This window comes from Gossypium hirsutum, chromosome D11, assembly GCF_007990345.1.
Source record: "Gossypium hirsutum isolate 1008001.06 chromosome D11, Gossypium_hirsutum_v2.1, whole genome shotgun sequence".
Lineage (NCBI taxonomy): Eukaryota > Viridiplantae > Streptophyta > Magnoliopsida > Malvales > Malvaceae > Gossypium > Gossypium hirsutum.
Genome location: NC_053447.1, coordinates 70,136,753 through 70,208,841, shown reverse-complemented (window position 1 = coordinate 70,208,841; position 72,089 = coordinate 70,136,753). Strand labels below are relative to the sequence as shown.

At 32.6% G+C, this 72,089-nt stretch overlaps 5 protein-coding genes across 5 annotated transcripts in view; 4 read left to right on the top strand and 1 right to left on the bottom strand.

Annotated features, from left to right (window-relative positions):
• The window catches only part of LOC121223298 (uncharacterized), a 1,164-nt gene extending 536 nt beyond the window's left edge, over positions 1 to 628 (bottom strand). The window contains exons 1-3 of the mRNA XM_041104462.1: positions 498 to 628; positions 161 to 409; positions 1 to 17 (exon numbers count right to left, since the gene is read on the bottom strand). The exon at positions 1 to 17 is cut by the window's left edge and continues 536 nt beyond it. Of these exons, the coding sequence (XP_040960396.1) occupies positions 1 to 17; positions 161 to 409; positions 498 to 628 (397 nt within the window). The remainder of the gene's footprint in view (positions 18 to 160; positions 410 to 497) is intronic.
• Positions 629 to 11,449: 10,821 nt separating this feature from the next.
• LOC107925950 (probable disease resistance protein At4g27220) lies at positions 11,450 to 15,616 on the top strand. Its single transcript, XM_016856715.2, has 2 exons — positions 11,450 to 14,436; positions 14,872 to 15,616. The coding sequence occupies exons 1-2, from the start codon at positions 11,899 to 11,901 to the stop codon at positions 15,532 to 15,534; spliced, it is 3,201 nt and encodes a 1,066-aa protein (XP_016712204.1). The 5' UTR covers positions 11,450 to 11,898; the 3' UTR covers positions 15,535 to 15,616.
• On the top strand, positions 15,538 to 28,568 carry LOC107925949 (uncharacterized). Its single transcript, XM_016856714.2, has 13 exons — positions 15,538 to 16,117; positions 16,536 to 17,369; positions 17,519 to 18,025; positions 18,488 to 18,943; positions 19,046 to 19,753; positions 20,157 to 20,990; positions 21,133 to 21,624; positions 22,286 to 22,990; positions 23,366 to 24,199; positions 24,338 to 24,844; positions 25,407 to 26,102; positions 27,263 to 28,092; positions 28,246 to 28,568. Exons 1-12 carry the CDS (start codon positions 16,001 to 16,003, stop codon positions 28,085 to 28,087), a joined length of 7,515 nt encoding a protein of 2,504 aa, XP_016712203.2. The 5' UTR covers positions 15,538 to 16,000; the 3' UTR covers positions 28,088 to 28,092; positions 28,246 to 28,568.
• A 25,858-nt stretch (positions 28,569 to 54,426) lies between these two features.
• On the top strand, positions 54,427 to 56,400 carry LOC107925787 (disease resistance protein At4g27190). Its single transcript, XM_016856509.1, has one exon. The coding sequence runs from the start codon at positions 54,427 to 54,429 to the stop codon at positions 56,398 to 56,400; it is 1,974 nt and encodes a 657-aa protein (XP_016711998.1).
• Positions 56,401 to 59,952: 3,552 nt separating this feature from the next.
• Positions 59,953 to 68,127, top strand: LOC107925784 (uncharacterized). The gene is made up of 6 exons (XM_041104461.1): positions 59,953 to 62,784; positions 63,050 to 63,502; positions 63,609 to 64,316; positions 64,760 to 65,593; positions 65,730 to 66,236; positions 67,639 to 68,127. Exons 1-6 carry the CDS (start codon positions 60,256 to 60,258, stop codon positions 68,125 to 68,127), a joined length of 5,520 nt encoding a protein of 1,839 aa, XP_040960395.1. The 5' UTR covers positions 59,953 to 60,255.
• Positions 68,128 to 72,089: the final 3,962 nt, after the last annotated feature.

Below are 72,089 nucleotides of genomic sequence, written 5' to 3'. Positions count from 1 at the left end.
CACTGTCCAAAAGCCAACTATTTGCAAGTTTCTCTTGAGTAGTTGAGCATGATACTGTAAAAACCTACTCCTTATTGTCACTATCTTCCTTTGCTACTCGAGCCTCAACTTTTGGATACTGGGGTTGGTACTACTTTGGTTTGTCCTTGCTCTTGCAAACCTTTTCAACATGCCCCTTCTTCTTGCAAATTTGGCATAGTGCGTGTGGTCTAAACTAGCATTTCTCTTCTGGATGACCAGGCCTTTTGCAATGTCTGCAGGGTTGGTCCTCTCTTCTTGTAGCATCAGACTTAGGCCTATTTCTGCAAGACTTCTTGCCTTTATAGGCAGTGGTCCTCGAGGCAGCCTTGGTCTTGGCTTGAAAGGCACCTTCTTGGTGCTCCTCCAGTCTGTTAGCTCTTCTTTTCTCCTGAGCATAGAAAGCATTAATCAGCTTTGTCAGTGAGATGCTAGTCAGGTCCCTTGAGTCTTCGAGGGATGAAATTTTTGCCTCATACCTCTCAAGCAAGGTTGAAACCACCTTCTCCACTATCCTTGCTTTACTGAATTGCTCACCAGGGAGCCTTATGCTATTTACCACAGCCATAATTCTGTCTGAGTACTGTTTGACAGTTTTTTCTTCCTTCATTTTCAAATTTTCAAAGTCCCTTCTCAAGTTCAACAACTGTTGCTGCCTTGTCCTCTCTGTCCCTTGAAACTCCTCTTTTAATTTTTCTCAGGCCTACTTTGGTGTTTCACAGGCCATGATCTTTGTAAAGATCACATCTGACACTGAGTTTTGGATGCAAGACATGTCTTTCTGCCTCTTGGTCCTTTCATCAGGATGCTACCTGATCTGAGCAACTGTTGGATTGGCTCTGAGTGGCTTTGGTTCAACATCTGAGTTGATGACCTCCCACAGATTGAATGTCTGTAGATAGGTTTTCATTTTGACCACTCATATGTGATAGCCTTCTCCATTAAAGACTGGTGGTGCAGTTGGTGAGAAGCTTGATGAGGCCATTTCTTTATATAACAGATCCCTTAAGATTAAAGCTCTAGATACCAATTGTTGGTGCTAGGAACAAAGAGCAAACAAGTTTAGCTTATGGCTTGAGCTTCAAGGCTCGATGCTTGCTGAACAAACAAAAGAACTCGAGAGAAAGAATGAAAATGAACAGAAAAGCAAAGAAAAAATAAAGAGAGTTTAGGAACAAAAATTGATGAATTTCATTCAACCTTGAACAATGGCATAATACCATTACATAAACCAAGCGAACCAAGCATTAAGCTTGTCAAAAACAGTAAGCAGTCACCTAAACTACACCTACCACCACTAATACATTGAAACTTGAAAAACAAAACTTGTAAGCATGGTTAAAGCTGAGTTTACAGCTCATACATTATCTAATTACATCAATCATCAACCTAACATAGTTCAAAATAAACTAAAATACATTACATTAACTTAAGGTTACAAAATAAACAAAATAGAAACCGTTTTGCTTGTTGAAACAGGTCCTGCTTTGCTCGATCTTCATGGCCTGCTTGTTGTCTGCTTCTTTGCTACATGCTGACCAACCTTCAACAGAAATGATGGGAGAAGTAATTGCAAGTGATGGAGATGAAGCAACATATCATGAGATTATTTTCAAGGAGTTGAAATGTTTGGAGCTTTATGATTTACAAAACCTCAAAAGTTTTTGTTCAGGGAATTAAAGTTTGAAGTTCCCATCATTGGATGAAGTATACTTGAGCAAATGTCCCGCAATGGAAATTTTCTGCAATGGAGCTTTAAGCACACCAAAGCTACAAGAGGTACAAACAAGATGGGATGTTAGGAGATGTTGGGACCTTAATGCTACCATTGAGCAGTTAAACAAAGAAGGGACAGAGTACTGAAATTCGTAGAAATATATATACATGTTAATTGCAACCTTGTAAGCTTATTGTAAATCCATCTGATGTTGAATTTATATGCTGAAGTATAAATGCAAGCCTGATCTTGTTATATGTGACTCATTATTACAGAATGTGAGGTGTCTGAAGAGATAGACAAAAATGGTGGACGTAAAGAGGATCATGTTCCTTGAATAATTGAAGTCAGATGATGATTTTGAAACGAAAAGCCAAAAGGTGAGGTATTTTAAGGAGATTCATAAATGGCAATTTCTTGTGTGCAAGTACTGAATCTTGACTTTAGAGATTTGATCGTTTTATATTCTTGGGATTGTATTTCAAGCATTCTCTGTATTTTCAGACAATTTGATCCTGTTAAGAGGAGGCTTTTTTTCTACTTTTTGTTTCCTCACATATAAAATATATTAGCCTGCTTTATTATCCATAATGGTGATTCGTGCACCATTTGCTTTACGAAACTCAATATTAGGCAATAATTGTGGATTGCAGTCACAAGATATACCTCTAAATTACAAACAAATAAAGAGATAAACGAAGTTGACTGATTATATTCTGTTACTCATTATATTCTCTACATTATTCAAATTAGATAGACTTCCTTCTTTTCTTCTAGCATATTTATATTCTGTTAATATATTCTCTACATTTTTTTATTTGCTATGTTTGAAAGATGATTAAAAGCGCCCTGTTAAACTTCTTTTGTGCGTTTCATCTTCTTCTCCATTTTGCTCCTTCAAGCAACACATAAAATTGTGAATCTTTGATTTTAATATGCTGGGATTGGTTGATCATTACTTTTTTTTTATATTCACCATGCCTGCTTTAAAATCCAATATTCGGGGTTTGTGGCTATCCTCTTAATAGTATCATCTCCGATATTCAAACTTGTACCTCTCTTGAATAATGTAATATATCTTACTACTACACTTAAAATTTGTTGGTGTAGATACAAATATTACACCAACGATGGCCAAATTCTTTGAGAACTCTTCTCCAGCGCCCTAGTGGGTGATGTTAATAAGAACAATTTTATGACCTTTTAATGATACTTATAAATGTCGGTAGTTTTCTTCTCTAGCTATCTTAAAGAAGAAACTAGAGAAATAATATATCAAGATTTATAAGATTTGGCTTGCTTAAATAGTATTCTTCAATAAATCGAAGTAGTTTTTTTTATCAATAAATTATGTTAAAGTGTAATGATAAAATCATTACATTTTTAACAAAAATATTTAGATTCAGATTCATATCCGCTCGAAACAGGACTATCTCCATCCTCCATAGAAATATCACTAAATGCAGTCAAACTAGAAAAGTTATCTCGGCCGCCAACAACACAGTTCCCAATTCGCGTGTGAATACCCTTCCCCAAGTTGTCATAATTGGAAGTAACAGCACCGGCAATATCCTTTCCCTTTGACTGCTCAACTTCCTTCTTCCGATCATCAAAGGAGACAGCAAGCTCTAACAAATAATTTTCCGACGACGGAACTCCAACTTCATCATCTAGTTCCTTAGACTCAAAATGCAAAGATGAAAAATTACCATAATCTCCCACCATCATAAGATTATCCTGAACACGATTCGCATTACCTGATGAAAGGGGCAGGGGTGGGGCAGAGGATTTGCATTCTAATCAAGTTCATAATGATCCTTTACCTCATTACAGCCTTTTAGTAAAGTTTTAATTGAGCAAAAAAAAAAAGTTATTAACCGGTACTACGAAAAGGAAGAAGAAACCTGTGCTCATTAATTTTGTAATTTTTCTTAATAAGGAGAAGATTGTAAGATGATGAGAGAAGTAATTGCAAGTGATGGAGATGAAGCAACATATCATGAGATTATTTTCTGGGAGTTGAAATTTTTGGAGCTTCGTTGTTTACAAAACCTCAAAAGCTTGTATTCAGGGAATCACACTTTGGAGTTCCCATCATTGGTTCAAATAACTGTAAGTGGCTGTCCCACAATGGAGTGTTAAACATGCCAAAACTGCATAAAATAAAATTTTTTAAATAAACGTAAGTGATCGAATTGTTGCGCGGAAGCGTGTAAAAGAGTAAAATTATTGTATTAAAAAATCACATTAAGTTCAATTCTCAGGAAAGAGAGGTGGATCACGAAGATCGCTTAAGTACCAGGTCTTTCCTAGCCAGAATATCCCTCTATCGTAATTTAATAGCACAATAAATCACTACAATTACACTCGCAAAATATGCAAAATAAACAATAAAGAACACTAGAATTTTAACGAGGTTCAGCAAATTTTGCCTACGTCCTCGGGCACTACCAAATATATTTCACTCTAAAATACAAGTGAAATTTTACAAATAAAGAGAGAGAATAATGCCTTAAGTAGAGAATGTCATTTGTGAGATGGAGAAAATGAGAAATAGCTAGGCCTATTTATAGTTGAAGCTCAAGGATCAACTTGCAAAGTCATTATACAATTAGGGACCAAAATTGTAATTATTCCATGCCAAATTTCAAACCAAATTTCGGTGCCTTAAATGCTTAGATTTTCCGGTGCCAATTGTCTGACACCCTCCATCTTTGACATCTTTGAAAAGTCAAAGATTGTTGCTAATACGAATAAAAATAAAATAAAATAAAATAAAGTGGTTTTATAATTTGATATTTCAAATCTTGAAGAATTAGGTTGAACCGATTTGATTTTGGACTCTTTAAACCCAAGTTGTCAACATGAGATTTTGGGCGGAAAAATCTCTTCTTTTGCAGCTGAAAACGTTTGTAAAATGGGCCTTTGGTTGATGGTGAATCGGTCTTCACTTCACTCCTAAGAATGCGGATAGGAGCATTATGTCTAATCTTCTTACTCCTAACAATTTTATTGAGACGACGGGTCATTGTGAGATTGAAGAACAGAGGTCCGATGAAGTCATTTCTTCGGAAGTTAGAAAAGTGAGGTCTCTTTTCGAGATTGAAGAGAAAAGTATTGCTCTAACTTGGGGTTAAAAAAAAATCGGAGAGGTAGGAAACGCAAGAACAAAATTAGAAATTATACACAATATTTTGATAAAAAGTAATTCGACATTTTTAGGTAACTTAATCGCGAAAACCAAATTGTTAATGTGAAAAAATCCCAAAATTCAATTAAAAAATCAAAATTAGTAACTAGTTAAATCTGCAAATAAAATCTCAACGTTAAGGCGTATTGATATGATTTTTTTCTTTTCGAAGTCCACTACCCTGATGTCTCTTTTAGTGTCGCACATATGTTTTGGTTGATGTAATTGATTAGACTCAATTCCAAGTTGATGCAAATTGTATTTAATTAAATTAGTTGGTTTAGGTAATATCATGAATTGAAGCCTAAGCTTACATAATTTCCTTGTAAGTACTTTTTTTTTAAACCACTTGCTTAATCCATTGTTTTATATATATATAGTCCTTGTCATGGCTCGAAATATTAGGGGAAAAAACAGAAGATTTAGTGAATGGTCTTTCTTTATAAATTTTAGATAGCTTTCAATAACTTTTTTCTTCGTAATCAACATGGAGTCTACATTTTCTTTTTCCTATTTCTTATTCATCATTTCATTTGGTACGTTACCTACGTAATATAAATATATATTAATAATTTCATTATAAATTCTGATAAAAAATTATTTTTAACACAATATTTAAGATTACTTATAATTCCATTTCAATTCATAAATAGATTTAACACACTCAAACTTACGTCGTTTTGCATTGACAATAATACTCATATCAATCGAGTTAATATTCAATCAACAAATATATATATATATAACTTCAAACAGAATCATCAATTCTATGCAAAATGAATTATTAAATATATATTGTGGAAACCAAATTTTTAATACTGAAAAAGATCCCAAAATTCAATCGACGAAAAAAGAAAAGCAAAACGAGCAACTATATATTAATCTGCAAATAAATTTAATAATAAATAAAATGAAAAGCGCAAAACATTGCGATAATTAATATTTTTATAATTAGATCAGTTATCAAACTCGTCAAATTATTGACTTTTTATATGATAAATTAGTTTGATTTGATTAAATAGATTATTAAAATTTTAAAAATAAAAAAAATAATTAAATAAAATAAAAATGGAAGTGGTTCAAACTAACAAGGGCCTTGCCCCACCTCTCTTGGGTCAATGGTGTAATTGTAGTGCCTCCCAAATATTAATTATTTAATTGATTCCCTTTTAACTTTAATTTAATTGGAACAATTGTAATTTTGTCCCATTTCAAAAGTTTAAAATTTAATTAAAGCTTTTTAATATAAAATTTTTATTTTTTCACTCCAAATTTTAGAATTTTATCTCGATCCCTCTTATATAAATCTTAAATTTGTCTTATGTACCAACTTACAAATTAATTGATTCAACCTCATTCTTGGAGTTAATATACCGATCAATCCGACTTGATCCCACAACCTGCAACTATCTAAAGTCTTCTTTGTCTTTCTTTTTTTTTCGGAGTATGCTGTCCTGTTGTCTCTTTTAGTCTACGTAATTTGCTTGGTGTAATTACTTAGACGTCAATTCCAAGTTGATGCAAATTGTATTTAATTAAATTATTTGGTTTAAGAAATATCATGAAACAAAGCCGAGCATTACATTAAATTTCTTGTCATGCTACATTATGTTATGTAGTTTATTTTGGAAAAGCACTTACCTAATACATTATTTCATATATATACATATATAGTACTGTCATGGCTCGAAATATAAGGAAAATAACAGAAGATTTAGGGAATCGTCTCTCTATAAATTATTGAAAGCTCTTTTTCTTGGAATCTACCTTATTTAAATTCCAGTTCATTTGTGTACGTAATATAAAAATATATATTTTTCTGACTTCAAATACAACCATCAATTCTAAGTGGAAAACATTATTATATAATTTTTTATGACATAAGTCATGATTTCATCTAATTATTAAATGACATTGAAGATTATGTTTGTACGTGTTATTGTTTGACTAGAAATTTTCTAAATAAAAATTATTCAAAAAAGCGTGGATTTGCATTACTTTCCAACTATTGTTCAAACAAACAACTTAGTTGGCCGTAGAAGAGTTTCGTTCTAATAGAGATTGAAACACGAACAGAACAAATTAAATGCACAATAAAATAGAGAGAAAAGTGAGAAGAAATAATCTGTAATGTTTGTTAATACAGTTCAAATTTACTAATCTTACTCTATGGAGGTTCGCTCAAAGAAAAATTTTATTCTACAATTTGTACTATACAACTGTTGGTTTAAACCCAAACTATTCTTCACATTCGTATTTGCAGTCCTAAAAATTGCACTACAATTTACGGCACAAATAACCTATTTATAAGCCTCTTCACGTAATCAACTAGTAGTGTTTTGATAGGCTTGAAATACTCATTTAAAAGCTGATTTTATTCCATTAATTATTTTAAGTATTTGTCACATAAACGTCTTTATAAACAAGCTACTTAATAGCTTGAAATACTCTAAAAAAAATAAGTATTCATCAAAGTTCAAACTTCTCTCCTCCTCCTTCAAATCTAATCAAATGGATGATAATTATATTATAATTTATCATGAAATTTCCTTATTAACTAATACTAAAATATAATTCAACACCAAAAGCTTTGATTGGTTCAAATAGTTGGTTCTAACTATCATTCAAGCAAAGCAGTCAAAGTTTTCAATAGTTTTCATCTATAGATCTATTTTTAAATCTTGGGTATTTTCAACTTTCTCATTCTTACTTTTCCACTATTTTGTTAAAGAAGAATTCAAAATTAATAAATTCTTGGGGTACTTTGATTAAAGAACCCGTATCTTTTTTAAAAGGTAAATTTATTAATTTATTTAATAAATGGAATCATACAAGGAAAAAATAACAAGCACAAGTTGTAGATGGTAAAGGACGAGCTCCGTCAACAGAAGAAAGGTTTTAGTCTTAGCATCAATAGAACATCATGGCACGTTAACAATTGGCTTTGTCACAACTCAAGCACGATATATCTGGCGTGATTGTAAGCACTTAATATGATAAAGAAATCAACCCCGGATAGTCCAAAGCGACGACAACAAAACTAAGGTAACATGCACCAAAGATACCCAAACTAGCTAGAGAGGATGACAATAAAACTGTGCCTAAAATCACTAGTAAAACTAAGGTTACATGCATAAGCAAGACTAAAGAACGTGCTACAAGAGCAGACAAAAACTTCTAAAACTAAAAATTTATTAAACAATGGAAAAACAAACAAAAAAACATATAAAACTTAAGGCAACACAGGACCAAATCAACTTGTGAAATCATTTTTTATTTTGAAATACTCTCAAAACATAAACATATTAAGAAGCTGACGAAGAGCCACTCACTTTCCAAGAAAAATTATTGGTGGCCGGTGGAGTTTTAGAGAACAACAGGCGCTGTCATCTGTCCATCACAACTTGTGAAGACAACAAAAATACTCACAAAATAAATCTGCAAATCGAAAAGAGAGAAGGCATGTGAAATAAATGAGAAAAAGAAAAAAATTAGTGAGAGGGAGAAAAAGACTAGCGATAACCCATCCGGATTAAACCTTTATTTAAATCTTGTGATGATGACCCTTACTAATATTCTTTTCAACAAAAAAGTATCAATCGTATTTTGTGAAACCAAAATACCTAAGATGCAAATCAAAGGTAGAAAGAAAATTTCGTAATTTGCAATTGTATTTTGATTTCTTCTTTAATAAATTTTCAAGAAGCAATGCAAAAGAACTTGTATTTTGTGATGACCTTTGCCATGGTTCTCCAATTGCCATGTCGTTAAAGAAGAAAATAAGATTTTTGGATATTTTCTTTTAAAATTTCTTAATCACAATGACATGTAAAAATAATTTTATATAACATTAAATATTTAAAAAGGATCTATCTAATAATTTCTTCTTACACAGTTGACTGGTTAATTTATATTAATTTCTCACGTAAAATTTACAATTACAAAGATTATTTGACAAAAATAGTTATGAAGATCTGTATGATATATTTTTCATAATAATTTTGTCAAAATCTTAATTTAATAAAATTATTAAAAGTTTAATATAGAATTTACTAAAAATTGCCCTACTTTACGAGGGAGTAATATTATTTTTATAAAAGGTCTCTTATTTTAACGAAGTAAATATTATTTTGAAGATAATTTTATCGTATTTATATTTCGTATAAAATTTAAGAAAATTCTTATGATGAGATTTGAACCCAAAACATCGTAAATTTTACTCTATTTGACCATCTCAACTAAAAAATATTTAATAGTTATATTAATTTTTGGATAAACTACCTAGTTAGTCACCCAAGTTTTATGGCACTTTCATTTTAGTGTTTCAAACGTTAAATTTCTAATGGCGGTTAACTATACACACTACATCATGTTTACACTTTCATTATGGTCATCCAACTTTTAGGCCGCTTTCATTTTGGTCACCCAAAAAATTCTTTTTTAAGTATTGAGTGGGATAAAAAAATCAAGGATTAAAGTGAAAAAACGGTAGAAACTAAAATAATATACAAAAGATTGTCAATTTGTACTTATTTATTCCCTTTCCAATAATTTTATTTTTTAAAAAAATTAAATTTTAAATTATAAAACATCAAAATAAATTGAATAAATTGTTGTAAAAAACTATACATTGATAATGTGAACCAAATTTTTACTATAATATTAAAATTACTTTATTTAATCTCTTTTTAAATTTTAAAATTAACGAAATCAACTCAAATAATTCATATTTAATAATTGTCTATGTGCATTTCTATTTGTTACAATAATTTTGAATCTTAATATTTAAAAATTTATATTTCAAAACCCAAATTTAGAATTTTCGGCAAAGTGATAAACAATTAAAATTTGAAAATTTTTGTGTTATATTTTAGTTTCTACCATTTTTTCACTTTAATCATTAATTTTTTTTTACCCCAATCAATACTTAAAAAGATATATTTTTTTTGGGTGACTAAAATGAGAGTGTAAACATGATGTGATATATATAGTTAATGGTCATTAGAAATTTAATATTTGGGTGACTAAAATGAAAACGCCCTAAAAATTGAATAACAGAATTGCAAAAATTTCATTTTGGATGACCAAAATGAAAATGCTTTAAAGGTTGAATGACCAACTAGATAATTCACTCTTAGCTTTTTTATAAATTTATTAAATGATTATTTTAACTTACGTACCATAATTTAGAATTCATTAATAATTATTTCATTGAAGTATTTAAATATTTAAGAATATAAATAATAAAAATTTTAAAAGAATGAAATATAAAAAAGAGGGGCAAGCAATAGATTATTAGTGATAGAAACATAAGATAATCGTGACTAATAAAATAGAATTAAAGCGCCAACCAAACTTGAAAAATCTGCTCACAATCACTTATTTTAATTTTCTCTTTTATTATTAACAAACAAACTTTAAATATTGTTTCAATAGGTCTACGTTGAAAATTTGAATAAAACATGTATTCTACCGTAATCATACGTATCTTATATATATGACATGGTTTATTTAAATTATCATATTTTATTATTTTTTCATATAGATTATTTTTTGTTAAATTTGAGGCAAATTATTTAGGGTAAACTACACCTATGGTCACTTTTGTTTCCCTTAGATTACATTTTAATCACTTATTTTTGAAATATTACGTTTTAGCTACTTTTGTTATCGTGTTGTAACATTTTAGTCACTAAGTCGTTAATTGTTGTTAACTGTGTAATAGTAAGCTGACGTAGTAGTTAAATAATCATTTCAAATAAAAAATTTAGGTTAAATTATGCAATCGGTCTCCATATTTTTTTTATTTTGAACTATTTAATTTTTTTCTTTTATGTTCTTTAAACTTTTATTTTCTTTTATATTCTTTAAACTTTCCTGTTTTTTTCTTTTTTTTTTTCCATTCTCTTCTGTTTCTCACTTTGTTTTCCTACCATATTAGGAAGTCGAATTGGCAGTGAAGAAAAAAGCAATAAGTCAAAAGCCATCATTGCCTATAACTAAAACCCATAAACCCATATCATGCTTATTTCCTCATTGCAAATTCAACTTCTTGATATATTAAAAAAAAGGAGAAGGTAGGAAAATAGAGGCAGAAGCAAAAAAGAATGGAAAATAAAAATAAAAAAGTTAAAAGAACATAAAACAAAAACTTAAATTGCTCAAAACAAAAAAAAATTATGGGGACCAATTGAATAATTTAACCTAAAATTTTCATTTGAAATGATGATTTAACATGCTATGTCAGCTTACCGTTACATCGTTAATGACAATTAGCAGCTCAGTGACTAAAATGTTGCAACACAATAACGTAAGTGACTAAAACGTAACATTTCAAACATAAGTAACTAAAATGTAACCTGAGGTAAACAAAAGTGACCATAGATGTAGTTTACCCAATTATTTATTTTAAAATAAACCATCTCATTAGTCACTCTAAATAGGAGTTGTTACTATTTTGATCACTTAAAAAATTATTTTTATTAATTTAGTCATTAAAATATAAAATTATTCAAATTCATTACTGAAATTTTAACGATTGATTTTCACGTTAATCACGAAGCAATTCATTGGATTTTGGGTTAATTTAATTGATGAACCCAAACAATTGTGATTGGGTGAGAATGAAATTTCAAAATTAACTAGAATACATAACATAATACAACCCTCCCACATGATCTAAGTAATTCCATTTCGAAATCCTCAGCTGCCTACCCAAACGTACAACCGTTTTCTGCTCCAAGTGCCGATCATAGCAACGTTCAGTCCGCTTCAAATACTTCAAGTCTTTGTCTTGTCTAGCTTTCTTCATCTTCTGCTTCACAATTTCATACCAGCGTTGTTTTTGTTCAGAGCTTGGAATCTGTCAAAACCAAGTCTCCTCATCCTTGTTTCCTTTTACTTGAATTTCCTCCCCTCCTCTGTCATTCTATCACTTACTCTCTACTTTACTACTTTTGACCCCCTCTTTTCAATGGAGATTACTATGGGCAGCGCTAGCAACCTTGTTACCGGTGTTGTCGGATACTTGTTCCAAAAAATCAAACGTAATTTCAGCTATGTTTTCCACCATAGAACAATGGTCTTGGATTTCGAGAAGAAAGTTGAGATGTTGAAAGACAAAAGAGACAGAGTGCTGCTAGACGTTGATGCTGCTCAAAATAACGGCGAGACTATATACCCCGACGTCAACAATTGGCTCATGAAAGTCGACGACATGATCATTTCAGAGTTGAACAAAGTGAAGAGTCTTGAAGACGAAGCAAAGAACAAATGTTTTATCGGCTTGTGTCCTAATTTTAAGGCTTTCTATCAGCTTAGCAAGAAAGCAGAAGAAGATGCTGGTGCCGTTGATGAACTCCTCCAGCAAGGTGGATTTGACAAAATATCATACCGGGATGTCCCGCAGCCCATAGTGGTTGTACCTCCAAAAGATTTTGAGGACTTTAATTCAAGAAAACTGGTGTTTAACAAGATCATGGAGGCGGTGAAAGATCCTAATTTCAACATACTAGGAGTGCACGGAATGCCTGGTGTCGGCAAGACTACACTTGTGAAAGAAGTTGTCAGACAAGTCAAAGAAGATAAGTTATTCGACTCGGTGGTTATGGCTGTTGTGACTTATACTCCTGACGTCCAGAAAATTCAAGATCAAATTGCAGATATGTTGGGATTGAAATTTGAGGAGCAAAGTATGAGTGGAAGAGCAAGTCGGTTGTGCCAAAGGTTGAAGAAAGAGAAGAAGATTCTTGTTGTTTTAGATGACATTTGGGCAAAATTAGACCTGATGGAAGTGGGAATTCCTTTGGGAGATAAGGATCAGGTATGCACCATACTGCTGACGTCCAGAGATCGTAATGTCCTGAGGAAGGATATGGATGCTAAAGAGAGTTTTCCACTCGGAGTTTTAACACACGAAGAAGCTTGGAATTTCTTCAAGAATATAGCACGGAACGGTGTTGAAAGTCATGACTTGCCTCCTATAGCAATTGAGGTAGCTAAAAGATGTGGTGGCCTACCAATCGCCATTAGAACACTTGCAACATCTTTGAAAAATGAACCTCCATTTGCATGGGAGGATGCTTTGCAACAGCTAAACGGGCCACCGTCGAGCAACTTCAAAGGAGTACCAGCAGCTGTATGTTCAAGTATAGAGTGGAGTTACGATCGTTTACCAAGCGAGGAACATAAACAGACTTTTTTGCTTTGCGGTCTAATTGGTCATAATGCTCTCTTTGATGAGTTGCTTATGTATGCAATGGGATTGGGTTTATTCCATGGTATCAACACGGTTGAAAAAACACGGATCAGATTATTGACAGTGGTGAGTCATCTCAAAGCCTGTTGTTTGTTAGTTGATAGTTATAGCAATCAACGCTTTGATATGCATGATCTTATTTCTGATGTGGCCATCTCAATTGCTTCTAAAGGCAACCACGTTTTTTCTTTAAGACCTCAGGATGTTTTGGATGATTGGCCAGATGATGAAACGATGAAAGAGTGCGACAAAATATTTTTACCGTATGGTAGCTTCAGCGAACTTCCTGATCAGTTGAAATGCCCCAAACTTAGTTTTTTCGGTATCGGTAGCAAAAATCCTTTGTTGAAAATACCAACAAACTTTTTTATGGAAACAAAAAATCTTAAAGTCCTAATTTTGGCTTGTTTGAATTTACCGTCCTTGCCCTCATCAATTTCCTTGCTGGCAAACCTTCGAACATTATGCTTGATGTATTGTGCGTTGGGAGACATTGCCCTTATCGGAGAGCTCAAGAATCTGGAAATTCTTAACTTTGAAGGTTCTGAAATTGAAATGCTACCGGAGGAAATAGGACAGCTGACTAAACTAAAGTGGTTAGGTTTAATTGATTGTTCCAAACTCAAAAGAATTCCACCTGGTGTCTTCTGCAAATTGTCTCGATTAGAAGAACTGTATATGAGTAACAGTTTTAATGAATGGGAAGCAAAGGGGCAGTCTAGTCAACAAAGCAATTTCAGTCTTGCTGAATTGAAAGCTTTGTCATGTTTAACTTCTTTAGAAATTCATATTCCTAATGCCAACATTATTCCCAAAGACTTCTCCTTTGAAAAGTTGCAAAGATACATTATTTTTATCGGAGAAGCATCGCATTGGGATTGGAATTGGGTTTGGGTTCGTGAAAACTCCAGAACCCTAAAGCTTAGCCTACAGACAAGCATTAGCTTTCTTAATAATGGAGTCAAAGTTTTATTGAAGAAAGCTGAAAATTTATACATAGATGAAGTGAAAGATGTGGAGATTTTGCTACAGGAATCAGAAGTTGGAGATTATTTTCGACAGTTGAAGAATCTGCATATCCAGAATGGTGCAATGATCCAATATATCTTTAAAGATAATGATGATGTTGACAAAATTGAATTCCAACTAGAGATTTTGGAGCTCCAGGGCCTACCAAAGCTCATTAGCTTTTGCTCTAAAAATGAAGGTTCCACTTCCACATCTCCACAGGAAACAACTCTTTTTAAGCAAAAGGTGTGTGATATCTTTTTCCCACTTCCAATGCATGCATTTTAATCACATTTCCTACTCTCTCTTTTTTAATTTAACTTTTATCTCAACCACTCATTTTCAACTAAAACTCAATTTAGTTCTCTATCTGGCTTTAAAAGTTTAAGCTATGCTCTCTTTATTTTAATCTCATTTCCTACTATTTTCTCAATGTTGATGGTGAATAATTTTAATTGTCAAAAAAATTTAACAGAATATGAGATTTTGATATAATAGGAAGATATTGAAATACCATGTTCTGCTTGCCTTGTTACAAAATATTCCGCAACTATAATAATAAATTTAGTCCTAATATTTATCCTCTTTTATTATTTTAGTTACTCTTTCATCATATTTGAAAAAAAAAAAATCAAACTTGATAAGATTAGATTTGGTAAGTAAACAAGTATATTTTTGCAGACACAGTTTCCTAAGTTGAAGGAGTTGGTGCTATCCTCAATTACCATCGAAAGAATATGGCTTCCCCAAGAGTTTTGTTCAACCCAAAATTTGACAACGTTGATCATTGAGGGCTGTGCCAACTTAAAACACGTCTTATCCGACTCCATGGTTGAATATCTCCAACAGCTCGAATGCTTGGAAATAAGTGAATGTAAGTGCATACATGAGATAATATCAAAGGAGAAGATTATCAAGGAAGCATTCAGAAATAGATACCTAATCTGCTTCCCTCGATTAAACTCCCTCAAGTTGAAAGGACTTCAGAATCTCATCGGATTTTGTCATGAAGATTATACTGTTGAATTCCCAACCTTGAGGATTCTTGAGATAGAAAACTGTCCACAATTGAAGGGATTCATCCATAATTCTACGAGTAAAGAAATCCTTACAGATGTAGTTTTATTCAACAATAAGGTACTATTTTCAACACATTCTTCTTTTGTTATATTTAACTCTTTTAATCATTGCTTTCATTCGCATCAAAAATTCATTGTAGGTTGTTTTTTCCAATTTGGAGAAAATCACAATCTCCCATTTGAGAAAAGTAAAGCGGGTATGGGACAGCCAACTTCATACAAATTCTTTTCCTATGCTAAAAGAGTTGAGTATTATGGAATGTAATGTGTTGTTGAATATCTTTCCACCTTTTCTTTTGGGGGCTTTTCAAAGATTGGAGAAATTAATAGTGACTGATTGTGCTTCATTAGAAGAAGTGTTCCAACTCCAAGAACAAGGGTTAGATATTGAAGAAACGCATGTAGCAAACTGTCAATTAAGAGAAGTGAATCTCATTCGCCTACCAAAATTAAAGCATGTGTGGACCAAGTATCACAAAGGAAATATTTCTTTTGAAAGTCTACGACAAGTATGCATTGAAGATTGTTGGAGCTTGAAAACTCTATTCCCATTTTCAATTGCTAAAGATCTTCAGCAACTTGAAAGACTAACTATTGCTAGGTGTGGGTTGGAGGAGATTGTTTCAAAAAGTGTTGAAGAATCAGGCGAATTGAAAATTTGTTTTGCATTTAATCAATTGTCCTTCCTTGAACTTTGGGATCTACCAGACCTAACATGTTTCTATCCAGGAATGCATAGAACAACATGGCCTACATTGAAGCAGTTGAGGATACATTGGTATGGGGCAATTAAGATATTTGGGCATGAAGAATCCCAAATTCAACATTCGCTTTTCCTCATTGAAAAGGTATGAACAGCCACTTTTTTCTTTTTCTTTTTTTTTTTGACAAAGTTTATATATTATATTTAAATCATTTAATACATTTCAGTTAATACATTCAAATATTCATTTGAAAATATAAAATAATTAAAATAATAATCAAATTCATTTTTTTCCCATCTAACACCTCTAGCAGTTCTAAATTTTATTTTAGTAACAAATTGTTTGTAACTCTTTACCTATTAATAAATTCTATTAAGTTTTTTTTTTAATCTAACATACATATTCTTAATATAGAATTTAAAAATAAAAATACACAACAATTCAAACATTTGATTTCATAGTTCACGTATAGACTTATATTATGTCTTATGGCTATTCTTTAAAATGGAATTCTAAATCTAATACTCTACGGTTCTTATTGTTCTTACTTATTTCTTTTTAGGTTATCCCTCAATTGGAGGAGGTTTCATTTAGCCATAGTGATATTGCGATGATAAGTGATGGCCAGTTTGAGGCCGACTTATTTTGCAATGTCAAATTTTTTCGAATCTCTTGCTACTTTGATGAATCAGCTATTTTCCCAATTTCTTTCCTTAGAAGGTTTTACAATTTGGAAGGGCTTGACGTGGTTTTTTGTAACTTCAAAGAGCTAGCTTCTTTCGAAAGCGATGCACATGAAGATAAAGACATGAGAATCACAACCCCCAAAATCAAGAAGTTGAAATTGGATCTGGTTAACAACATAAGACATCTATGGAAGCTAGACTCCCCGCTTGACCATATTTGTGCACGTCTCGAATGTCTTGAACTTTGGCAGTGTGACAATTTGATTAATTTAGGATTAGGTCTTTCATTTTTTGAAACTCTTACAACTTTAGATGTCTGGAAATGCAATGGGATGTCAGAGTTGATTACATCTTTCAAAGTCCAAAGTTTGGTGTGCCTTGTTACAATGAGGATAAGAGAATGTGAAATGATGAGAGAAGTAGTTGCAAGCGACGAGGGTGAAACACCATACGAGATTGTTTTCACAGCGCTGAAACATTTGGAGCTTCATTGTTTACAAAGGCTAGTAAGCTTTTGTTCAGGGCATTACACGTTAAGGTTTCCATCCTTAGAACAAGTTACTTTGAGCCAGTGTCCTAGGATGAAGAACTTCTATCAAGGAGTGCTAAGCACACCAAAACTGCATAAAGTGCAGTTAACGGTAACAGATTTTAAGGGACGTTGGGCTGGTGACCTTAATGCCACAGTGGAGCAATTATACAAAGAGCAGGTACTGGTTGAAAAATTCATTGAAAGATATATATATATACACATTTAATTATGATTTTTGTAATTTATTTTCACAATAGCATTGTAGGGCCCTTTTTTAAAATATGTTGGTAATATAAATATTTATCTTTTTTATATGTTGCTTCTTAGGTTGGATATCGTGGTCTAAAGAATTTGAAGTTGTCAGATTTTTCGGAGTTGATAAACATATGGAGTAGAAATCCTCAAGAAATGTTGGATTTTACAACACTTGAATTTCTAGAGGTTTGTGATTCCAATAATTTGAGATACATTTTTAACCTCTCAATGGTCTTCTGCTTGGGACAACTCCGGCAAATGGAGATCAAGAGATGCAATAATTTGGAACAAGTCATCAAAGAAGAGGGTTCAATTACAATGGTTGAGGAAGCAATAACAGATAATAGCAAGATCATTGACATATTCCCTCGTCTACAATCCATTATAGTGGAATCTTGTCCAAATATAACAAGCTTTTACCTAGGAAGTAAAGGTCTTGAATGTCCATCCTTGCTTGAAATTAAGATAGCTAACTGTTCAAACATGACTACTTTGATTTCTACATTTTCAAGAGACGAAGATAAAGAACTTATAATTGGTGATGAAGTTGATAACGTTTCTACATTTTTCTCCGACAAGGTTAGTTTTTCTTTTAATAAACCTTCATTTATACATTTAAGTCATGGTTAGTCATGACTCATGAACTATATTTGTATTCCTTGCTAATGAAAGTTCCTAGCAATTTGAAGAATAAAACAACAATAAAGTTATGGCTGTATTAATATTAAATTAGGTGCCCTTCTTGTATTTTGGACATATTGTTTTATTTCGAATGGTGGTTTCCACCTCTTATTAAGAAAATTTATTTGGCTGAGAAAAAAATTAGATGTGAAAAATGATAATAACTTTAGTTTGATTGCTATGAAAATGATCACATATGTTAATTTATTTGTTTGTTTATTTTGGAATTACATGGTTTTTCTAGCTAAGTCATTTTCACTATATTATTGTTTGTATAATAAAATTATTTTATTATTGTTTGACTCATAATTAGTTAATGAAACTTATACATTAGGAGAGTAAACACGTATATCTCTGCAGACACAGTTCCCTAAGTTGAAGGAGTTGGTGCTATCTTCAATTAGCATCGAAAGAATATGGCTTCTCCAAGGGTTTTGTTCAACCCAAAATTTGACAACGTTGATCATTGAGGGCTGCGACAACTTAAAACACGTCTTATCCGACTCTATGGTTGAATATCTTCAACAGCTCGAATGCTTGGAAATAAGCGAATGCAAGTGCATACATGAGATAATATCAATGAAGAAGATTATCAAAGAAGCATTTGGAAATAGATATCTAATCTGCTTCCCTCGATTAAACTCCCTTAGATTGAAAAGACTTGAAAAACTCATTGGATTTTGCCATGAAGATTATACTGTTGAATTCCCAACCTTGAAGATTCTTGAGATAGAAAGCTGTCCAAAATTGGAAGGATTCATCCATAATTCTATGAGTAAAGAGATCTCTACAGATGCAATTTTTTTCAACAATAAGGTACTATTTTCAACGCAGTGAATTTTTCTTTTTCCTTTTCTTCTGTTGTTATATTTAAATCTTTTAATTATTGCTTCCATTGGCATGAATAATTCATTGTAGGTTGCTTTTCCCAATTTGGAGAAAATCACAATCTCCCATTTGAGGAAAGTAAAGAGGATATGGTACAACCAACTTCATACGAGTTCCTTTTCTATGCTAAAAGAGTTGACTGTTAAGGATTGTGATGTGTTGTTGAACATCTTTCCACATTTTCTTTTGAGGGTTTTCAAAAGATTAGAGAAATTAATAGTGACTGATTGTGCCTCACTTGAAGAAGTGTTCCAACTTCAAGTGCAAGGGCTAGATGTTGAAGAAAAATATATGGTAGACAGTCAATTAAAAGAAGTGAATCTCGTTTGCTTACCAAAGTTGAAGCATGTTTGGACCAAGTATCACATGAGAAATATTTCTTTTGAAAGTCTACGACAAGTATGCATTCAGGAATGTTGGAGCTTGAAAACTCTGTTTCCATTTTCAATTGCCAAAGATCTTCAGCAACTTGAAAGACTTACTATTGATAATTGTGGGTTGGAGGAGATTGTTTCAAAAAATGTTGAGGGATCAGACGAACAGGAAATTTGTTTTGCATTTAATCAACTGTCCTTCCTTATGCTTTGGCATCTACCATACCTAAAATGTTTCAACCCAGGAATGCATAGAACAACATGGCCTGCGTTAAAGCAATTGAGGATATCAGGGTGTTGGAAGATTAAGATATTTGGGCATGAAAAATCCCAAATCCGACATCCACTTTTCCTCATTGAAAAGGTATGAACTGCCACACCTTTTAAGCAAAGTTGGTAAATTGTATTTAAATCATTTTGTACCTCTCAACTAATACATCCAAATGTTCAATTGAAAATACAAAATAATAAGATAATCACTTAATACATATTCCTCTTTGTCGAAATCATACACCTTTTTTTTTTGTAACTCTTTACCAATTAATAAATTCCATTGCATTCTTTTATAAAAAAAATATAACATGCATATTCTTAATATAGAATTTAAAACTACAAATACGCATCACTTCAAACTTTTGATTTCATAGTTCATTTATGGGCTTATATTATGTGTTTTAGCCATTCTTTTGTGTTAAGTGTTTCTATTTAAATGGAATTCTAAATCTAATACCCTATTGTTCTCATTGTTCTTGCTTGTTTCTTTTTAGGTGATCCCCCAATTGGAGGAGGTTTCATTTAGCCATGGTGATATTGCGATGATAAGTGATGGCCAGTTTGAGGCTGACTTATTTTGCAATGTAAAATTTCTTCGAATCTCTTGTTACTCTGATGTATCAGATGTTTTCCCAATTTCTTTCATTAGAAGGTTTTACAATTTGGAAGGGCTTGACATGGTTTTTTGTAATTTCAAAGAGCTAGCTTCTTTCGAAAGCGATGCATGTGAAGATAAAGACATGACCATCACAATCCCAAAAATCAAGAAGTTGAAATTGGATATGGTTGACAACATAAGACATCTATGGAAGCTAGACTCTCCTCTTGACCATATTTGTGCAAGTCTCGAATGTCTTGAACTTTGGCAGTGTGACAATTTGATTAATTTAGGATTAGATCTTTCATTTTTTGAAACTCTAACAACTTTAGATGTCTGGAAATGCAATGGGATGTCAGAGTTGATTACATCGTTCAAAGCCCAAAGTTTAGTGTGCCTTGTTACAATAAGGATCAGAGAATGTGAAATGATGAGAGAAGTAATTGCAAGCGACGGGGATGAAACATCATATGAGATTGGTTTCAGAGCGCTAAAATTTTTGGAGCTTCATTGTTTACCGAGCCTCACAAGCTTTTGTTCAGGGTATTGCACTTTAAGGTTTCCATCTTTGGAACAAGTTACTTTGAGCCAATGTCCTAGAATGAATAACTTCTATCAAGGAGTGCTAAGCACACCTCAACTGCATAGAGTGCAGTTAACAGAAACAGATTTTAAGGGACGTTGGGCCGGTGACCTTAATGCCACCGTGGAGCAGTTATACAAAGAGCAGGTATTGATTGAAAAATTCATCGAAAAAAAAGAGAAAATTTTAATTATGCTTTGCATAATTTATTTTCATGATAACCTTGTTGGCTCATGTTAAATATGTTGGTAATATAAATATTTATCTTTTTTTGTATATGGTTAATTAGGTTGGATATCGTGGTCTAAAGCATTTAAAGTTTTCTGAGTTTCCAAAGCTGATAGACTTATGGAGTAGAAATCCTCAAGAAATGTTGGATTTTGCAACTCTTGAATTTTTGGAGGTTTGTGATACCAACAATTTGAGATGCATTTTTAACCTCTCAACGGCCTTTAGCCTGGGGCAACTCCGGCAAATGGAAATCAAGAGATGCAATAATTTGGAACAAGTCATCAAAGAAGAGGGTTCAATTAGAATGGTTGAGGAAGCCAATACCCTTAGCATATTCCCGCATCTGCAATCCATTATAGTGGAGTCTTGTCCTGATATGACAAGCTTTTACTTAGGAAGTAAAGGTCTTGAATGTCCATCATTGGTTGAAATTAAGGTAGTTGACTGTTCAAACATGACTACTTTTATTTCTACATTTTCAAAAGACGAAGATATAGAAGCAATAATTGGTGACGAAGTTGAAAGCCTTACTACATTTTTCTCTGACAAGGTTAGTTTTTCTTTTAATGAATTTTCATTTATGCATTTAAGTCATATGACTAGTCATAAAATATTTGCGATACCCTAAATCCATGTACCGCGTCTAAGAAAACACCATAATGGTGTATGAGATAAATAAAAAAGACTTTCATTAAAACAACTTATATAATAAATAAAAAGAAAAGTTATTTTTTATATTTTAAATTATTATGTTTCCATTAACCAAAAATGTAAAAAGAAATATTATATTACTTATTCATAAATAATTAACTTTAATTATTTATATAATAGTTAAATTTATATTTCATATATACAATTTCGTAAATAATACATTTGTATTAATTGTATATTATTTACAATCTACTGTCCAAAGTTTTTTTACTATTAGGTATTTTTTATTAGCACAATATTTTAAAATTATCAAAATAATTTATATATTCTAAAATCATGCACAGTACATGTGAAACTAGTGTGCATAAGTAAGTAATTACATACATAAAAGTCAACCAAAGATAATTTTATATTAAATTCATTTAAATTCTTCTCAGATTACCAATGATTCCAATTGCCTTAATTATATGATTTACCGATGCCTTCATCTAAACATCGATGAGCTAACATTTTATATAATTTATTTCTAATTTCAATTAGCTTTTTCTATCATTATTCAGGTTACTTTTCCAAACTTGGAGAAAATCACAATCTCCCATTTGAGGAACACAAAGAGAATATGGTACAACCAGCTTCATACAAATTCATTTTCTATGCTAAAAGAGTTGACTGTTAAGAAATGTGATGTGTTGTTAAACATTTTTCCACTTTTTCTTTTGAGGGTTTTCCAAAGATTGGAGAAATTAGTAGTGATTGACTGTGTTTCACTAGAAGAAGTGTTCCAACTCCAAGTGCAAGGGTTAGATATTGAAGAAACATATGTGTTAAACAGTCAACTAAGAGAAATGAATCTCGTTCGCCTACCAAAGTTGAAGCATGTTTGGACCAAGTATCGCAAAGGAAATATTTCTTTTGAAAATCTACAAGTAGTATGCATTCATGAATGTTGCAGCTTGAAAACTCTGTTTCCATTTTCAATTGCCAAAGGCCTTCAGCAACTTGAAGGACTTACTATTAATAGGTGTGGGGTGGAGGAGATTGTTTCAAAGAATGATGAAGGGTCAAACAACCATGAAATTTGTTTTGCATTTAATCAGTTGTCCTTCCTTATGCTTTGGTATCTACCATACCTAACATGTTTCTACCCAGGGAAGCATAGAACAACATGGCCTGCATTAAAGCATCTGAGGATGTCTGGGTTGAGGATTAAGATATTTGGGCATGAAAAATTCCAAATCCGACATCCACTTTTCCTCATTGAAAAGGTATGAACTACCACACCTTTTTAGCACAGTTTGTAAATTGTATTTAAATCATTTTGTACCTCTCAACTAATACATCCAAATATTCATTTGAAAATACAAAATAATTAAGATAACCACTCAATTCATATTTTTCTTTGTCTAAATGATACTCTCTAACAGTTATAAATTAAATATGAATGCAATGGAATTTATTAACTGGTAAAGAGTTACAAAAAAAAGGAGGTACTAAATCACTTCAAACTATTGATTTCATAGTTCATTTATGGGCTTATATTATGTGTCTTAGCTATACTTTTGTGTTAAGTGTTTCTATTTAAATGGAATTCTAAATCTAATACTCTACAGTTCTCATTGTTTTTACTTGTTTCTTTTTAGGTTATCCCCCAATTGGAGGAGGTTTCATTTAGCCATGATGATATTGCGATGATAAGTGATGGCCAGTTTGAGGCCGACTTATTTTGCAATGTCAAATTTCTTCGAATCTCTTGCTACTTTGATGTATCAGTTGTTTTCCCAATTTCATTCCTTAGAAGGTTTTACAATTTGGAAAGGCTTGACGTGGTTTCTTGTCATTTCAAAGAGCTAGCTTCTTTCGAAAGCGATGCATGTGAAGATAAAGACCTGATCATCACGATCCCAAAAATCAAGAAGTTGAAATTGGATATGGTTGACAACATAAGACATCTATGGAAGCAAGACTCCCCGCTTGACCATATTTGTGCAAGTCTCGAATGTCTTCAACTTTGGCAGTGTGACAATTTGATTAATTTAGGATTAAGTCTTTCATTTTTTGAAACTCTTACAAATTTAGATGTCTGGAAATGCAATGGGATGTCAGAGTTGATTACATCTTTCAAAGTCCAAAGTTTGGTGTGCCTTGTTACAATGAGGATAAGAGAATGTGAAATGATGAGAGAAGTAGTTGCAAGCGACGATGATGAAACATCATACGAGATTGTTTTCACAGCGCTGAAACATTTGGAGCTTCATTGTTTACAAAGGCTGTTAACCTTTTGTTCAGGGAATTACACGTTAAGGTTTCCATCCTTGGAACAAATTACTTTGAGCCAGTGTCCTAGAATGAAGAACTTTAATCAGGGGGAGCTAACCACACCAAAACTGCATAAAGTGCAGTTAACAGAAACAGATTTTAAGGGACGTTGGGCTGGTGACCTTGATTCTACCGTGGAGCAATTATACAAAGAGCAGGTATGATTTAAAAATTCATTGGAAGATATATATACATTTAATTATGATTTGTGTGTAATTTATTTTCACAACAGAAGTGTAGGGCCTTGTTAATTATGTTGGTATGAAAATTCAACTTTTTGATATGTTGCTTCTTAGGTTGGATATCGTGGTCTAAAGCATTTAAAGTTTTCAGAGTTTCCAAAACTGATAGACTTATGGAGTAGAAACCCTCAAGAAATGTTAAATTTTGCAACTCTTGAATTTTTGGAGGTTTGTGATACCAACAATTTGAGATGCATTTTTAACCTCTCAACGGCCTTCAGCCTGGGGCAACTCCGACAAATGGAAATCAAGAGTTGCAGTAATTTGGAACAAGTCATCAAAGAAGAGGGTTCAATTACAATGGTCGAGGAAGCAATAACAGAAAGTAGCAAGATCAATAGCATATTCCCTCGTCTACAATCCATTATAGTGGAGTCTTGTCCAGATATGACAAGCTTTTACCTGGGAAGTAAAGGTCTTGAATGCCCATCCGTAGTTGAAATTAAGGTAGTTGATTGTTTAAACATGACTACTTTTGTTTCTACATTTTCAAGAGACGAAGATAAAGAAGCAATAATTGGTGACGAAGTTGTTAACGTTGCTACATTTTTCTCCAACAAGGTTAGGCTTATTTTATTGAACAAGTCTTTATTTATACATTTAATTTTCCTTTTATGTGACTATGTCTCTTTCATATCATACACTATCCAATTGAAGCACGTATTTACAATTTGAGTAAAATTCTTTTTGCTCCTTGCCTTTTTTTTTTTTAAGTTATTGCATGTTTTTTGTTTCAATTTTTTCTTTATAAATTTTTATATGTTAAATATAAACTTGATTTTAAATAAATTATCTCTTTATTATAGAATTTTACTTAACTTAATTAAATTTTAATTTTATCATATTAAAATTAATAAATATTAAATTATTAAGCTTAAATTATAATTTTAGAAAAATAATAACATACATTAAATTAAATTTACATTTTTTAAAATATAGTAAGAATTAATTACATTAATTGATTAAAGTAGAGCAAATAAAAATATAAAATTACAAGAAATAAAATACTAATAATTTTGTTTATAAGTTAATTGAATACTTTTGAGAATTAAAAATATAAGTTTAAAAATTTTTCTTGTTGTAATATTAACCTCTTCTAATAATTGTTTTCAATGTATTGTAGGTTGGTTTTCCCGGGTTAGAGAAAGTCACAATCTCCTACTTGAGGAATGTGAAGAGGATATGGTATAAGCAGCTTGATTCGAAATCGTTTTCTAATTTGAAAGAGTTAAAAGCAGAGCATTGTTATGCATTGTTGAACATTTTTCCACATTTTTATCTCGGAAATTTCCTAAGTTTGGAGAAACTAACAGTAACTGATTGTGCTTCATTAGAAGAAGTGTTCCAACCCCAAGTCCAAGGGTTAGATCTTGAAGAAGCATGCTTCGTGACGAGTAAATTAAGACAAGTGAAACTCTTCCGCTTGCCAAAGTTGAAGCATGTATGGAACAAGGATCCTGATGAAAATACTTCTTTTGAAAATCTTCAAGAAATACATGTTCAAGATTGTTGGAATTTGAAAACTTTGTTTCCATTTTCAACAGTCACAGATCTTCAGAAACTTAGGAGCCTTATTGTTAGTGGTTGTGGGGTAGAAGAGATTGTTTCAAAGAATGTTGAAGGATCAAATCAACATGAAATTTTGTTTGAATTTAATCAATTATCCTTCCTTGCACTCTGGGATTTACCAAACCTCGTATGTTTCTACCCAGGAATGCACAACATAATGTGCCCTATGTTAAAAAGGTTGACAACATCTTGGCCGATGAAGTTTAAGGTGTCTGGGAATGTAGTGTCACAATTGTTGCCCATTGGAAAGGTACGTCTCTTCACCCTTCCTTTACGAATAAATATTTCACTTAAATATGGTTCATATGACTTACTTGAATCATTTATTATCACTTAACTAAATGCATTTAATTTTCATTTATTAAAAAAGATCATCACTAACTTCATATTTATCTTATCTTCATAAGTTATTACTCTATAATTTAATCAACGAGCATTTTCTTTGGTCACCTCAACTACATACAAAGCTAGAAACACAAATATTGGTCTTCAAAACTAAAAGGGTTATTTTACCTTTGATCCTTGTATATTTTGCTTTTTTTTATTTATGAAGTCCTAATCCTATAAGATTATGAATACGGCATTGGAATCTATTTTTCTGGTGCACAAGGAATTGCTAAAGCCAGAGGACCAGGCTACCATTTTCTTTCTCTTTTGATTTCCAAAGATTCAAACCCAACACTTAAAAAGTTGGAAGTAATTCATACACTTAGGGTAATACAAAGAAGGGTAAATTACAGTAGTAGTCACCCAACTATTAGTATTTTTTTATTACCCAATTATGAAAAATTACAAAATGGTCACTCAATTATTCAGTCTTGTCTTTTTTTGGTCACCCAATTATCTTTTGTACTAATAGTTGAGCGATGTAGTTTACCTATAAAGAAATATAATCTCATAAATTGAGACCAATTGTAGAAAACTCAATTTAATAAGTAAGACAAAAGTTGTCAAAAATTACTCATTATATAAATTTTAAAATATGGAGTCAGTTCTTATTCTGTACTTTATCCTTAAAATGTTAAAACTCAACTCTTTTTTTTTATTATTTTAAAAGTTTTAATCCAAAGATCAAAGTTACTAGATGAAAATGAGATCAACTAGAATGTATCAAATGAATGTCCAAATCTAGCATAGCATATCAAGAAAGAATATGATAACTAATCAGAATAAATCTAAAAAAATTTGAATGCCACTGTTTAAATGTTAATACAAATTTTTAGCCATATGTTTGTTGTTAATCATAATAATCACAACAAAATCAAGCATTGAAAAGTGCAGAATTAATTAATGCATGTTCTTTAATTTATTGGTTCTTTTATTGGCTCCTGTTTGTGTTAGACCTTCCTATTCCTCTGTAATTCAAAAACCAGTCTAATATATCATCATTTTTGGGTGTTGACTTCTCAGATAATCCCTCAATTGGAACATATTTCACTTACTACTGATGACATTGCAATGATCACTGGTGGCCAGTTTGCAGTTGACTTGTTTTCCCATATTAAAGTTCTTCAAATCACTGAATACCTCAATGATTCTGCAGTTGTTCCGCTCCATTTCTTCCAAAGATTTTCCAATTTAGAAAAGCTTAAGATGGTTGGTTGCAGTTTTAAAGAGTTGTCTCCTTACGAAGGTGATGTTAGTGAGGAGAGAGACGTGGCAATGTTGCTCCCAAGAATTAACGAGTTAACGTTGGTAGGTGTTGATAAGATGACACATCTATGGAAGCAAGGCTCTCCCTTCCATCACATTTGTGCTAATCTAGAAACTCTTCAAGTTTATGAGTGTGGTAGCTTAATTAGTTTATCATGTGCTTCTTCATCTTTCCAAAATCTTACAACTTTGGATGTTTGGATCTGCGAAGAGATGGTAGAGCTGATTACATCTTCAAAAGCCCAATGTTTGGATCAGCTTGTTACATTGAAGATAGGAGGATGTGAAATGATGAGAGAAGTAATTGCAAGTGATGGAGATGAAGCAACATATCATGAGATTATTTTCAAGGAGTTGAAATGTTTGGGGCTTTATGATCTGCAAAATCTCAAAAGCTTTTGTTTAGGGAATTACACTTTGAAGTTCCCAGCATTGGATGACTTAACAGTGATTAACTGTCCCGCAATGGAGAATTTTTGCAATGGAGCTTTAAGCACGCCAAAGCTACAACAGGTACTAACAGGATGGGAAGTTAGGAGACGTACTTGGGACCTTAATGCTACCATTGAGCAGTTTAAATAAAGAAGGTACAGACTACAGAGTACTGAAATTCGTAGAAATATATATACATGTTAATTGTAACCTTGTAAGCTTATTGTAAATCCATCTGATGTTGATTTTATATGCAGAAGTATAAATGCAAGTCTCATCTTGTTATATGTGACTCCTTGTTATTACAGAATGTTAGGTGTCTGAAGAGACGGACAAAAATGGTGGACATAAGGAGGATCATGTTCCTTGAATAATTAAAGTGAGATGATGATTTCGAAATGAAAAGCCAAAAGGTGAGGTATTTTAAAGAGGTTCTTTCTTGTGTATAAGTACTGAATCTTGACTTTGGAGATTTGATCGTTTTATATTCTTGGCATTGTATTTCAAGCATTCTTTGTGTTTTCAGACAATTTGGTCCTGTTAACAGGAGACTTTTTACCAATAAATTATGCTGAGTGCAGTGGTAAAATACAATACATTTTTAAGGAGAATGAGAAAATTTAGATTCAAACCTAGTTCATCACATTATAACATTCATACCCATTAGACAGATATCATTATCACAATTTTTGCTATCTTTCTTTCCCGTTTCTCTTTCTCTACCCATCTTTTATCATATAAAATATTGGCCAATGTGCTCCCAATCACGCCATGATGGTTTATGGAATACAAATAATCAGACCGAGCAAGAAAAATAAAAAAAAGTTATTTATACTTAAAGGTCATTAAATTATTAATAAATTTATGTTTTGGTTATTCAATTTTAAAGTGTCATGAAATGGTCACGGAATCATTTAAAAATTTTTATTTAATTCATTGGGCTATTAAAGTTTTTTTTTTTAAAGTTCTACTAGCAAGCTCTAAGTGAAAATTCAACAATCAATACAGTGGATCAATACACATAGACAAGTAAAAGAACATACCTTACATCTAAGTTACTCTGACGATCAATGTTGGAGATCAAAGAAGAAGGATATTTAGATTTTGGTTTGTAGATTAATGATGTTCAAAGTTGTTTTATAAAAAATTAAATTGTAGAAAAGAAGGCGAAGGAGAGCTTTTGATTAGTGGGAACAAAGAAAGTCATATAGTAGTGATTTAATTAATAGCCAGATAACTTAAATGAAAACTTTTGAATAGTTGAGTAACCACTTTATAATTTTTTGAAATTAAATGATCAAAACATAAATTTGTTAATAGTTTAATAACCTCAAGTGTAGTTTACCCTACAAATTTTGTGATGTTTTTAAAACAAAACACTCCTGCCTATGGCATACGTAAAAAAAAGGAAGTATGTTTTATGGAAAGAGAAAATATTTAATACACTATTAATAAATTTTTCAGACTCCACAAATAGAATCAAGGTATGACACATGTCTTATAAGATACAGTAAAATATTAAAAGATAAAGATTTTAAAAAAGAGACAGCAAGCCAAATATTAACAGTTACGGAAAGGAAATGCTACTGAAAACGTTTTGTGGAACCAAAATCAAGCATTGAAAAGTTCAGAATTAAGTAATGCATATTTTTCTTTTAAATTTATTGATTCATTTATTGGCTCGTAATTGTATCAGACTTTCCTATTCCTCTGCAATTTAAAAACCAGACAGATATATGATCGTTTTTAGTTGTTGACTTCTCAGATTAATTATCCCTCAAGTGGAAGAAGTTCATTTACTAGTGATGACATTGCAATGATCAGTGAAGGCCAGTTTGCGATTGACATGTTCTCTCATATAAAATGTGTTGAAGTCACTGAATACCTCAATGAAGTAGCAGTTTTTCGTTCCATTTTTTTTCAAAGATTTTCCAGTTTGGAAAAGCTTCAGATGTTTTCTTGCAATTTTCAAGATTTTTCTCCTCACGAAGGTGATATTGGTGAGGAGAGAGACGTGGTAATGATGCTCCCGAGGATTAAACAGTTAGCGTTGCAAGGTGTTGATAAGATAACATATCTATAGAAGCAAGGCTCTCCCCTCCACCACATTTGTGCTAATTTTCAAACTCTTCAAGTTTACCAATATAGCTTACTTAATCTATCATGTGCTTCCTCATCTTTTAAAGATCTTACAACTTTGCATGTTAAATTTTAAGGGACATTGGGCAGGTGACCTTAATGTCACCGTGAAGCAATTATGCGAACAACAGTTGTTAAACTGATTGAAAAAGATATACATCTAATTATGACGTGTAATTTGTTTTACGATAGCGTTTTAAGGCACTTGTTAAATTTGCTGATAGGGGGCTAAGTTTTGTAAATTTTCTTCTGGGTCGCTTTCAGTGTTGAAAATTTTTATTTTATGATCCCCAACAGTTTCTTTTATACATTTGGTATTTTAATACAATGTAGTATTTAAATATTAGTTTAGTAAAATAAAGTTTAATAATTACAATATTTAAGTGTACATAGCATCTAAACAATAATTAGATAAAAGAATAAATTTAAATAATTATTTTTAATATAAGTTGAGCCTTTAAATTTTTTTAATAATCCAATTGGCATGAATTCAAATATCATCATATCCATATTTTGAGAAAAGATTGTATGAAACCGGGATGTTTCGTCATCTGTATCCCTTTTCCAATTGTTTTATGTCACTTCAGCATCTTTATTCTGAATTTCAATATTTTCACCCTGAAAAATATCAAATTTAAATGAAAATTCTAAAATTAAGGATGAAATTACTATTTTACATAAAACTATTGGAAAGTGATAGTATTCCTGTTTCATACAATCCTTTTTCACATATTTTTATTAGAACTACGTCGAAACTGTATTGATGAGTAACACCAACTCAATAAAATAATTTTCAATTAACTAATTTCTTAGCATAAGTATTAGAAAGATTTTGGATTGAAGCCATAAAAGTAGATATCGGCTCTTCTATTATTTCATTGAAGTTTGTAATTAAAATTGAAATTTTAATGGAGTATTACCACACAATTTTATTTTATTTTACCCATTTTACATGATTTGATTATTTGATTTTAATAATTAAAAATGAAATTAAATAGTAAAATATTAAAAAATAAAAAATACTTCAATTTTTATTTTACAAAAAAAATTAATATTTCGTTTGGTTTGATAAAGTATTTTTTATTTTCATTTTTAGAAAATATTTTTTTATTTTTAATTCAAAAATATGTTTGTCAAATGAAAATGAAAATCTATTTTTGAAAATGGATTTTCATTTTTGGTATTTATTTTTCAGAATAAAAACATGAGTAATGACTATTAAATAGTAATTAATTAAAGCATACTATTTTTTAAATAAATAACGATGTCACTAATATAATAAATTAAATTAAATTTAAATAAACATAAGCCATCGAATAAAATTAAAATAAAATGTTTTTACTTTTCTTTTTCTTTTTCGCTTTCTTTCCTTTTCCCCCTTTCAAGTGAGATATATTGAGAATTAAGATTCAACGAAAATGCTAAATTGTATTATCTCATTTGAAATGAAGCAGATGAGATGGTGTAAAATTTAAAAGTATATAATTAAAAAATGATTATTGGAATAAAGATATAAGTTTGCAAATACATTTTCATTGAAACATACATGTTTTTTGGTTGCCTAAAACAAAAAATTAAGAGTAGAAAACTTAAATAGGAAATCATATATTCAACAGATGATAATTTAATATCAATTCACTTACATTCCTCGCTAATCAACAATGATTCTAATTATCTTAATGATACGATTTGCAGATGTCTTCGTCTAGATGTCAATGAGCTCACATTTTATATACTTTTATTTCTAAGATGACTCTATAAATTCACTGATACAATAATCGTTGTAATTAGCTCTTTTGATCATTAGCTAGGAATGTAAAGAGAATATGGTATAGCCAAATTCATAAACATTCCTTTCCTCTGCTGAAAGAGTTAGAACATTTTTCCGTCTTTACTATTGGGTGTTTTCCAACTATTGGAGAAATTCATGGTAAGATTTTGAAGAAACGTATGCGATAGGCAGTCAATTAAGAGAAGTGTCTCTCTTTGGCTTGCCAAACTGAAGGATCTCAATAAAAATATTTCTTTTGAAAATCTTTGAGAATAGTATGTGTTTGGGAATGTTGAAGTTTGAAAACTCTATTTCCGTTTTTAGTGTCTAGAAATCTTCAGCATCTTGGAAGGATTAGCGTTTATAGTTGTGGGGTAGAGGAGATTGTTTCAAAGATTGTTAGAAAGATCAAACTAAGAGGAAATTTGGTTGAATTTAATCAGTTTTCGTATGTTGAGCTTTGGAAGCAAACCTCGTGTGTTTCTTCCCAAGAATGCATACAACAATATGGCCCGTGTTAAAAGCAGTTAAAGACATACAAGCATGGGAAGTTTAAGATATTTGGGCATGTAGAATCCCAAATTCAACATCCAACCTAATGCATCCAAATTTTCATTTAAATATAGAAAATAATCACTGACTTCATATTTTTCCTTGTCTAAGTAACAATCCCCAATAGTTTAAATTTTTTTCCTTGTAAAACTTATTACCGTCCTGATTAATAAATTCTCTTGCATCTAAAAAAAAAAATATAAATCAGATGTGATGGTCTTATAGTCAAAGGTGTTCACCGCTGTAAGTGTGGTCTAAATTTGAGTCGCGCTAGTCGCGTAGATTATTAATTTACTAAAAAAAATCTAATATGCATATTCTTAATATAGAAATTAAAAAGATACAAATACATACTATTGATTTCATAGTTTGTTTATAGGCTTCTCTTCTATGTTTTGAGTATTTGTTGTGTTAGGCCTTCCTATATTTTTAATGAAATTCTAAATTAATTAGTCGACAGTTCTTGCTTGTTTTTCTTACGTTGTCCCCAATTGGACCAAATTTTATTTAGCATCGATGATAACGAGATGATAAGTGATGGCTAGTTTGCAGCCCACTTGTTTTGCAATATAAAATTTCTTCGGATTACTAGCGATTCGGATAAATAAACTACTTCTCCAATTTGTTTCCTTCAACGGTTTTTTACAATCTGGAAATCTTGAGTTGATCTTTTGCAATATCAAAGAGTTGTCTTCTTTGGAAAGTGATGCTAGTGAGGATGAAGACATGATCATCACGCTCCCAAAAATCAAAGAGTTGAACTTGATATGTGATTAACAACATAAGACATCTATGGAGGCAAGGTTCCCCATCTTGTTGACTCCTTGTTATTACAGAATGTTGAACCGTCTGAAGAAAAAGTACGAAAATAGCCTTTAATTGCATGAAGCTGGGCTAATCGGACGAAAACAGTGGTTTTACAAGTGAGACACAGTGGCGATCATGTGTGGAAATACTAAATATTGACTTTTCAAGGTTTTGGTCCTGTTATTCTCTCTGTCAGGGTTTTCTAAATGCTAACAGAAGCCATTTTTCTGTATTTTTTTTCTCACGTGTAGAATATTATGCATTAATTTTGGATGAGAACAAAAAGTAAGCTTATGTTATGTATGCCCTTATTATTATTTGTTTGGTTTAGCTTTGTGTAAGCATTAGATTTAATAAAGAAATGAAGTTCTTTCTGGACTAGATTCTTTTCAAATGCTTTTTTATTTGTATGATAAATTTGTCTTGTTTAGTTGCAGTTATACAAAAATTATGGAGATTTATAACATATTTTAACATGAGAACTAAATTAGGTGCCATAGGCAATCAAGATTTACTAATCTAGAAAACAGAGTTTAGGGACATCATGTTCCTTTGAAATTTCATTTGGTGGTTGATATTTTAAACAGTTGTTCTATTTCCTTTAAGTCACAACCAATGATAGAGCACAATAACTATAGAAGAAGGTAATTGGAGGTTTGAAAGAGTGAAAATCAAGTATGAATTCTGAATCTTTCTATTTCTGTTAGCTTTAATTCTGAAACTGTAGGTTGGAAAAATGGGTAGATATAGGCTTCCCCATTGCCATTTATCTATTTTGTTTCTATCCCTCATTTTCCATGCTAAAGCCAATCACACGCCTCCTTTAACTTCTTTTCAAGGTGATGACCGGTCCTCGCCCTCATTCCACCCATGCTTTTGCCTTCTCTCAATTCTTCATATATATTTTTGGTTAAATTATAAAGTAAGAATTTAAATATATAATATCAAATTTGAAATATAAACATCAAAACTAAAATTTAATTATTTTTATATAATCTTAAAAAGGTAAAGGGATTAGAACTACTTGACTATTATATTCTCATGTAAAAAAAGCAATGACTCAGTTATCGATATTGAACTTTGGGGAGCTCTGGAAGTTCTCCAACTCGCTTGGAACTTTTTGCTGAAATGAATAATTCTCGAGTTGGACAGTACTGAAGCTATTCAGGCGATTTAAGAAAAATGTAGTCTATCAGTATTACTCAGTTGTGACACGTACTATTAAGAATTTGTTGCAACTTTCTTGGATGGTTAAAGTCACTCATACCTTCAGAGAGGGTAATAAGGTAGCTAATGGGTTAGCGTCAGTGGTGTTCTCGAGACCGATGGGTAGATACTTTTTCTTACAACCACCGAATGAAGTCCTACAACCACTACATGATGATTATTCTAGAGTGCATGGCTTGGCCACATATAGTTTAAGTTATGGTTTAATTCTTCTCTTTGTACCAAAGAAACGAAAAAAAGCCATGAATGAACAATTGTCATGTAAGGCGTTAGGGTTTTTTTTATGTAGTAGTATAGATTATAATTATTAATAATTTTAAAAAATAGAAATAACATTAATCATAGCATTTAGATATAGGAATGTGTAGATTATAATTATTAAGGCGTTCGGGACTTTGGGAATATGTCAAAATTATACTAAGATTTTTTTATAGGAATGTATCAAATCAGTAAATATTTTTAAGATTGCTTAAAAAATATAACATTTAAATAAATTATTCTAAAAAGCTCGGATGAAAGATTTATGGAGTGAGATATCAATTTTTATTTGAATTAAAAATAATAATAATCCATCTAATGAAAGGAAACTTTAAAAAGATAATTCTCTTGTGGCTGCAAAAATATGAGGCAATTCAATTATTCGTGGTGCCCATGTTTGACAATGATTTTTAAACACCGCGTTAATTGTTTATGGCCATCACTTTTAAATACCGTTACATCATATTTGACAATAATTTTTAAAGACTTTTGAACACCGTGTTAATTGGTTATGGCCCATTGCCCAAGATGCTTTTATTAATTTTTGGGTAAACTATAAGTTAATCATTTTAATTTTTATAAAATTTCATTTTGGTCATAAAAATATTGTATTTTAGAAATTGCTTTTATGAATAATTTTTATTTTCATCATCTATTATTAATTTAATGTTGTTGTACACTCGTTTTAGTCACCTAACTTTAATAGTATTTCATTTTTGTTACTAATTTTATCTTTTCAATTTCTTTTTTTTTCAACTTTTAAAATTATTTTTATTTTTATAGTAAAACGTTTTAAAATCTAGGTTTTCCATTTTTTTAAAAATTAATTATTTATAAAAAAAAATTTTATAGTGACATACATTTGAATTAAGAAAATTCATCTCATGAAACGAAGTTAAAAAAAAAAAAAACTCTTTTCCGCTACAAAATTACAAAGCAATCTAATTGTTTGATACAAACATTTCCGAACATCGCATTAATTGTTTATGGCCAATATTGCTTTTATTAAAATTTGGATACAGTATACAGCTCATAGTTTTCATTGTCATTAAAAATAAAAATAAAAATAAAATTGTATTTTAGACACTGCTGTTTTGAATTGTTTTCATTTAATTTGGTCATCCTCTATTAATTTAATGATATTATACATTTATTTTAGTCACCCAATTTTAATAACTTTTTATTTTGGCCACTCACTTTTTTTAATACTCTTTTTTTTTTTTTTGGAATTAGCTTTAGTTTTTCTATAAAAAAGAGAAACCTGGGTTTTATAAGGAAAATGTGTAACAAAACTAAGTTTTTACATAAATAAATAAAAAACATTATATCTTTTCAATTTCTTTTTTAGAATTAACTTTTAAATTAATTATAAAATTAATTTTTTGAAAAAGTAGAATTTGATGAAGGGTTTACTGTACGAATGACATATCATCTCATGAAACAAAGGGTGAAAAAAATTCTATTGCACTTACTGCAATTGTTTGTTGGGGCCATGTTTGGTAAGTATGAATGATTTTGAAAAATGGCAGTTTGTAAAAGGTGTTTAGATAGATGAAAATGGCTAAGTTATGTTTCAAGTTAAGGTTGAAGAATGAACCAATATTATAAGGGAATATTGACTCGATTCTTAGGTTAACACTTAGTAATGAATATGCTAAGGATAACAAATCGTGATCTTCTATCTAGAAAGATAAGAACCAATCAGTATAGGAGTTGAACACCACACTTACTAGAAGTGATAAGTTCAAAAAGAATCAGATTGATGCCACAAGGTTAACTTGATAAGTCAACTTGATTCAAGGAAGAACAAAGAGATTGAACACTCTTAATTATATAAAAATTCATCAAAAGTCCTTGCAACATGTTTCAAGCCTAATATTTATATGCTTACAAAATACCGGCCGAATAGGCATAGTTTACAATCAGGTTTAATGAGCTAAATGTCTATTGCATTGTCCAACACATCCCTTGAAGACTTCTAGGTGTGGAAGACACCAATAGCCTTGTCATTTGCAATTCCCAAATAGTTAATTCATTGTACTTTGAAGTTGAAATGAATGTGCAAGAAGCTGATCGGTTAAAAAGGTGTAAACATGAATTGATGCTACTTTGGGAAAACAAATGTGGATCTAGTTCTTTGATGTTGCTTGTGGTGCATGAAAAGTCTTCAAATGTAAACAACAAAATTTGGACGGTCTTTTTGGTGTGAACATGGAAACCAGCCGATTAGTCAAGTGTGAAAACACTTGATGCCATAGCCTTTCACGAACGGATGCTTAGAAGAATGTAATCAGTTGCTCCCATATACATGAACGTCCTAATGTATGTTTCTCCATAAATAGGGTCTATTAAATCTTCAATTATACATGCATGATCAACAACCAATGTGAACAACTTGAAAGGCACATTTAAAACTTGATTAAATGCAATATCAAGACATGGTTTATAGACAATTTAATTTGTCGGAACCTTAGACACTCAACTATGATGTCTGAATTAAGATCGAATTAAAACATATATTAATGTTGTGCAAACTAGGATATAATAAAAAACTTTAATAAAAGACACATATTACTGATGTTTAGATTATGACATAATTAAAACTCATACTAATATTGTTCAAATTATGTCATAATTAAAGACTCAAACTATAATAACTAAAATAACTAAAATTAAATTAAAAACTTATTCCAGCAATCGAATTCAACAAGCTAAAAATTAAAGTTTAGCTTAGAGCAAATTGCATGGGACACACGGAGTGCATGCCCAAGCTTGGTCAATAAGTCCTGCAATAGCTTCTCCCCAAACTCGATAAATGAGAGCCGAAATGGCTTTCTTGAACCTCTTGGCTCATGCATGAGTGGTTGGCCCCATTGGCATCTCAATTGGATCATAAGCTATTTTGGTTGAGTCATTGGCGATGATCGCATCATCCCCTCCCCCTTCGAAGTGATTTGTCCCCAAATCGTCCCCTACATCATAAAGAGAAAGTCAAACACATTAAAGCTAGCACTAACACTATACTAACCTGGAAGGTCCAACTTGTATGAATTGTCATTAATCTTTTCCAGCACTTGAAAATGGCCATCGCTTCGAGGTAGCAATTTAGACCTTCGTTGAGCAGGGAACCTCTCCTTTCGCATATGAACCCAAATCCAATATCTGGGTTCAAAGACTACTCGTTTATGTCCTTTGTTTACTTTGTGCGCATATTGCTCGATTCTCTTCTATATATTTTCCCTTACTTTTTGATGTAGTTGCTTCACATACTCAACCTTTCGTTTTCCATCTACATGCACAAGTTGATTAGTAGGTAAGGGAATTAAATCTAAAGGGGTTAAAGGATTAAACCTGTAAACAACTTCAGATAGAGAATGCTTAGTGGTCGAATGGACAGATCAGTTTTAGGCAAATTCAATGTGCGGCAAGCATTCTTCCCATAACTTTAGGTTTTTCCTAATGATCACTCCCAAAAAGGTTGATAAGACTCAGTTCACAATTTTGATTTGACCATTTGTTTGTTGGTGGCATGTTGTAGAAAACAATAGCTTTATGCCAAGCTTGCCCCACAAAGTTCTCCAAAAATAGCTAAGGAACTTAGTATCTCGGTCCGACACAATAATCCTTAGGACTTCATATAATCACACTACTTTCCTAAAAAATAGATTTGATATATTCAAAGCATCATCAGTTTTATGGCAAGCAATAAAATGAGCCATTTTAGAAAATTGGTCAACAAGTACACAAATTGAGTCATTTCCACTCTTAACTCTAGAAAGTCCTAAAACAAAGTCCATAGATATATCCACCCAAGGTTCTTCGAGAATGGGTAGGGTCGTGTACAATCCATGGGGTTTGATTCGTGATACGTATTGCACCTCCTCTCCATATCGCACATCAACTTTGGCCAAAAGAAGTGCTCTTGGAGCATGGCCAATGTTTTGGTCACTCCAAAGTGTCCCATGAAGCCTCTACTATACACCTTATTCACAAGTACCTCCCGAATGGATCCTTGAGGTATGCACAACATACCTTCTCGAAATAGATAACCATCATGCTTATAAAACTTCTCGAAGGCTCTTTTTTCATAAGCCTTATAAACTTCCCCAAAATCAGCATTAGTTTCATACAACTCTTTTAAATAAGAAAAACCAAGCATTTTGGAATCTAAATTATTAAACAATGCATACCTTATTGACAAAGCATCGGCTACAAAATTCTCTTTACCTTTCTTATACTTGACCACATAAGAGAATGATTCAAGAAACTCCACCCACTTGGCATGTCTCTTGTTCAGCTTGTTTTGTCCCTTAAGGTGTTTCAAAGCCTCGTGATCAGTGTGTATGACAAACTCTTTTGGCCATAGGTAGTGTTGCCATGTTTTCAACACTCGGATCGATGTGTACAATTCTTTGTTATACGTTGGATAGTTAAGGTTGACACTATTTAACTTCTCGCTGAAGTAGGTTATATGACGCCACTTTGAGTTAGAACAGCCCCAATCCCAATTCTTGAACCATCACATTCAATCTCAAAATTTTTTAAAATCAGGTAAGGATAATAAAAGAGCATTCGTCAAACAGTCTTTAATCAACATGAAGAACTTCTCTTGTTCCTCACCCAATTAAAAATTAGAATTTTTCTTGATAATTCCAGTCAAAGGAGCAGTCAAAGTATTAAAATTAGGAATAAACCTTCTATAAAAACAAGCTAGCCTATGGAAACTTCTTACTTGGCTAATACTCGTAGGTCGTGGCCATTCTCGAATTGCCTTTTCCTTTTCTTGGTCTACCTCAAGACCTTCCAAACTAACCACAAAACCTAGAAAAACAAGTTTGTTAGTATAAACAAGTATATCATCAAAATAAACCACACAGAATTTACCAATAAAAGATTGAACGATATGATTCATCAAACCCATAAATGTACTTGGTACATTAGTTAGGCTAAAAAGCATAACCAACCACTTATACAAACCATATTTGGTCTTAAATGCGATTTTCCACTCATCTCCTTCCTTCATTCAGATCTGATGACAGCCACTTTTAAGGTCTATCTTGGACAAAAGTTGAGCTCCACTTAGCTCATCCAACATATCATCTAAGCGCGAAATCGGATGTCGATATTTGATGGTGATTTTGTTAATTGCTCGAAAATCCACACATATGAGCCAAGAGACATCCTTTCTAGGCACCAAAAGTACAAACACAACACATAGGCTTAAGCTCTCTCAAACATACCCCTTTTCCAACAATTCAATCACTTGACTTTGTAGTTTCTTAGTTTCTTTGGGGTTACTTCGATAGGCTGGACGGTTTGGCATTGTGGCTCTGGGCATAAAATCGATTTGATGTTCAATTCTTCGAATAGGCGATAGACCACTTGGAATGCCCTCCGAAAACACATCTTAAAATTCCTGCAACAAAGTCACAATAGAAGAAAGGAGAGTGTCATCTAGATCGTTAGTCCCAAATAAACTTTGTTTTAATATGAGCACAAGTACGGGCTATTTCAGTAACAAAGATTTTCAAATTTCCCATTCTTTTGTGTAAAAACTCAATTTTCCTAAATCACTTTCTCCTTTTCTTTCCTTTTCCTCTTGTGTTTTTAACACACACTCTTTATTTTTCCCCTCATTTTTACCTCATTCTTTCCTTTCCTTTTTTGTAGATTTTTTTTCTTTTTCTTTCTCATTTTTTCCTCTTGTTCTTTTGCTCTCGATTTTTTAAGAGAATTTCACAACTGAAGCTGATCTTCACACACTTGTTTAGGAGTAAGCGGCACCAAAGTTACATTCTTCCCAAGATGTTTGAAGGTGTAATGATTGGTATAACCATCATGTATGACTTGGCAGTCAAATTGCCACGACCTCCCTAACAACAAATGGTCAGCATGCATCGGCACTACCTCACAAACAACTTTATCGTTGTACTTGCCAATTGAGAAAGAAATAATAATTTGTTTAGTGACCTTCAGTTCTCCTCCATGGTTGAGCCATTGCAACCTGTAAGGATGCGGGTGTTTGGTGGTTGCTAGGCCAAGTTTTTCCACCAACTTGCTACTAGCAACATTCGCGCAGCTACCTCCATCAATTATCATGCTACACACATTGTCTTGGACGTGGCAATGCATGTGAAAAATGTTCTCTTGTTGTTGCCGTTCTTCGTGCTTTGGAGGCTCAAACTTCGCTTGATGACTAATATTTCACCTTCTACAGCATACTCAAGATCTTCCTCCTCATCAGTGGGTGCTTCGGGCTCATCTTCTTTTTCACTTTTAGATTTGATCTCACCATTATTCCTTAAAATCATCACACTCCAATTGGGACAATTGCTAGCAATATGGCCCATCCCTAGGCATTTGAAGCATTTAATGTCTTGGGTTCAGTTTGGCACAGCCTCGCTCTTGCCTGTGCTTGATTCTCTACTCAGCTTGTTAGGCTTTGTGGCTCTAACGATTTCTTTCTCTTAAAAAGAAGCTTCTTTTTTATTGGCTCCTTGACCCCACTTTGATGTAAAAATAGAGTTAGCAAAGGGACGAGTGGCACCTTTTCGGTTCAATTATTTTTCCACATTAATCGCCATGTGTACCATGTCAACGATCTCAACATAGTGTTGCAACTCCACCACGTTAGCAATATTTTGATTAAGACTAGCAAGAAACCTTGCTATAGTAGCCTTTCGATCCTCCTCGATGTCGACTCGAATCATGGCTACTTCCATATCTTTGTAATAATCTTCCATGCTTCGGTTTCCTTGAGTGAGATTTTGTAACTTTTGGTACAACTCATGATGATAATAGGCGGGAATGAATCTCTTCCTCATGATAGCCTTTGTTTTAGCTCATGTAGACACGAGTCCTTTACCGTTTCTCCACTGGCTCATGGTAAGCTAATCCCACCAAATGATGGCATAGTTAAAAAACTCAATAGCAATAAGCTTGACCTTCTTTCCTTTCGAGTAATTGTGACACTCGAAGACAAGTGCACTTTTTTTCTCCCACTCTAAATAAGCCTCGGGATTGGTTTTCCCTTGGAATGGAGAGATCGTCATCTTAATATTCTTAAGGTCATCATCCATTTAGTTTCATTCTCTTGACCCTCGATTTCTTTGGCCTCGTCGCCTCTCGCTTCGAATTGGTGTTTGGTCTCTCTCCATGTCACTAGACTTATAAAGATCATCTTGGTTTAGCCTAGGACAGTCTCGTCCCTCCTTGGATTTTGAGGCATTCGTTCCTGTTAGGCTCGTCCTTCTAATAGGTCCAATTACTATTGCATTGGCTCTAATCATCTTTGTAACAACTGGTCCATCTCTCGTATGAGGGCTTGGTATGCTAAATTAGGCACACCACCACCACCAGCGGCGTTTCTTTCAAGACTTTGAGACATGTAGTTACCTCACCACAAACCTCACTAATTCACTTAAAAAAAAAAGAAGAATGTGCACTCCACTCGTGTTTGCACTTGTCTTGGGTTTTATTCCTCTAATGCTCTCACGCACTCTTACATTTTATCACTCTTGTTCTTTTCTCTAAATTCTTACGTGATTGCCTTAGATGTAGCAGCAACCTTATAGAATCGAATTCAAAAAAATGATGTTAAGGTGGGAGTTGATGTCGGGTAATAGGGTAGGCTAAAAGAAAACAAAGATTACTTGAGTGTGGCTAAATTAGTTTTGGTAAAAGAAAATTTTGAGCTCGAGAAACATAAACACTTTCAAGCTAGCTTCTCCCTTTTTTCAACCCTTTTTTTTCTTTTTATTTTTGAACTTGAATTGTAATATGCTGATTTCTCATTTTTTTCACAATTTTTTAAATTTTTTCTAGATTTCAATTCAAGAGCTTCAAAAATGTGGATACTTACATAATTTGGCTAGCTCTGATACCAAATGGTGAGAGCTTATATTTATGGTTGGTTACGAGTTGCAAATGTTCCCGATCGTAAATTAAGTAGTATCAAAGTTGTAGGGCTAAGTATGAATGGTTTTGAAAAAAAGGCAGGTTTGCAATGAGTGTTTAGATAGATGGAAATGGCTAAGTTGTGTTTCAAGTTAAGGTTTAAGAATGAACCAATATTATAAGAGAATATTGACCCGATTCTTATGTCAACACTTAGTAATGGATATGCTAAGGATAACAAACTGTGACCCTCTATCTAGAAAGATATGAACCAATCAGTATATGAGTTGAATGCCACACTTACTAGAAGTGATAAGTTCAAAAAAAATTAGATTGACGCCACAAGGTTAACTTGATAAGTTACTTTGAGTCAAGGAAGAACAAAGAGATTGAACACTCTTAATTATATAAAAATTCATCAAAAGTCCTTGCAACATGTTTCAAGCCTAATATTTATATCCTCACAAAATACCAGTCGAATAGGCATGGTTTACAATAAGGTTTAATGAGCTAAATGTCAATTGCATTGTCTAACATATCCCTTGAAGACTTCTAGGTGTGGAAGACGCCAACAGCCTTGTCATTTACAATTCCCAAATAATTAATTTATAGTACTTTGAAGTTGAAATGAATATGCAAGGAGCTAATTGATTAAAAAGGTGTAAACATGAATTGATGCTACTTTGGGAAATCGAATGTGCATCTAGTTCTTTAATACTGCTTGTGGCGAATGAAAAGTCTTCAAAATGTGAACAGCAAAATTTGGACGGTTCCTTTGGTGTGAACATGGCAACCAGCCAATTAGTCAAGTGTGAAAACACTTGATGCCATAGCCTTTCACAAAGGGATGCTTGGAAGAATGTAATCAACTGCTCCCATATGCATGAACGTCCTAGTGCATGTTTCTCTATAAATAGGGTCTATTGAATCTTCAATTATACATGCATGATCAACAACCAATGTGAGCAACATGAAATACACATTTAAAACTCAGTTAAATGCAATATCAGGACATGGTTTAAAAACAATTTAATTTGTAAGAACCTTAGCCACTCAATTATGATGTCTGAATTAAGACCGAATTAAAACATATAATAATACTGTGCAAAATAGGACATAATAAAAGACTTAATAAAAGACACATATTAATGATGTTCAGATTATGACTTAATTAAACTCATATTAATGTTGTTCAATTTATGTCATAATTAAAGACTCAAACTATAATATCTAAAATAACTAAAATTGAATTAAAGAGATATTCGAGCAACCAAATTCAACAAGTTGAAATTTAAAGTTTAGCTTGGAGCAAATTGCATGGCACACATGGAGTGCATGCCCAAGCTTGGTCAATAAGTCCCGCAACAACTTCCCCCCAAACTCGATTAATGAGACCCAAAATGGCTTCCTTGAACCTCTTGGCTCGTGCACGACTGATTGGCCCCATTGGTAGCTCAATTGGATCACGAGCTGCTTTGGTTAAGTCATTGGCCATGATCGCATCAATTATGACTCATCTTTGTGCGTAGTGGTGGAGTAGTTGGAACACATACCGCACATCCAAAAATTGTAAGATGGGAAATATTTGACTCTTGACCAAAAATCAATTGTAATGGGGAGTATTTATAATTTATTGGCTTGATGCATACAACATGTAAATCAATACAATTTCATGTTGAAATAGAAAGTTTTGTTATCATAAGTAATGATTTAGCTATTAGTTGGAGGCATTTGATAAACAATTCAGGTAAATCATTTTATGTGTGAACATGAGCAACAAGATGTTTAACTTTTATCCTAATTGACATGCAATAACATTGAAAACTTGGGATGTAAACTCACTAACATTAGCAAGATGAATTGTTTAAATTGCATAATCTGAAATTAATCATTTAAACAAGAAATCTCACAAACGACATGTTACAAGTTGATAACGCATGTGATTATTTTGTAGATGCATTTACCAAAATCATATAATATCAAAATCATCCACATGGTGGATGAATGAGCCCATATTTCAAGCCTAATCTATTTTTACATATAACATTTGCAGCCCATGTAATTCATAAAATTCAAATTTTTCTATGAATATTTACATATTTACAATTTAGTCCCTAAATCACAATTTCATGAAAATTCACTTTACAAAAGTTATTTATCCATCAACAACCTTTCATTTTCTACCATAAATTTCATAATTCATGCATATTCATCCATGGAAAAATTCTAGTACTTTAGTAACTTTGCAAATTAATCCCCGAGATAGTTAAATTAAGCAATTACGATATCAAAAATATAAAAATAACTAAAAACGGGACTTGAATACTCACCTAATTAGGCCAAATAAGTTTTCTCTTTCTTTAATTCTCCATGGCTAGGGTTTTCATATTTTATTTAGGAAAGATAATGATGAAATGATGATATTTTCTTTATTTTATTATTTATCATCTTTATTTTTCATCTTTCCAATTTTATCCTTTTCTTTTTCTAATTTTTCATGGAAGAATCATCAAACTTATCTACTAACTCCTCTTAATGGTCTATTTCCCATATAAGGACCTCCAATTTTGAATTTCATAGCTATTTGATACTTATATCTACTAGAACTCAACTTTTGCATTTCATGCAATTTGGTTTTTTTATCAATTAACATCTAATCGGTAAAATTTTCTTAACAAAATTTTTATACGATATTCCTATAATATGGTAGACCATAAAATAATTTTAAAATAATTTTTCGTACGGACTCAAATTTGTGGTCCCAAAACTACTATTTCGATTTCACTGAAAACAGGCTGATACACGTGGTTCGGCTAGGTGTGGTAATGGTTTGGGCTGAGGATAGAGAGCACCGGGCAGATGTGCTAATCAGACTGAAATGGGGGTAACTTATATTAGTTTATGCTGCTCGACTCTGGGAAGATAAAAACACCCTCGATGTGATCGCGGGTACGTTCTTTATTTTTTATGCTCCATATACTGCTTTGATAGACATAGGATCCACATACTCCTACGTAGCTAGTTCTGTTTCTGAAAACTTAGGGATTACTGTTGAGGGTACTTCTCGTGAGATCTTTGTACTGAGTCCGTTCGGACAATCTGTTTAGGTAAATAGACTATATAAGGATGTACACTGGAAGTTCAAGGGCTTGTGTTTTTAGCAAATCTGATGGAGCTATCGTTTGGGGTTTGACTTGATTCTAGGTATGGATTGGTTAGTAGAGCACCAAGTTAGTTTGGACTGGGCGACTAAGAGGGTCGTTCTAAGGACCAAGGATGATAAGGAAGTGGTTGTGATCGTTGAGGTTCGAGATTACTTATCTAATGTGATCTCCGTTTTAGTGGTTGAAAAACTAGTTCGGAAAGGGTGTGAGACATATTTGGCCTACGTCAGTGTTTCAGTTTCTAAGGACTCTTCTGTAGGGGATATTAGAACAATGAGAGAATTTTCAGATGTATTTCTTGATAAGCCCGAAATCAGGAAGTTAAGTTTGACATTGAGCTTCTACTAGGTACAACTCCGGTGTCCATCGCTCCTTATCTATGGCACCAAAAGAGCTTACGGAGCTTAAGGCTCAGCTTCAAGAGCTTCTTGATCGTGGGTTCATCTGTCCCAGCGTGTCCCCATGGGGGCACCAGTTTTGTTTGTGAAGAAAAAGGACGGTACCATGAGGATGTGTATCGATTACCGACAGTTGGCTATGAAGAATAAGTACCCACTTTTGAAGATCGACGAATTGTTTGATCAGTTTCATGGGGATTCGATATTTTTAAAAAGTAGACAATTAGAGCATATTTCAGGAGCCACATGGGTTCGGCCTTCCCACATAGGTTGGACACGCGGCCGTGTGAGTCACACGGGCTGCCATACAACCATGTGCCAGACCATGTCAATTTCGTGATTCGCATTCCAAATATGCAAAAAAACGTAATTTTTAGGCTTTTCGAGCATTCTAAGACCTATAAATACCAAATAAAAGAAGAGAAGAGGGAGCGATCAGAAATTATTGAAGAAAATAAATAACTCGAAGAACACCATTGAAGTCGAATCTGAAGTAGATTTTCATCAAGATTGAAGATCTCCTTTTTAATTTCATTGAAGTTTATTATGTGTTTTTTTATTTATTGTAGTTATACTATCTTTGAGATGTTTTTATTCACGATTTATGTTTTACACAATAAATATTTAGATCTTGTTCTCAGTTATGTGTGCTTAATTCTTGGTTTGATATTTCTATGCTATTAATCTATGTTTGATATGCTTAAATCAGAAGAGGAATAGACCTTGTTTAAGAGTAGATTTAGCATAATGGAGTGGAGTTGCATGCAATCCTAGAAATAGGACGACATAAATCTACTAGATTAGAGTCAAATCTAATAAGGGGATCCATAGATCGAGTTAATCCGACAATAAAAGTTTTAATTAGAAAAAATATTTCAATTAATCAACCTAGAGTCAGTTGCTTTTAAGCTTGAATAAAGTTATTAGCATAATTTAGGGATTTCTATGGATCAAGATACCTAGTGAATAATTTTTTTAATTCAGATTCATAATGACAGATTAAATTTAGGTGGATTCTTTCCTGGGTATTGTTTCGTCTCTTGATTATTATATTTGATTATTTTCCTGATTTATTCTTTGCTAAGTTCTTTAGTTAGTTAATTTAGTAATTTTAGTTTAAATCAATCATTCCAATTTGTCGTTTAAATAATAGGAAAACGATAATTACTAGTAATTTTACTCCTTGTAGAAGCTATAACTTTACTCACCATAGCTATACTACTTCTCGATAGGTGCACTTGCTTTTGTCGTATTTTTAGTTGGTTTCGTGACTATCAGTCATCAACTGAAATTTAATTTTTGAATCAAACAAGTATGAGACTAAGTCCTTAAGAGTTAAAAATAGAGGGAGTAATTTTCAAAACTTGGAAGAGTTAGAGACTAGTGGTATAATTAAACCTACTTGAAAGAATTCTATCAAATAAGCTATCTATTTGGAAAGTCAATATCTGTGGTTAGCAAGCTCACTGTTTCTAAATGATTCCAAAACCAAAAACAAGCTCAAAACATTTCAAATTAGATAGTCTCTTTTTTTCTCTAACATGCTTGTATTGTGTTGCTCAATATATGTTTATGTTCTCTACTTCATGTTTTTACTATGTTTTGAAAGATGATTAAACTTGTCCTGTTAAAACTGCTTTGCATGCTTCATCATTGTCTCCATTATGCTGCTTGAAGCAACACATAAAATAGTGAGTCATTGATCTGAACATGGTGGAATTGGTTCATCATCTTTAATTCCAATCTTGGATTTATAGATATGTGATTTAGTAGAGTCTGAGCCTTTACATGCTATTAAGGGGTTCAGAGTTACCACAAAATAAGGGCTTTCATATTGCTCTAAGCCAACAGCTTGCTAGTCGGTATAGGGAACCTGGCAATTTCACGGGGCCTGACTGGTTTTGGATTGTATTCGAGCCTTGTTTTTTTTTATGGTTCTGAATGCTTTTGCTGAGTGGGACTTTGGTGTTGCTTGCTACATCGATGGTGCTTGTTCTTGGACACAGCATGTATCATTTCTCTTGAGTTAAGAAAACAAATAATGTGAAAAATATTCTATCTTGAAACAGATCCGTTATATAATGATTTAAAAGCAAAAGCACCTTTCAACACCTCTTATATCTTCTTCTTTTATAAACAAAAGCTGTTTGTGTTTCATAAAACTAATCCCCACTTACCCTTTATCTTTCTCTAATCTCACACTATCATTTTCTCTCTTTTACTAAATTTTAATTAGTTTTTATACAATTTAACTTTATATTTTCTATACAATTTTGTCAAGAATCAGAATAGAATGAATTCATTACTATGAATTGTACGTGGTTTGCTCCGATAACTGTAGTAACATTTCGTAGCTCAAGTTTAAAAATTAAATTATTGATGATGTTATAAAATAGTCGTATTAAAATTTTATATTGATATCAATTTTATATTTTATTTTAAGATAATTTTTATTAAAAAATCATATTTTTTACATTTAATATATTTTTAGTTTCGAAATACATAATAACAAAAATCAAAAGATAATTGAAGCAACTAAGCAAGCAAAGAAGTTAACCCATATATAAAAGATTAATAAATAAATTATAAGGGAATAAAAGTTAATAACAAATTTGATTACGATAGGTGATAGTGATTATAAGGACTTAAATTTTTTTTAATTTAACTCGAACAAATGTATTTGATTCGATTTGATTCGAATTCCATCTCACTCGACTCTATTGGAGAAAATTTCAAATCGAGTTAAGATGATAAAATATGATTCATCAACTCGAATAACTCAAAATTTTTTTATTTGATTTGATCGAACGCTCACCCCTATTTCTAACTAGTACTAGTGTTAACACCATGATATTGAAACTCCATAATGCTTGGAGCTTGTGACCTAGATAGAGGTTTTTACATGTGTTGAACTCCATATTGCTTGAATGCAATATAGAGCGGTATTTTAAAGCGCCGGAAAAGTCACTCCGACAAATATAAACTAATTGTTAGGCTCGCCGAAAACTTTTTACTTGCACTTAATATTGGAGAAAATTTCAAATCGAGTTAAGATGATAAAATATAATTCGTCAATTAAAATAACTCAAATTTTTTTTATTTGATTTGATCGAACGCTCACCCTATTTCTAACTAATACTAGTGTTAACACCATGATATTGAAACTCCATAACGCTTGGAGCTTGTGAAATAGATAGAGGTTTTTACATGCGTTGAACTCCATATTGCTTGAATGCAATATAGAACGGTATTTTAAAGCGCCGGAAAAGTCACTCCGACAAATATAAATTAATTGTCAGGCTCGCCGACAACTTTTGACCTGCACTTAATAGGGGCATTTCACCGATAGTTATAAATGTTGGTAAAAAGTAAATATTCTTTTATACCGCTTGTTATTTTTCTTCCCTACCCATATTAGATGATTAAAATTTGCAAATTTGTGATCACTTCAATAACGTTGTTCAATGTATCAAAGCAAGTTTTACATAATTATTTATAGATTTAATACAGATTTTGGATAAGTTGATTGTTACTAGGGTGAAACGTTTGATCGAATCAAGTGAAAGATTTGAATTTCACTCGCCCCTCCTTTTACTGTCCTTTGTTGTTGAATCTTTTAAAAAACGAATTCCCCACTCAATCGACTCCTTTTAATTTCTTTTCAAAAACAAAAATAAAAGGCAGAAAGAAGGTGATAGCACTTAAATTTAGAACATAAAAGATGATCTAATTTCCCACTAACCCTTTTTTCTTTCTCTCATTTCCTTCCAAATACTGTTATTTTATTTGTATATTATAATAAAAAGTTGTAGTTAATGAATTAAGAGGGATTCCATATCTTCCAAAACTAAATCTCGTCTCTTAATTTCTTTCCATTTTGAAAACAACTTTTTAATAAAATATACAGATAGATAAGACTGTTTGAAATTTAATAGAAGATAAGATTGGAATTAGAGAAAATGAATTACTTCTCTCCCACATACATCATTTTCTTTTCTTTTCCTTTTCAAGTGGCACAAATGTTTTGGTCCTCTCAAATGATTTTCTTTCCTTTAGCTTAAAAATAATGATAAATTTTAAAAATATGACGACAAATTTAGGAATCACAGTACTTAGAATGATTCAACAAATCATAAAGGATGAATAATAGTGGTGGATCGGATACATCCCAAGAGAAAGTAATATTGTTGCTGATTGTCTAGCTAAATTGAGTTTAGCGTACAGGTCAAGTCTACAAATTTTTGAAGACACACCCAATAGAGTTCTAGGGATAGTACAACAAGACAAAGTCAATGGTGCTTTTGCTCAATTTAATTTGATGTGATTTTAAGATTTCCTTTTTATAACAAAAAAAAAATATTGATATATTTTTAATATAAATTTATTACTAAATTCACTTTCGAATTATATTTTAAGTTTTATATTTATGTGTAAAGTTTGTTTTACAAATAATATTTAAACCTAAAAAACAATTGCAATTAAAAAGAATATGACCGTAATATTTTTATTAGATGTTGTATAATTTTTTAGACAAAATGAGATAAAATTAATAATTTATCATCAATTTTTTTAATAAAAAATACGGTAATTGAAATATAATTTAAGGATGAATTTATTAATAAAGTTTTTAAATAATAGAACATATGGTATACTTTTCTAAATATTTTGCTACTATTAATATTTTAAAATTTATTCCTTTTATATCAAAATACAAGAGAAGGTGATAATAGTTAAATTTAAATCAAATAAATGAAGTTTATAATTTGTGTTAAATAAAACTAGTCCACCACTTTGTCTCATCAGTAATCTCAAACTAGTGTTCCCAGCTCATTTTTACTTGATTTAAAAGGTGACAACTACAAAATATTTCTTTTTCATTTGTATGTAAATGTTGTCATTTTAATTAATTTCCAACTATAATTATCAAAATAACTTAATAGAAGAAAACAAAAAGCATGCTTTAAGAGGAGAGAAGTGGTATTCATTTTATCTTACCTCTTGCACCACAAACAACAATTTATTCCCCTTTTAAAGTACCACATTAAATTCATAGTCCTTTTAAAAAGGGTACTCATCTAGTTACTACTTTTATTTTGTATATAATTTTTTTTATTTTTTTAAAAATTTTTAATTTGGTTTTTTTTTGTTTCAAAACGAATAGAAAAGTTTATATTTGTTAATTTTGTTGAAATGACATCCACCTGTATGCCACAGCAACAATTAGTTAATTTTAAATATATATATAAAAGTTTTTGAAATTTTTTTAAAAAATTAAAAAAGTGTAAAATTTATCAAAATTATTTAATAATAAAAATCTATAATTTTTTTACATTAAAAATTCTAGATACAATTTTCAAATTTTTTTTTGTTATTTAAATTGCATGTCTCCATCCTTTGTAGTTATTTATTATTCAATTAATGACTAAAAATTATTGACAGGTTTGATCATAATCTTTCTTACTTTCGAGATATGCAAAGTTATACTTATTTTACTCTTTTTATTATCAAGAGAACACAATTTCTTCTGTTTCAATCTTCTTCTTTTTCCAATTTTTAGTAAAAGTAAATTGTTAGGGAACTATATTAGTAATCTATCTAATTTTATTGTAGAAATTTTTGGGATTAATGATTGATCTATGCAAACTAGAAATATTTTTTTCTTGAACAAAGGAGGAGATTACTCAATTCATTTCTGTATCCCTCTTGCTCTATATAATAACTTCCATTTCAAATGCATATCCCATTTTTGCATAACAGGGGTATGAAAATCCACGAGAAGCAACTGGACTTATTGTATGTGTCAATTGCCATTTAACAAATAAATCCGTGGAGTTTAAGAGCTAAAAGAGATGAAAAATTAAATTAATAACTGAAATGATTTTCTTTTATAAATTTAAAAGAGCCAAATAAATTAGATAAATTTGAGGAAAATATGTAGCTAATATAGGCTCTTAATAGTTTGATGCCACATTATTTATGTCCAACAATAGTTGCTTGGTTATTAAGAAGGATTAACAATGATATCAATAACTACCATAATACCAAGCTTAAGAAAAAACTCATGGCCATAAATATGACTTCTCAATCCCAGAGAAAACCACCACTAGTCTCATCTTCTCATCACACTCCATCTGTTTCATTTAAATCTTTATTGTCTCTATACAAAAAATTGCACTACTTATCACACTTCAACCGATTTTTCACAGTCTTTGAGCCAATGTCACAAACAAGCTTTAACCAAAACATAGTGAATCTGAAATAAATTATTTAAAGAAAATAAAAAAAATTTGAAATAAGGGTAAATTACGCCAATAGTCACTCAACTTTGGGATAGCTAACAAAATAGTCACTTTGGTTTCAATTCAGTCACTCAACTTTCAAAAAAAAATAAAATAGTCACTACCATTACAGATGTAACAAAAAACTGAAGTGGCCCGTTAACTTGCCATGCTGGCATCCCACATGGAAACGACAACCTTTACACCATCCTGTTAACTTGAAGTATTTGACCAAAACAAAAAAAAGAAAAAAAAACAGTGGGGAAGCAAAAGATGGAAGGGGAGAACCCTGATCCATATGCTCTTTTTTTCTTATTCTCTATGTTGAGTGCTTTTCTTTTTCATCTTGTTTGTTTCCTCTATATAATCACTTTGTCAAACTTTTTAGGAAGAAAAGAAAGGAAAAGATAATAAAAAGAAATTGAAACCAAAATTAGGATATAGAAACTGATAAAATACTAAAAACCAATATATTTCTCTCTTTCTCCTGCTTTATTCTTCTTATTGTCCTTCAATCTTTGTTTTTTGTTCTAGTTACTTATGTAAGGTTATTGACCAAAATTAGGCAAGAAAGGTTTTTTTTTTTTGGGTGATTTAGTATTTCAGGAAGAAGTTTCCCTATGAAACAAAGTTTAACCTTTGAAATTTATCCACAATAAAAGAAGAATATTGGGGAAAAAACCCTAACCCAGTTTAATGGCGATGCAAGTAGTGGTGGCCGGAGTACTTGTCGGTGCTGTAGGTTTGTTTGTGGGGTCGATTGTATTGGGGCCGTTGGAGATTTTGAGAGGGATTTTACAGTCTCTTCTCCTCCTCCTCCTCTTCTTCTTCTTCTTCTTCTTCTTCTTCTTCTTCTTCTTCTTCTTCTTCTTCTTCTTCTTCATTGTTATTAAGGTTTCATTTTTCAATTTCTTCTTAAATTGGGTGGATTTTCACTGTGGACATCCAACATGGCTAGTTAACTAGTCACGTCACCTGTCTCGTTAGGTTTGTATGGAAAATGTTAATGGTTGATTGATTTGTCACTTTTCGATAATGCTAGTGACTGTTTTGTTATTTTTCAAAAATTAAATGACTGAATTAAAACTAGAGTGACTATTTTGTCAGCTACCTTAAAGTTGAGTGACTATTATTGTAATTTACCCTTGAAATAAACCAAATCCAAAACTTAATATTTATTAGATATCTGAAAAAGGAACAAATAAAATAGTCCAAAATGATATGGGTATTTAGATTAGAAGAGCAAGAATAAATAAGGTCACATGTTTAATTTCTGAAATAGCGAAAATAGAGACTGCACCAAAATCGAGATATCTCAACGCGTTTTGATTTGTTTAATGTCGCCGATGAGAGAAGGGACGATGCTGGTGAAAGGAATGGAGAAAAGCATAGATGATTTTGTGAAAAGAACATGACAAAAGAACTAAGAGAAGCGGGTGTAAAATGACTTGGGGAAAATAAAAGGATAAGTCGTTTTTTCAGTTCACCAGTAAAATAACTTAATTTCAAAATTTTAATGAAAATATTAAAATTTAGAATGAATTAACATTAAATTATTAAAAAGTATATAAATATGATGTCAGTATTTCATACCATTATTTCCGAACTTGCATTTATCTATATCGAAAAACAATAGTTCTACATTTCAATACTATTCACGATATTTTTTAACTTCCCATGTGAAAGTCATCGGTTGTTGTGCTTGAATATTGCAGGTTCCTCATCTCCATTACTGAGATCTCAGCTACTGCCTACCCAAACCCACAACCGTTTCCTTCTTATTTTCCCATCGTAGCTACGTTCAGTCCACAAAATAAACCTTTTCCAATTCTTCACTCTTTGTCTCCTACTCCCCTCTGATCATCTTCTGCTCCGCATTAGCTTGTTGTTTGTAACAACAGTTTCCTTGTTTCCTAATTATTATTTGAATCTGCTCCCCTCTTATTCTATCACATGCACTTTTTGCTTGAGTTTTGAATACCCCTTTCCCAAGAAAAACATGGAAGTTATTACGGGCACCGCTAGCAACCTTGTTGCCGGAGTTGCGAGATACGTGTTCCAAAAAGTTAGACGTAATTTCAGCTATGTTTGCCGCTATAGAAGAATGGTTTCGGGTTTCGAGAAGAAAGTCGAGACGTTGAAAGACAAAAGAGACGGAGTGCTGCTAGATGTTGATGCTGCTGAAAAGAACGGTGAGAATATATACCCCGAAGTCAACAGTTGGCTGGCGAAAGCCGACCAAATGACTGATTCAGAGTTGAAGGAAGTGAAGGGTCTTGAAGACGAAGCAAAGAACAAGTGTTTCATCAGCTTGTGCCCTAATTTCAAGGCTCGCTATCAGCTTAGCAAGAAAGCAGAAGAAGATACCGCTGCCGTTGATGAACTCCTCCAGCAAGGCGGGTTTGACAAAATATCATATCGGGATGTCCCGCAGCCCATATTGTTTGTATCTCCTAAAGCTTTTGAGGACTTTGATTCAAGAAGGCTGATGTTTAACAAAATCATGGAGGCGGTGAAAGATCCTAATGTCAACATAATAGGAGTGCACGGAATGCCTGGTGTTGGCAAGACTACGCTTGTGAAAGAAGTTGTCAGACAAGTCAAAGAAGATAAGTTATTCGACTCGGTGGTTATGGCTGTTGTGACTCATACTCCTGACGTCCAGAAAATTCAAGATCAAATTGCAGATATGTTGGGATTGAAATTTGAGGAGCAAAGTATGACTGGTAGAGCAAGTCGTTTGTGCGAAAGGTTGAAGAAAGAGAAGAAGATTCTTGTTGTTTTAGATGACGTTTGGGCAAAACTGGACCTGATGGAAGTGGGGATTCCTTTGGGAGAAGAGGATCAGGGATGCACCATACTGCTAACATCCAGAGATCTTAATGTTTTGTTGGACATGGATGCTAAAAAGAGTTTTCCAATCGGCGTTTTAGAACATGAAGAAGCATGGCATTTCTTCAAGAAGATTATAGGGGATGGTGTTGAAAGTTCTGACTTGTTGCCTATAGCAACTCAGGTAGCTAAAAAATGTGGTGGTCTACCAATTGCCCTTAGAACACTTGCGACGTCTTTGAGAAATAAACGTCAATTTGTATGGGAGGATGCTTTGCGACAACTAAGCAAGCCATCGTCGAGCAACTTCAAAGGAGTACCAGCAACTGTATATTCAACTATAGAGTGGAGTTTCGATCGTTTACAAAGCGAGGACCATAAACAGACTTTCTTGCTTTGCAGTGTAATGGGTCATAATGCTCCGCTTGAGCTTTTGCTTGTGTTTGCAATGGGGTTGGGGTTATTTCATGGTGTCAACACAGTTGAAGAAACACGGAATAGACTATTGACAGTGGTGAGTGATCTCAAAGCCTCTTGTTTGTTACTTGATGGTAATACCAATAAGCAATTTGATATGCATGATCTTATTTCTGATGTGGCCATATCAATCGCTTCTAGAGGCAACTCTGTGTTTGTTTTAAGATACAAACATGATTCGAATGATTGGCCAGATGATGAAACAGTGAAAGAGTGCGATAAAATATCATGTTTTGGTATGAGCGAGCTTCCTGATCAGTTGAAATGCCCCAAACTTACTTTTTTAGGTATGGGTAGCAAGGATCCTTGGATGAAAATACCAACAAACTTTTTTAAGGAAACGAAAAATCTTAAAGTCCTATATTTGTTTGGCATGAATTTATCGTCCTTGCCTTCAATTTCCTTGCTAGGAAACCTTCGAGCACTATGCTTGAAAAATTGTGTGTTGGGAGATATGGCCCTTTTTGGAGAGCTCAAGAATCTGGAAATTTTTTCGATTTTGAGGTCTGATATTGAAATGCTACCGGAGGAAATAGGACAACTGACCAAGCTAAAGCGGTTAAATTTACGTCGTTGTTCCAAACTCAAAAGAATTTCACCTGGTGTCTTGTGTAAATTGTCTAGATTAGAAGAATTGTATATTATAATAAAAAGTTGTAGTTAATGAATTAAGAGGATACCACTTTGTCTCATAATAGTTAAATTTAAATCAAATAAATGAAGTTTATAATTTGTGTTAAATAAAACTAGTCCACCACTTTGTCTCATCAGTAATCTCAAACTAGTGTTCCCAGCTCATTTTTACTTGATTTAAAAGGTGACAACTACAAAATATTTCTTTTTCATTTGTATGTAAATGTTGTCATTTTAATTAATTTCCAACTACAATTATCGAAATAACTTAATAAAAGAAAACAAAAAGAATGCTTTAAGAGGAGAGAAGTGGTATTAATTTTTTCTTACCACTTGCACCACAAACAACAATTTATTCCCCTTTTAAAGTACCACACTAAATTTATAGTCCTTTTAAAGAGGGTAGTCATCTATTTACTACTTTTATTTTGTATATAAAAAATATTTTTTTTATTTTTTATTTTTCAATTTGTTTTTTTTTTCAAAATGAATAGAAAAGTTGATATTTGTTAATTTTGTTGAAATGACATCCACATGTATGCCACAACAACAATTAATTAATTTTAAATATATATATAAAAGTTTTTGAATTTTTTTAAAAAAATTTAAAAAAAGTGTAAAATTTATCAAAATTATTTAATAATAAAAATGATAATAATACTCTATAATTTTTTATATTTTAAAAAATTCTAGATACAATTTTCAAATAGATTTTTTATTATTTAAATTGCATATCTCCATCATTTATAGTTATTTATTATTCAATTAATGACTAAAAATTATTGACAGGTTCGATCATAATCTTTCTTACATTCGAGATACGCAAAGTTGTACTTAGTTACTCTTTCTACTATCAAGAGAACACAATTTATCCTGTTTCAATCTTCTTCTTTTTCCAATTTTTAGTAAAAGTAAATTGCTAGGGAACTACATTAGTAATCTATCTAATTTTATTGTAGAAATTTTTGGGATTAATGATTGATCTATACAAATTAGAAATATTTTTTCTTGAACAAAGGAGGAGATTACTCAATTCATTTCCGTATCCCTCTTGCTCTATATAACAGCCTCCATTTCAAATGCATATCCCATTTTTGCGTAACAGAGGTATGAAAATCCACGAGAAGCAACTGGACTTATTGCATGTGTCAATTGCCATTTAACAAATAAATTCTTGAAGTTTAAGAGCTAAAAGAGACGGAAAATTAAATAAATAACTGAAATGATTTTCTTTTATAAAGTTACAAGAACCAAATAAATTAGCTAAATTTGAGTAAAATGCCGATTTTGGGAAAAAAAATTAAGGAAATGGCTGATTTTGGGGAGAAGATGAAAGAGCATCCAACAAAACATATTTTTGTCTTTTTTCTCTAAAATCAATCTATTTCTACAAATATCTTAAAAATTGGCCTATTTTCTTTTTCCAAAATCGGCATTTCCCTCAAATTTAGCCCAAATAAATGATTATGCTTTTAAGAAATTGGTAAAACTTTTAAATATGATTTTATCATAAACATACTTAAATAATTCACAAATATGTAGCTAATATAGGCTCTTAATAGTTTGATGCCACATTATTTATGTCCAACAATAGTTGCTTGGTTACTAAGAAGGATTAACAATGATATCAATAACTACCATAACACCAAGCTTAAGAAAAAACTCGTGGCCATGAATATGACTTCTCAATCCCAGAAAAACCACCACTAGTCCCATCTTCTCATCACACTTCATCTGTTTCATTTAAATCTTTATTGTCTCTATACAAAAAATTGCACTGCTTATCACACTTCAACAGATTTTTCACAGCCTTTCAGCCAATGTCACAAACAAGCTTTAACCAAGACATAGCGAATCTGAAATAAATTATTTAAAGAAAATTAAAAAAATTGAAATAAGGGTAAATTACACCAACAGTCACTCAACTTTGGGGTAGCTTATAAAATAATCACTTTGGTTTCAATTCAATCACTCAACTTTCGAAAAATAATAAAACAGTCACTACCATTACAGATGTAACAAAAAACTGAAGTGGCCCGTTAACTTGCCATGCTGGCATCCCACGTGGAAACGACGACCTCTACACCGTCCTGTTAACTTGAAGTATTTGACCAGAACAAAAAAGAAAAAAAACAGTGGGGAAGCAAAAGATGGAAGGGGAGAACCTTGATCTATATGCTCTCTTTTTTTCTTATTCTCTATGTTGAGTGTTTTCCTTTTTCATGTTGTTTGTTTACTCTGTACAATCACTTTGTCAAACTTGTTAGGAAGAAAAGAAAGGAAAGGACAATAAAAAGAAATTGAAACCAAAATTAGGATTTAGAAACTGGTAAAATACCAAAAACAAATATCTTTCTCTCTTTCTCCTGTTTTAGTCTTCTTATTGTCCTTCAATCTTTGTTTTTTGTTCTGGTTACTTATGTAAGGTTATTGACCAAAATTAGGCGAGAAGGCTTTTTTTTTTTTGGTGATTTAGTATTTCAGGAAGAAATTTCCAATGAGACAGTTTAACCTTTGAAATTTATCCACAATAGAAGAAGAATACTGGGGAAAAAACCCTAACCCGGTTTAATGGCGATGCAAGTGGTGGTGGTCGGAGTACTTGTCAGTGCTATAGGTTTGTTTGTGGGGTCGGTCGTATTAGGGCCGTTGGAGATTTTGAGAGGGATTTTACAGTCTCTTCTCCTTTTCTTTTTCTTCTTCATCTTCATCTTCTTCATCTTCTTCTTCTTCATTGTTATTAAGGTTTCTTTTTTCAATTTCTTCTTAAATTGGGTGGGTTTTCACTGTAGACATCCAACGTGGCTAGTTAACTAGTCACGTCACCTGTCTCGTTAGGTCTGTATGGAAAATGTTAATGATTGATTGATTTGTCACTTTTCGATAATGTTAGTGACTGTTTTGTTATTTTTCGAAAATTAGGTGACTGAATTGAAACTAGAGTAACTATTTTATCAGCTACCTCAAATTTGAGTGACTATTGTTGTAATTTACCCTTGAAATAAACCAAATCCAAAACTTAATATTTATTAGATATCTGAAAAAGGAACAAATAAAATAGTCCAAAATGATATGGGTATTTAGATTAGAAGAGCAAGAATAAATAAGGTCACATGTTTAATTTCTGAAATAGCGAAAATAGAGACTGTACCAAAATCGAGATAGCTCAACGCGTTTTGATTTGTTTAATGTCGCCGATGAGAGAAGGGACGATGCTGGTGAAAGAAAGGGAGAAAAGCAAAGATGATTTTGTGAAAAGAACATGAGAAAAGAACTAAGAGAAGCGAGTGTAAAATGACTTGGGGAAAATAAAAGGATAAATCGTTTTTTCAGTTCACCAGTAAAATAACTTAATTTCAAAATTTTAATGAAAATATTGAAATTTAGAATAAATTAACATTAAATTTTTAAAAAGTATATAAATATGATGTCAGTATTTCATACCATTATTTCCGAACTTGCATTTATCTATATCGAAAAACAATAGTTCAACATTTCAATACTATTTAGGATGATAGTTATAGAAATTGATGTCTGAGTCCCACATCTTTTTTAACTTTCCACATGAAAGTCATCGGTTGTTGTGCTTGAATATTGCAGGTTCCTCGTCTCCGTTACTTAGATCTCAGCTACTGCCTACCCAAAACCCACAACAGTTTCCTTCTCTATTTTCCCATCTTAGCTACGTTCAGTCCACAAAATAAACCTTTTCCAATTCTTCACTCTTTGTCTCCTACTCCCCTCTGATCATCTTCTGCTCCGCATTAGCTTGTTGTTTGTAACAACAGTTTCCTTGTTTCCTAATTATTATTTGAATCTGCTCCCCTCTTATTCTATCACATGCACTTTTTGCTTGAGTTTTGAATACCCCTTTCCCAAGAAAAACATGGAAGTTATTACGGGCACGGTTAGCAACCTTGTTGCCGGAGTTGCGGGATACGTGTTCCAAAAAGTTAGACGTAATTTCAGCCATGTTTGCAGCTATAGAAGAATGGTTTCGGGTTTGGAGGAGAAAGTCGAGACGTTGAAAGACAAAAGAGACGGAGTGCTGCTAGATGTTGATGCTGCTGAAAAGAACGGTGAGAATATATACCCCGAAGTCAACAGTTGGCTGGCGAAAGCCGACCAAATGACTGATTCAGAGTTGAAGGAAGTGAAGGGTCTCGAAGACGAAGCAAAGAACAAGTGTTTCATCGGCTTGTGCCCTAATTTCAAGGCTCGCTATCAGCTTAGCAAGAAAGCAGAAGAAGATGCTGCTGCCGTTGATGAACTCCTCCAGCAAGGCGGGTTTGACAAAGTATCATATCGGGATGTCCCGCAGCCCATATTGTTTGTATCTCCTAAAGATTTTGAGGACTTTGATTCAAGAAGGCTGATGTTTAACAAAATCATGGAGGCGGTGAAAGATCCTAATGTCAGCATAATAGGAGTGCACGGAATGCCTGGTGTTGGCAAGACTACGCTTGTGAAAGAAGTTGTCAGACAAGTCAAAGAAGATAAGTTATTCGACTCGGTGGTTATGGCTGTTGTGACTCATACTCCTGACGTCCAGAAAATTCAAGATCAAATTGCAGATATGTTGGGATTGAAATTTGAGGAGCAAAGTATGACTGGAAGAGCAAGTCGTTTGTGCGAAAGGTTGAAGAAAGAGAAGAAGATTCTAGTTGTTTTAGATGACATTTGGGCAAAATTAGACCTGATGGAAGTGGGGATTCCTTTGGGAGACGAGGATCAGGGATGCACCATACTGCTGACATCCAGAGATCTTAATGTTTTGTTGGACATGGATGCTAAAAAGAGTTTTCCAATCGGCGTTTTAGAACATGAAGAAGCATGGCATTTCTTCAAGAAGATTATAGGGGATGGTGTTGAAAGTTCTGACTTGTTGCCTATAGCAACTCAGGTAGCTAAAAAATGTGGGGGTCTACCAATTGCCCTTAGAACACTTGCGACGTCTTTGAGAAATAAATCTCAATTTGTATGGGAGGATGCTTTGCGACAACTAAGCAAGCCATCGTCAAGCAACTTCAAAGGAGTACCAGCAACTGTATATTCAACTATAGAGTGGAGTTTCGATCGTTTACAAAGCGAGGACCATAAACAGACTTTCTTGCTTTGCAGTCTAATGGGTCATAATGCTCCGCTTGAGCTTTTGCTGGTGTTTGCAATGGGGTTGGGGTTATTTCATGGTGTCAACACAGTTGAAGAAACACGGAATAGACTATTGACAGTGGTGAGTGATCTCAAAGCCTCTTGTTTGTTACTTGATGGTAATACCAATAAGCAGTTTGATATGCATGATCTTATTTCTGATGTGGCCATGTCAATCGCTTCTAGAGGCAACTCTGTGTTTGTTTTAAGATACAAACATGATTCGAATGATTGGCCAGATGATGAAACAGTGAAAGAGTGCGATCAAATATCATGTTTTGGTATGAGCGAGCTTCCTGATCAGTTGAAATGCCCCAAACTTACTTTTTTAAGTATGGGTAGCAAGAATCCTTGGATGAAAAAACCAGCAAACTTTTTTAAGGAAACGAAAAATCTTAAAGTCCTATATTTGTCTGGCATGAATTTATCGTCCTTGCCTTCAATTTCCTTGCTAGGAAACCTTCGAGCACTATGCTTGACTAATTGTGTGTTGGGAGATATAGCCCTTTTTGGAGAGCTCAAGAATCTGGAAATTTTTGCGATTTTGGAGTCTGATATTGAAATGCTACCGGAGGAAATAGGACAACTGACTAAGCTAAAGCGGTTAAATTTACGTCGTTGTTCCAAACTCAAAAGAATTTCACCTGGTGTCTTGTGTAAATTGTCTAGATTAGAAGAATTGTATATGCCTGACAGTCTTGTTGAATGGGGTGCAGAGGGACACTCCAGTAAGGAAAGCAATTCAAGTCTTGCTGAGTTAAATGCTTTGTCACGTTTAACTGCTTTAGAAATTCAGATCCCTAATGCCAAGATTATTCCGAAAGGCTTCTACTTAGAAAAGTTGCAAAGATACATTATTTTCATCGGAGAAGCATCGCAATGGGATTGGAAATGGGGTTGGGTTCGTGAATACTCCAGAACACTAAATCTTAACCTACAGACAAGCATTAGCTTTCTTAATAATGGAGTCAAAGTTTTATTAAAGAAAGCTGAAAATTTATATATAGATGAAGTGAAAGGTGTGGAGATTTTGTTACATGAATCAGAAGTTGGGAATTATTTTCAGCAACTGAGGAATCTGCATATCCAAAATGGTGAGATGGTCCAATATATCCTTAAAGATAGTGATGCGGTTCAGAAAATTGAATTTCTTCAACTTGAGTCACTGACACTGCAGGGTCTACCGAATCTCGTTAGCTTTTGCTCCAAAAAAGAAAGTTCAACTTCCATATCTCCACAAGAAAGTGCCCTTTTCAAGCAAAAGGTATTTAAATACTTTTTTCTTCATCCAGTGCATGCATTTTAATCCATTACACTTATTTTTACAAATTTTATAATGTTTTGTATAAACTACACAAATTATTATTCAATTACACAAGACATTCACTTAATGTTTTGTATAAACTAAATTACATTTTTTTTAATAATATTTTGTGTAGCATTAAAGCCAATGGAAATATCAAATTAAAGAGCTTTTTTTGAATTTGCCTTAGATTAGATTTGGCAAGTAAACAAGTGCTTGTGTGCAGATATTGTTTCCTAAGCTGGAGAAGTTGAAACTATCCTCAATTGGCATTGAAAGAATATGGAGTCCCCAAGCGTTTTGTTCAACTCAAAATTTGACAAGTTTGATCATTGAGGGCTGCGCCAACTTAAAATATGTCTTATCTGACTCCATGCCTGAATATTTGCAGCAGCTCAAATGCTTGGAAATTAGTGAATGCAAGTGCATACAGGAGATAATATCAACGGATAAGATGATCCAACAAACATTCAAAAAGAGAGCTCTAATCCGCTTACCCCGATTGAACTCCCTCAAATTGAAGGGTCTTCAGAAACTCATCGGATTTTGCCATGAAGATTATACCGTTGAATTCCCAGTCTTAACGATTCTTGAGATAGAAAATTGTTCGGAGTTGAAGGAATTCATCCATAATTCTGTGAAAGATATCCCTACCCATGAAGTTTTGTTCAATAATAAGGTGCTCTTTTCAGTGCAGTGCATTTTTCATTTCTCTTTTTTCCTTTTTGTTGTTATATTTAACTCTTTTAATCATTGTTTCCATTGGCATGAATAATGCATTGTAGGTTGCTTTTCCCAACTTGGAGAAAATCACAATCTCCCATTTGAGGAATGTAAAGAGGATATGGTTCGACCAACTTCATACGAATTCCTTTTCTATGCTAAAAGAGTTGACTGTTAAGGAATGTGATGCATTGTTGAACATCTTTTCACCTTTTCTTTTGGGGCTTTTCCAAAGATTGGAGAAATTAATAGTGATTGATTGTGCTTCACTAGAACAAGTGTTCCAACTCCAAGTACAAGATTTAGATATTGAGGAAACATATGTGATAGACAGTCAATTAAAAAAAGTGAATCTCGTTCGCCTACCAAAGTTGAAGCATGTTTGGACCAAGAATCACAAAGGAAATATTTCTTTTGAAAGTCTACAACAAGTAACCATTCAGGAATGTTGGAGCTTGAAACCTTTGTTTCCATTTTCAATTGCCAACAATCTTCAGCAACTTGAAGCACTTACTATTAATAGGTGTGGGTTAGAGGAGATTGTTTCAAAGAGCGTTGAAGAATCGGACGAACAGGAAATTTGTTTTGCATTTAATAAGTTGCTCTACCTTCAACTTTGGAATCTACCATCCCTAACATATTTCTACCCAAGAATGCATAAAACAACATGGACTGCACTAAAGCAATTAAGCATACTTAGCTGCGGGAGGATTAAGATATTTGGGCATGAAGAATCCCAAATCCAACATCCACTTTTCCTCATTGAAAAGGTATGAACTGCCACCCTTTTTTTTTTTTTTGGCAAAGTTTATAAATTGTATTTAAATCATTTTGTACCTCTCAACTGGTACATCCATTCAAATATTCATTTGAAAATACAAAATAATTAAAATAATCACTGAATTCATAGTTTTCCTATCTAACCAACAATCTCTAACCGTTCTAAATTTTATTTTAATATCGAATTCTTTGTAACTCTTTACAAGTTAATAAATTATATTGCATTTCTTTAAAAAAAAAATCTAACATGCATATTTTTAATCTAGAAATTAAAACTTCAAATACATATCACTTCAAACATTTGATTTCGTAGTTCCTTTACGGGCTTATATCATATCTTATTGTTGTTATTTTGTGTTAGGTCTTTCTATTTAAATGAAATTCTAAATCAAATACTTTATAAAACTCATTGTTCTTATTTGTTGCTTCTTAGGTTATCCCTCAATTGGAGAGTGTTTCAGTTAGTCATGGTGATATTGAGATGATAAGTGATGGCCAGTATGAATCCGACTTATTTTGCAATATAAAATTTCTTCGGATTTCTTGCTACTCTGATGTATCAGCTGTTTTCCCAATTTCTTTCCTTAAAAGGTTTTACAATCTTGAAAGCCTTGAGCTGGGCTCTTGCAATTTCAAAGAGCTAGCTTCTTTTGAAAGCGATGCATGTGAAGATGAAGACATGATCATCACGATCCCAAAGATCAAGAAGTTGAAATTGTTTCTGGTTAAGAACATAAGACATCTGTGGAAACAAGACTCCCTACTTGACCATATTTGTGCAAGTCTCAAATGTCTCGGAGTTTTGAAGTGTCAGAATTTGATTAATTTAGGATTTGATCTTTCATTTTTTGAAACTCTTACAACTTTAGATGTCTGGAACTGCAATAAGATGTTAGAGCTAATAACATCTTCCAATGCCCGAAGTTTGGTGTGCCTTGTTACTATGAGGATAAGAGAATGTGAAGTGATGAGAGAAGTAATTGCAAGCGACGGGGATGAAGCATCATACGAGATTGTTTTTAGAGTGCTGAAACGTTTGGAGCTTCATTGTTTACAAAACCTCACAAGCTTTTGTTCAGGGAATTACACCTTATGGTGTCCATCCTTAGAACAAGTTACTTTGAGCCAGTGTCCCAGAATGAAGAACTTCTGTCAAGGAAAGCTAATCACACCAAAACTGCATAAAGTGCAGTTAACAGAAATAGATGTTAGGGGACGTTGGGCTGGTGACCTTAATGCCACGGTGGAGCAATTATACAAAGAGCAGGTGCTGATTTAAAAATTCATTGAAAGATATATACATTTAATTATGATTTGTGTAATTCATTTTCACAATAGCATTGTAGGACCCTTGTTAAATATGTCGATATGAAAGTTCGACTTTTTGATATGTTGCTTCTTAGGTTGGATATCGTGGTCTAAAGCATTTGAAGTTCTCAAAGTTTCCGGAGCTGATAGACATATGGAGTAAAAATCCTCAAGAAATGTTGGATTTTACAACTCTTGAATTTCTGGAGATTTGTGATTCCGATAATTTGAGGTACATTTTTTACCTCTCAACAGCCTTCAGTCTAGGGCAACTCCGGCAAATGGAAATCAAGAGATGCAGTAATTTGGAACAAGTCATCCAAGAAGAGTGTCAAATTACAATGGCTGAGGAAGCAATAACAGATAGTAGCAAGATCATTGGCATATTCCCTCGCCTACAATCCATTATAGTGGAGTCTTGTCCAGATATGACAAGCTTTTACCGGGGAAGTAAATGTCTTGAATTTCCATCCTTGGTTAAAATTAAGGTAACTGGCTGTTCAAACATGACTACTTTTGTTTCTACATTTTCAAGAGATGAAGATAAAGAAGTAATAATTGGTGACGAAGTTGATAACGTTACTACATTTTTCTCCGACAAGGTTAGGCTTATTTTATTGAATGAGTCTTCATTTATACATTTAATTTTCCTTTTATGTTGCTATGGTTGTTCGCGTATCTTTCATATCATATACATACCACAACAATATGAGGTTACAAAAAAAGGAAATAAATACATATTGTAGTTTTTCTTTACACATGACACTCTAATTTAAGCTGGACATTTTGGGTAATTTTTTTTCTCCTTTCCTTCTGTTTTTTTTAAGTTATTGCATGCTTTTTGTTTCAATTTTTTATTTATAATTTTTTATATGTTAAATATAAATTTGATTTTAAATAAATTATCTCTTTATTGATTTTACTTAATTTAATTAACTTTTAATGTTATCATATTAAAATTAATGAATATTAAATTGTTATGCTTAAAATATAGTTTAAAAAAAAGATGAATAAAAATAACATTTATCAAATGAAATTTATATTTTTCTAAATATAATAAGAGGTCGTTAAATTGATTGATTAAAGTAGAGCAAAGATAAATATAAAATTACAAAAAAATTGAATATTAATGATTTTGACATTAAAATAAATTAATTTAACAATATATATAAAATAAATAACTTTAAGAATTTATTAATAATATTATTTAATATATAATATATTAATATTACTATTCAAACCATGATGACTTTTTTAATTATGATATATTAAATATTTTTATAAATTAAAAAATAGTAATATAACTCATTCTAAATTAATTAAATATTTTTAAAAAATTAATTACATTACTTTTCAATTTATTAATCATTTTCGAAGAAATTCATTAAATATTTTAAACAAAAACTAATGTTATAAAAAAATTATAAATTTGATATGCACACCTGTGCATCTGAAGAGAATACAAACTAGTTATATATATATATATATATATATAAATACATGTATCGTATGACTGAAGTTTACTTTTAATGAAGATTTTATGATAATTTAGTTATAAAATTTGAATTCAATTAAGTATTGGATGGATCTTTGGTTTTAAAAATAATGTAAATTTAGTGACAAAATACGGATAAATATAACATTCATGACTATTTTTTAAATTCATGAATTTATTAAAGGCGTATTTAGTATTAAATTTGAATTCCTACTATATTAATCAACTTGAAATAAGTTATTATACTTTTTATGCATAATGTATTCCATTCTTACTATTTATCTAGCAAATAAAATTCAAATCCAAAATTTCAAACTCATATTACTTACATAGCATAACAATTCACTCGATTAGGTTTGAACTTTCGACTTAGTTGAACTATTAAAATATTAAATATTATAAGGAAATTGAACACTTGAGAATTAAAAATATTAGTTTAAAATTTTCTCTTGTTGTGATATTTACCTCTTCTAATAATTGTTTTCATTGGCATGAATAATGCATTGTAGGTTGTTTTTCCCAAGTTGGAGAACCTCACAATCTCCCATTTGAGGAATGTGAAGAGGATGTGGTATGAGCAGCGTTGTTCAAAATCATTTTCTAATTTGAAAGAGTTGGAAGTGGAGCATTGTGATTCATTGTTGAACATTTTCCCACATTTTTTCCTTGGAGTTTTCCAAAGGTTGGAGAAATTAAGAGTAACTGATTGTGCTTCACTAGAAGAAGTGTTCCAACTCCAAATCCAAATGTTAGATATTGAAGAAGCATGCATCGTGACCAGTAAATTAAGACAAGTGGAACTCTTTCGCTTGCCAAAGTTGAAGCATGTATGGAACAAGGATCCCAATGAAAATATTTCTTTTGAAAATCTTCGAGAAGTACATGTCGAAGAATGTTGGAGTTTGAAACTCTGTTTCCATTTTCAATGGCAAAGATCTTCAGCAACTGAGACCTTATTATCGATAGCTGGGGTGGAGAGATTATTTCAAGAGAGTTGAAGGATCAACAACATGAATTTTGTTTGAATTAATCAGTTATCTCCTTCACTTGGACTTTACAAATTCGTATTTCTATCAGGAATGCACCACATATCGTGTCTATGTTAAAAAGGTTGAAGACACATGCCAAAAAGATAAGAAGTTAAGCCATGTAGTGTCACAATGCTACTCGTTGAAAGGTAGTCTCTATCCTCTTTACAAAGAATTCATTTAAAGATGTTCATAAACTTACTGAATCATTATGTGCGCGGAAGCGTGTGAAAGAGTAAAATTATTGTACTAAAAAATCACCTAAGTTCAATTCCCAGGAAAGAGAGGTGGATCACGAGGATCGCTTACATACCAGATCTTTCCTAGCCAGAATATCCCTCTATCGTAATTTAATAGCACAATAAATTACTACAATGACACTTGCAAAATATGCAGAACAAAAAATAAAGAACATTAGAATTTTAACGAGGTTCAGCAAATTTTGCCTACGTCCTCGGGCACTACCAAATATATTTCACTCCAAAAATACAAGTGAAAGTTTACAAATAGGGAGAGAGAACAATTGCCTTAAGTAGAGAATGGCAAGTGTGGGATGAAGAAAGTAAGAAATGGTTAGGCCTATTTATAGTTGAGGTTCAAGGATCAACTTGCAATGTCCCTATACAATTAGGGACCAAACTTGCAATTATCCCATGCCAACTTTTAACCCAACTTGCCAACCAATTTTACTTTCTACTTTCGGTGCCCACCTTTTTGACTTTTCAAACAATGGGTGGGTTCCAATAATCTCCACCTTGAAGATTTGATTAGGATAATCTTATCTTCACACAATTCTTTCTGCCTTTGACAACAATACTTGATAGTGCCTTCTTCAACTGTTAAACTTGCAGGATATTAATCAAGTTCAAACAATGTTCGAACTTGGTTGATGTTACCACCTTGGTCATCATATCTGCGGGATTATCTGCAGTCTTGATCTTCTGAAGACAAATTTTCCCCTCTTCAATAATTTCCCGCACAAAATGGAATCGTACGTCGATATGTTTTGTACGTGCATGATAGACTTGATTCTTTGCTAAATGAATAGCACTTTGACTATCACAATACACGTTAATATGCTCCTGAACCAACCCCAAGGTTTTAGCCATACCTTGTAACCAAATAGCCTCCTTTACAGCCTCTGTTACAGCCATGTACTCGGCTTCTGTGGTTGACAATGCAACTGTAGACTGTAGTGTAGACTTCCAACTTATTGGTCCTCCAGCAAGTGTAAACACATAACCGGTGGTTGATCTTCGCTTGTCCAAATCACCGGCATAGTCAGAATCAACGTACCCAATAACACCTTTACCAAGTGTATTATCCTGCTTGAACAGTAATCCAACATCCACGGTCTTCTGAATATACCGTAGAATCCATTTCACAGCTTGCCAATGTCCTTTTCCAGGATTATGCATATACCTGCTCACTATACTAACTCCTGTGAAATGTCGGGTCTTGTACACACCATTGCATACATCAAGCTACCCACTGCATTAGAATACGGAACTTGCAACATGTATTCCGTTCCGTATTCATCGAAGGAGATAGTTGTGCAGAAAGCTTGAAATGAGAAGCCAACGGGGTACTTACAGGTTTGGTCTGCTCGTTCATGCCAAACTGCTGTAGTACTTTCTTCAAATACTGCTTCTGAGACAAGCTAACTCTGCCATGAGCTCTATCTCTACATATTTCCATGCCGAGAATCTTTTTAGCTTCTCCTAGATCTTTCATCTCAAACTCGAGATTGAGTTGAGTCTTCAATCTTTCAATCTCAACTTTGCTCTTAGATGCTATTAGCATATCATCAACATATAAGAGCAAGTATATGAAAGTTCCTTCTTGTAGCTTCTGAAAATACACGCAATGATCAAATTTACTTCTTGTGTACCTTTGCCCTTTCATGAACTGATCAAATCGCTTGTACCACTGCCTCGGAGATTGCTTCAATCCATAAGTGACTTTGTCAGTTTGCAAACCCAATTTTCTTTTCCAGCAACCTTGAATCCATCTGGCTGAGTCATATAGATTTCCTCTTCCAAATCACCGTGTAAAAACGCGGTCTTCACATCAAGCTGAACTAGTTCAAGATCATATTGCGCAACCAAGGCTAGCAAAATCCGAATAGACGAATGCTTCACAACTGGAGAAAACACTTCATTGTAGTCTATTCCTTCTTTCTGAGCGTAACCCTTTGCTACCAATCTAGCCTTGTATCGAATTTCATTTTTACCAGGAAATCCTTCCTTCTTTGCATATACCCATTTGCATCCAATTGTCTTCTTTCCCTTGGGCAGTCTCACCAACTCCCAAGTCCTATTTTTATGAAGAGACTGCATTTCTTCATTCATAGCTTGCTTCCACTTTACACCATCAGAGTTACTTATTGCTTCTGTGTAAGTGGAAGGAACATCATCATCTGCAATTGGAAGTGCATAGGCCACCATATCGTCAAAGCGAGCAGGCTTACGAATCTCTCTTCTTGGCCTCCTATATGCAATTGAATCTTGTTGCTGTAGAAGTTCTTGGGTCGAAACTTCTTCATCATTTGTTCTTTCAATATTAGCTGGATCATCATTAACCTTTTCAAACTCCACCTGCTGCAAAGTACTACTGGTTTTGTCATCCTTTTGTGAATCCTCGTTCTTCATCATGGTTGATTCATCAAAAGTTACATCTCTACTGAAAACAATCTTCCTTGTATCAGGACACCAGAGACGGTATCCTTTTACACCACCAGTTATACCCATGAATAATGCTTTCTTTGCTCTTGGGTCTAACTTAGATTCTTTTACATGATAATATGCAGTGGAACCAAAAACATGTAAAGAATCATAATCAGTAGCAGGTTTACCAGTCCACATCTCCATAGGAGTTTTTCCATTTATTGCAGCTGATGGCAATCGGTTAATTAGATGGCACGCGTATGTAACTGCCTCAGCCCAAAATTCCTTGCCCAATCCAGCATTGGACAACATACATCGAACTTTCTCCAGTATAGTCCGATTCATGCGTTCTGCCACCCCATTCTGCTGTGGTGTATCTCGAACAGTGAAGTGTCGCACAATGCCCTCATCTTGACATACTTGTAGAAATGGATCATTTTTGTACTCAGTACCATTATCTGATCGAAGTCGTTTGACCTTTCGACCTGTCTGAGTCTCCACCATCTTCTTCCACTTCAGAAATGCATCCAAAACTTCATTTTTTCTTTTCATTAGATACACCCATACTTTTCTTGAATAATCATCAAGAAAATGACAAAATAGTGCATACCTCCCAAAGAAGCCACTTTGGTAGGTCCCCACACATCACTGTGAACATAGTCCAGAATTCCTTTCGTATTGTGAATTGCTGAACCAAATTTTACCCTCGTCTGCTTGCCCAGAACACAATGTTCACAGAATTCCAATTTGCAAGAATTTGCACCTTTCAACAAGCCTTGCTTCGCCAAAGTCTGCAAAGCTTTTTCACCAGCATGTCCCAATCGCCTATGCCATAACCTGGTAGCCTCTGAATCTGCATCTTTCGCAGAAGCTGTTGATGTTGATCCAATAACTGTACTTCCATTTAAATAGTACAAGTTATTTCTTCTAGTGCCTTTCATCACCGTCAATACCCCAGCTACTACCTTTAGTAATCCATCTCTCAAAGTGATTGTGAGCCCTTTAGATTCTAGGGCCCCTAATGAGATGAGATTTTTCTTCAAACTGGGTACATAGCGAACATCTGTCAGAACTTGGATTGAGCCGTCATGGTTCTTCAATTTGATTGTACCTACACCCATTGTCTTACAGGCACTATCATTGCCCATAAAAACAACTCCACCTTCTAGTTCTTCAAGACTAGAAAACCAGTCCTTATTAGGACACATATGGTAAGTACATCCCGAATCCAATATCCACTCATCCGTTTGACATGCCATTGCCATG

What these genes read in the sequence shown, in the direction of transcription:
- LOC107925787 (XM_016856509.1), top strand. Translation starts at nt 54,427, where the DNA reads ATGGAAGTTATTACGGGCACCGCTAGCAACCTTGTTGCCGGAGTTGCG.
- LOC107925949 (XM_016856714.2), top strand. Translation starts at nt 16,001, where the DNA reads ATGCATAGAACAACATGGCCTACATTGAAGCAGTTGAGGATACATTGG. An exon ending in CGCTTTTCCTCATTGAAAAG is followed by an intron (nt 16,118 to 16,535) that starts GTATGAACAGCC and finishes ATTTCTTTTTAG; the next exon opens with GTTATCCCTCAATTGGAGGA. An exon ending in CTACATTTTTCTCTGACAAG is followed by an intron (nt 21,625 to 22,285) that starts GTTAGTTTTTCT and finishes ATCATTATTCAG; the next exon opens with GTTACTTTTCCAAACTTGGA.
- LOC107925784 (XM_041104461.1), top strand. Translation starts at nt 60,256, where the DNA reads ATGGAAGTTATTACGGGCACGGTTAGCAACCTTGTTGCCGGAGTTGCG. An exon ending in GTGCCCTTTTCAAGCAAAAG is followed by an intron (nt 62,785 to 63,049) that starts GTATTTAAATAC and finishes GCTTGTGTGCAG; the next exon opens with ATATTGTTTCCTAAGCTGGA. An exon ending in AGCAATTATACAAAGAGCAG is followed by an intron (nt 65,594 to 65,729) that starts GTGCTGATTTAA and finishes GTTGCTTCTTAG; the next exon opens with GTTGGATATCGTGGTCTAAA.
- LOC107925950 (XM_016856715.2), top strand. Translation starts at nt 11,899, where the DNA reads ATGGAGATTACTATGGGCAGCGCTAGCAACCTTGTTACCGGTGTTGTC. An exon ending in CAACTCTTTTTAAGCAAAAG is followed by an intron (nt 14,437 to 14,871) that starts GTGTGTGATATC and finishes ATATTTTTGCAG; the next exon opens with ACACAGTTTCCTAAGTTGAA.